General features: G+C 36.9%; 1 protein-coding gene across 1 annotated transcript; it reads right to left on the reverse strand.

The window, feature by feature from the left end:
- Positions 1 to 48,230: 48,230 nt before the first annotated feature.
- Positions 48,231 to 60,676, reverse strand: meox2b (mesenchyme homeobox 2b). Its single transcript, XM_067412333.1, has 3 exons — positions 59,969 to 60,676; positions 56,082 to 56,254; positions 48,231 to 50,307 (listed from the first exon to the last, which is right to left on the reverse strand). The coding sequence occupies exons 1-3, from the start codon at positions 60,453 to 60,455 to the stop codon at positions 50,086 to 50,088; spliced, it is 882 nt and encodes a 293-aa protein (XP_067268434.1). The 5' UTR covers positions 60,456 to 60,676; the 3' UTR covers positions 48,231 to 50,085.
- Between the last annotated feature and the right edge of the window lie 272 nt (positions 60,677 to 60,948).

Consider the following 60,948-nt stretch of genomic DNA (forward strand, 5'->3'; position numbering starts at 1 on the left):
TTGGATGGGCCGAAAACTATCTGTACAAAGTTCAAGCACATAGATATTGCTAGATCAGTGACGTCTACCATACATGGAGCAAGCTGTCTGTTCTCTTTCCACTCAATGACACTTGAAGTATATGATTCTTTTTTTTTTTTTTGTGGAAAATTATCACATATTTTTCTCTTAAAGGATTAGTTATTTTAAATGTGCCATAGAACGTCTTTTTAAAAGATGTAATATAAGTCTAAGGTGTCCCCTGAATGTGTCTGTGAAATTTCAGCTCAAAATACCCCATAGGTTTTTTTTTAATTCAGTTTTTTAACTGCCTATTTTGTGGCATCATTAAATATGCGCCGATTCAGGCTGCGCGGCCCCTTTAAATCTTGTGCTCCCCGCCCACGGAGCTCAAGCTTGCCTTAAACACCATAAACAAAGTTCACACAGCTAATATAACCTTCAAAATGGATTTTTACAAAGTGTTCGTCATGCAGCATGTCTAATCGCATAAGTATGGTATTTATTTGGATGTTTATATTTGATTCTGAATGAGTTTGATAGTATGCTCTGTGGCTAATGGCTAATGCTACATTGTTGGAGAGATTTATAAAGAATGAAGTTGTGTTTATTAATTATACAGACTGCAAGTGTTTAAAAAATGAAAATAACGCCAGTCTTGTCTCCGTGAATACAGTAAGAAACAATGGTAACTTTAACCACATTTAACAATACATTAGCAACATGCTAACGAAACATTTAGAAAGACAATTTACAAATATCACTAAAAATATCATGATATCATGGATCATGTCAGTTATTATTGCTCCATCTGCCATTTTTCGCTATTGTCCTTGCTTGCTTACCTAGTCTGATGATTCAGCTGTGCACATCCAGACGCCCTTGTCTAATGTCTTGAACAGGGGCTGGCATATGCAAATATTGGGGGCGTACATATTAATGATCCCGACTGTTACGTAACAGTTTTATGTTGAGATAAATTCAATTTTTAATTCTAGGGCACCTTTAAAATGAAAATTACCCCAAGCTTTACTCACCCTCAAGCCATCCTAGGTGTATATGACTTTCTTCTTTCTGATGAAGTTATATTAATAAATATACTGATGCATCCAAGCTTTATAATGGCAGTGAGCGGGACAAACGAGTTTGAAGCTCAAGAAAGTGCATCCATTTCGCATTACATCCTACGCATTCCGTATTACAAAACTTTTTTTTTTTTAACCCTAGTTATGTCATTGTATCAGCAGGGGCTAGCATAGTCATGCTAACTAAACCTTGCAAGAAACACGTTTGCTAATCTTTACAATCAATCCTGGCGGTTTTTGGTTTTCATCCTCTTTATAAGACCATGTCGGCCTTTGTTTCTAATTCAACATTTTCCATTAGTTGCATGTTCACAGGATAAGAGGATATCTCATGGGGATCGACTAAATGGTTGATCTGTACATGAATCTTTCAGCTCCACAGTACCTGATTAAATAAAGTCAGTTTCAATTAGAGTGCCAAGTACAGTTGGATGATTTAGTGCAGAGAAGAACAGACACGCCACAGTCACTGGGTCTGATCTGAGCGGTCTAATGAGTATCTGTGTGCCAATCTGAGACAAAACAGTCATTACAAAATTCAGATGTGCTTTGCATAGTCTACAATCTCATATTTGCCCACAGTATCCCTGAACGTGATCAGCGTATAAAAGATTTGATATGGAAACATCACTCACCTCCCTTATCACACAAAATTTAGGGAACATACACATCCAAAACATCCTGAGCACCAACACATGATGAATCACTGATGTGGGTCACATTCACATTTATGTACACAAAACCATAGAAATATCTGAGTCAGTGCATTTGTACTGACATGTTTGTAGATAAATGCATGCAAAGACATGAGATGGCAACGCTGAATTTTCACTCCAGTCCCTAGTGTCATATTATCGTTCAGAAATTCATATTTGATCAATTTAATGTATCCTTGCTGAATAGATGTATTCATTTCTTTCTTTTTCTGGATGAATGGATATACTTTACGGATTTACTGTTTATATAAATATAGCCTATTCCTCAGCATCATTGTGATTCCTCAACAACAAGTACTTTGTTATAATATTTTACAGTCAGGAATGCTTATCATGATATGACAGCTTTTGCTTTTTAGTAACATTAAAAAAGGATATAGCATAAGCTAATCTTATTAATAAAATGGAACAGACGTATCACAGCTGATTCCAAAAACATTCCCAATCCCTGTAAAAGTGCTTTCAACTTTAAATGCAATACATTTCAGATGGTACAAGCTGTACAAATAGGAAATGGATGTTATTCCTCTGGACATTCCAGAGATTTTCTCTTAAGGGATCTATAAAGCATAACATTCTGTACACTAACATTTTTTCTAAGAAGAAAAAATGAAAAATTGCAGTACGTCCTTATCGGTCTCGGACACAAACAGCTCATTTAAAGTGTTTTATGGCTGCATGTTTATACAGCAGCAGATACCTGGCATATTTACAGTCATAAGGTTAACCCCCTTTGAAGGTGTCAGAATGTATTTTCAACACGATCAGCTGCAGTGAAACATTTATCTGACCTCTGACCCTCAGTAATCTTTCTATAATCTTCAGTGCAAGCTACTGACAATCCCTGGTATGTTTGCGGAGGAACCGGGTTTAAGGTTTCCGGGGGTGCAGATGTGCCCTTATCTGAACATCAAAATGCTCTGGAAGCGATGAGGCTTACAGAGATTAGACGTGTAGAAAACAAGAAGAGGCCCTCTTCCCCCATCGGAGTCTTCACCATATGTCTCAAAGCTGCTGTTTTGGTGACAGATGTGGGTGTGTCTGTGTTTGTTTGGGTGCTGTGTGTGGGGTTTTTGTTTCTTTTTTGGGAATGTTGTAGTTTTTCTTTTCTACTGGGAGCAAAAATGGAAAACATGAGCATAGGGTGGATGTTTATCTGTTTGCCCCCAATCACGCAGTGCAGAGGAGCTTTAACACGGGATTTCCTTCAACTCTGAAGATGAGGAGAGCCCTGGAGACTCTATATGAAGTTTGGAAGGATCCCATGATGGGGTGATGTGCTCTGAATTTATTCTGTTCTCACTGCATGGCTGTTTTCTTCTTCACTGCTCTAACACTCTTGAGTATTTCATGGAGCGTATGTGATATTTCCTGCCTTTATGACACATATTGTTTTGGAAAACATCAAAACTACCTGTTTCCTGCTGAAAAATAATGGGAAAAATATTCGTAATCTCTTTTACTTCACACGTGACTATCATTTTTGGTCTGGATCTACACGGTCACCGTGATTTTGCCAAGTAAGATATGTTCCTGGATCAACATCTTTGTTGATCCTGGAACAACATTCCAATCAACCAATCAGATTTGAGGGGCAAGTTTACCATTTATGTCAAGTTTAGGCTTGCAACCAGGGTTAGGTGCTTCTACATAAATGTTATTCACCTATATTTCCCCTCTGATTTTATTGATAGGTTATGGTTAGGATTAGGTTTAGGGGTAGGAATAGGGTTAAATTTTGAGACTGAAAGGTTGTTCCAGGATTTAACAAAATATGTCTTTTTTTGGCAAAATCAGATACACAGCTCTTACTGCAGAGTAAGTGTGAGACCGTTCTGGGAGATAATTATACCCAACCATTTTGATGACAGACTTTGGTTCAGGCATTTCAGAATGACCGAACCAACATTTGAGATGCTGTGCAATGAAATTGATCCACTGGTTAGTCCAATTAACCGATCACATCTTCTGTTGAGGCAAAGTAACTGTTGAGGTCAACTGAGATTATTTCAGCTGTGCTTTCGCAGTCATCTGTGCAATCTCTTCCTCAGAGTATTTTTTCAAGCTCCTGTCTTGCATGAGCACCGTGTAGCTACACATTGAGTTACAACCAATTTAAACATCTTTGTATTCTTTCATGCTAGAGTTGTACAAATGAGGGTACTTTCTAACCTCTTTGAACAAACTCTCTCTATATAGGCCTCCATAGTAGCTGTAGCTTGCATGCGTTCCGATTAAGGCTGGGCGATATATCGTATGCGATTGTCACGCGCATTTCGTCAGTAAAGCCGGTTCCTATCGCAGATGAATCGCCTTCGATAATGAACGCGATATTGCGTGACTTGTCAGTGAACTACGGCTCCATTAAATGCCGCTCCATTTGAAAGCAGGTGATGGCGATTTAGCGGTAATCAGGGAACCGGCTTTACTGACGAAATGCGCGTGACAATCGCATGCATATCGCCCAGCCCTAGTTCCAATCTGTTCTGTTTGTGCAGTTTTTCTTTGACTACCTTGTGAATTGACGCCCCCAGGGCACCGTTGCCACCTTGTGGATAAACTAATTACTGCAGAAAAAATTAATGGTTAACACAAGCTTAAGATAGGCTACTTCTACGTTTTATTCTACGACATAAAATACATCACGGGTATTAACTTACCTGTAATTTTTTTTTAAAAAACAAGTGGCTAAATCGGACTACAGAGGCTGTCCGCGACATTAAATGTCATCATGGCAAACAGGTAAGCTCTGTCTACTCTACCACCTAGTTATGCTTATAACTGCGCTCTTACAAACTATTCTAATTTAAATTTTCAGGGAAAATATTTTTAGATAAAGACTGAAAGAGTAGAAGCTAGTGTTGGTGAAGTTGAACCATTAGCTGTTTGCTTCTGGCGACTGCATTTAGGCTTCAAATTTCATAAAAGTTGTGTTCATCTGCGAAAATTAGCTTGATGGACAAAAGGTGTAAGTATCATAAACCTTTTTTGATTACAGAACTTATTTTTTGTGATAATCCAAAAGCCTACGGGAAATTCCTATTGTTGAGGGAACCAGCGAGACTGCCGTCATAGTTCCACCGCTCTATTAGTTCACTGGCTTGTTAAGCCTGCACGTTTGAACTTGCGTTTACCATATTTGATGTGCTCTATGTACATGCATTGATCCAATGCTATCTCATGACCAATTTGGCATACGAATTTGTATGATGTCACTCGTGTGAATTCATATGATTTGTCTAAACACCGGTGACGGGTAGGTTTAGGAAGCGGGGTTAGGGGTAGGTCATTCATACGAATTCATACAAATTTGGCAAGTCGTAAAATATGTACGATTTAGCAAAAAAAGTGAGGTTGTATGAATTCGTACGAATTAGTCACCTGGTAAAATACGTACAAATTGCAGTGAGATCAGATTGACTGATCAGTGGTTATATATGAATGTGAACTATAATCATATGCTTTTGAAAATTAAAATTAAATAGTTAAAAAAATTGTGTGCTACTACTACTACATGAATATCAACAAATGGTATCAAAATGATGATGTTGCATGATTTTAATTGTTTATCCAAACTGTACCCTATTCATAGAAAGTGCCTGGTAACCTCATCTCATTCATGCTTCTTGTACCAATTCCCCGTAATGTATCTATGTCATCCCAACCGCCTCCATTCTTCCACACAAACCTGGCGTCCTGCTGGGATCCTTCATACATGCTCCAGATAAGTCAAAGAGGCTCAAGTAGGAGAGGAGAGAACAGAGAGGCTGCAGAGAGGAAAAAACAATAGAAGAACAGTGACCTCAGATATTGGGTAATTGATATAACATTCAGCACGAATCTGCCTGTATTAAATTAAATTATACACGATTCACTAATCTATAACATTTTTTAAAATGATTTTTTTTTACATTTTCTAAATCCATCTCAATCATCTCAACATGATGTTTAAACAGATACTGAATAAAAAAAAGCCCTGAAATATCAATACTGTAGTGCTCTAGACAGTTGAATTATTTACTCAGTTCATGACTAAATTCATGAATCCACTGCTTCTGTAGAGCCAAACTATATCTAAATCCACAAAGATCTCTGGAAATCCAACAGAATACAGCCATTTAAAACTTTGACCTCTAACACAGAATATCTGTGTATGCTCTACTTTAATATAACTCACTGCCTCCTCCTCCAGCAACCAGTGTTCCCAAACTGATTTCCAGGGCATCTCCTCCCCGCCTTCCTTCCAGAAAGCTCTTGCTTTCTCTCCCACACATATCAGCCCTTAGGTGATAACTCCATTTCATCCTAGTTCATTGTTCTGTAGCGTCAGATAATAGGCTTGCGGAGACTAAGATGATACATTTTAGGCAGTTTTAGTGCTGTGATATACATGTCCAGTGATGCAGGTTTAAACCTAAAGGCCTGTGTTTGTTTTATTTCTCCTCTCAGCCCTGACTCACAGCACTCAGAGCACTTAACTTCCCATGATTCTCTGGTCCAAAATCAACATTTTTTTTTTTTTTTTTTTGGTCATTACCATGTGTGCTTTATACAGTTGAATAAAGAGACATCTGATTGCGAAATTCAGTGAATACAGTGGGCTGTATAGAGGAATTATTTGTAAAAGAAACAGCCAGAGGCCTAAAGTATAACATTTTTTAAAATGCCTTACTGAAAACAGCAGCACATGAAACCTAATAGGAAGATGACAAATTATTTATTAACTGAAATATACAGAATCAGCTGTCTATCTTTTAATTTTCCAACCACTGGAATATTATATTTTGCCTGTCATGGTTTAGACTACAACATCTCCACCTAGTGGCATGTCAGTTGTAATGACAAACATAGTTTGCCACAGTAATAACATAACATTGTTTAAAATGATGAGGCCATTACAGTTAAATGAGATGATCCCACAGGTATGTGATGGAGAACAATTTACATAATTTTATACTTTGCATATCTTTACCCCCCCCCCCCCCAATCCTATTCCAAACATGACCACATGAGGGCGCTGTCAGCTTTTGTTAGTAATTCAAGTCAGACCTCAGAAGTTCGCATTCATGCTTTCTAAACTCACAGAGCTCATGACTAAAACATACAATCCAACCAGAGGTGAAATATATAGCCTGGGCAACTGTTTATATATATATATATATATATATAGATAGATAGATAGATAGATAGATAGATAGATAGATAGATAGATAGATAGATAGATTAGTCAAAACAAAAAGACATTTTTTTATATTTTTGATATATATTTACTATAATATATGCAGGACACTATAGTTCATTTATGTAAGTGAGGATAGCAAAATAAAGTAAACTGTGACATATTATACCCAAAAATTCTTCATACAGTGGACTGCCAGTAAAATTAATAAAAATTGGGACCAAAAATTATTCAGACACTTTGACCTGACCATGTTTTGCTTAAGTGTTATCTGACATAATTAAGATGATTTTTTTCTTACCCTGTTTAACTGAGATCTTGTCATATTTTATTACCATTTTTACTATTGTGAATAAACTGTATTAATGAATGAAATGTTCAAGGTGTCTGAATAAATTTTGGTTTGACTGTGTATATATTTATATATTGGTTTGTGCTTTTCTTTCTCAGCACAAAATTGTCTAGAGAAAAGTCACTTAAAAATGTCTGTATGATTAATCACAACATAAATTTTATAAAAATTTGGCATGGCTCAAAGCATTGCTGTCAGTACACTCACAAATCATGACATCGTCAGGGCTACTCTGTAATGCAGAGACAAATCAATGACAGAATGAAAGAGAGAAAGAGAGAGAGAGGTGCTTTTGAGAAGAACCAGTGAGTGAAGTCATAGTCCGTTCTCTCCCAGGCAGAGCAGTTTTCCTCTCTGGCTTTTATCAGTGAACTTTCCAAGCACTGTCACTCAAAATGCACACGGTACATTTAAATACAGTGATCATGAAGTGTTTCGAAGTGATTTGTCCCATTACGACAGAAAACGTGTCAGTGCTTTATAGTCAAACGCAAATGATGAAAAACAAACATGATTCCAAAGAGGCCATCCGGTTAAGAAAGGAGTCAGAGAGTGATGTCGCCAGTGTGAGTGTGGATCTTGGCATATTCCTAACATGAGTTGCATGACAGATGATGCTTGCCAGTCAGACATTAACTCATTTGATCAACTTGATTTACTGGAAGATCCGAACATATAAGCCCTTCCAACTTTTGATTTCTAGTGGAAATTTGGCTCAGGGACGGGAGAAGGTTTCTGGATGCTGTGCTTGTCTTGAGAACAGCAAGAACCATTTCTGGCATTACAATCATTTTCATCATTAACAAATGTGGGGCAATGATGTCTTTGAGAACTGAACATGTTTTTATCTTGTATGTTTGAAGAAACAGATGTTCAGATTGCTCTGTCACGCTCAGAATCAAGTGCTCCCCTAAGTGAGATAAGCTTCATCCTGAGTGTCCAGCTTTGGAATAATTCGATGTATTTTATGATGCATGGTATGTTTCTGAATTTCACCTCACTGCCCTTGCTGATAGAGAGAAGGAACCGTTTTAGTCATCTTCACTGGATTGTTTGTTTTACTTCTGGGAGAATTGAGGGACTGTGAAAATTAGACCACCGTGTGGTTGGCTGAATTAACTTTATCTCTCATGTTCATAGAGCTCTGGAACTGAGCACAACAGTCAGTATCACTGTTTCATCTGTATTGAAACAAAATGTGTGATAAAACCTATTAAAGGGATAGTTCACCCAAAAATGAAAATTCTGTCATCTTTTACTCCCCCTCAAGGAAGATATTTGGAAGAATGTTTGTAACCAAACAGTTCTCGCCCCTCATTGACTACCATAGTAGAAAAAAAAAAAAAAAATACAATGGCAGTCAATGGGGAGCAAGATCTGCTTGGTTACAAACATTCTTTCTTCCTTTGTGTTCAGCAGAACAAAGAAATGTATACAGGTTTGGAACAACTTGAGGGGGAGTAAATTATGACAGAATTTTCATTTTTGGGTGAACTATCCCTTTCAGCTACGTAAGGTGATTCAGAATAAAGAGAGAGTACTAATAAACTGTAGTTAGTTCACTAAAAAAATAAAAATCTGTCCTTTATTACTCACCCTCATGTCCTTCTAAACACGTAAGACTTTCGTTCATCTTCGGAACACTAATGAAGATATTTTTGATGAAATCTGAGAGCTTTCTGTCCCTCCATAGACAGCCTACGCAACTAGAAATTTGACGCTTCAAAAAGTTCATAAAGAGATCGTAAAACTAATCCATATGAATTGAGTGGTTTTGTCCAAATTTTCGGAAGAAATTTGATCGCTTTATATGATGAACAGATTTAATTTAGATAAACATTGATCAGCGAACATAAACAGAAGCTCAACCAAACTTGCTTGACGCACGATAACAAACGTGCTGTGTAACACGCGAGAATGAACCTCATTGATTCTTACACATCAATCGAACATGCTTGAGCTTCTGTTTACCATAACTGATGTGTGTGTTGATAAATGTTCATATGTGAATGATAAAAGCCTAAATTCAATCAGTTCATCATATAAAGTGATCAAGTCTCTTCAGAAAATTTGGACTAAACCACTCAATTCATATGAATTAGTTTTATGATCTCTTTATGAACTTTTTGAAGCATCAAAGTGGTATTTGTGTAGCTGTCAATGCAGGGATAGCAAACTCAAAGACTTCATCAAAAAGATCTTAATTTGTGTTCCGAAGATTAACTAAAGTCTTATGGGTTGGTGAACTGACCCTTTAAGCAGACAGTCTAAATACTCTACTAATACTCTAATGAGAGTTGGTTGACATATACTCTTAGTAGATTGTTTAAAATGGACCATCAAAATAAAGTATTACCAATTAATTAATTCATATATTAATATATATATATATATATATATATATATATATATATATATGTGTGTGTGTGTGTGTGTGTGTGTGTATGCATCACGCTATGATTTGCGCATGCCAAATTGACAATTTGTAGATCAAAAATATTTGTATAAAAACATATATTTTTATTAATGTTGTAGACCTTCTGCCTTGTATAAACACATTTAAAGGGAACAAACTGTTTAGAAAGTATCGAGGCAAGCAGCAAAAATGTGGCCAAACACTGAAATGGCAGCATGCACATCACATTAAGCAAGACCCAAAGAATGTACAGAGGACGTGATGCACATTTGTCATGATCAAACCAACAACCTTCCTTACCAGCCCAGATATTTAGCCACACAAAATCCAGTCAAACACACACAACAACAACAACAATATATATATATATAAAAAAAGCATTTTAAAAAGATCTGTATCTGTTACAATTAAAAAAAGAATTGGGGATTTGATACATCGAAGTAGGATTTTTATACCAATAGGTGGCGCTGTCACCAAACTCTACAGGTACAGTCTCAGATCAGTTTGATAATGACACAAACTAAGTTTAATTTCAATATTCCAAAGCATTGCCATGATACTGCAAGTCCTTACTGCAATTATGTATGCACATTAATGAGCGAGTTTTGAAAATCAAAAATCCAGATGGTTATGTGAAGCATAGTCTGAAAATTTGGTGAAGATCGATCCAACTCTGTAGGAGGAGTAGCAAAAAAACAGCTTTCATCACACTTTAAGATGGCAGACAGCAGACATTTCTGTGCATTATAACGATCAGATGAAGTGTTTAAGGTGGCACACCGCTCTCTGATGTGTGTGTGTGTGTGTGTGTGTGTGTAAGGGGTTAAGGAGGCGGCTGGGATCCGGAGGCTTGGAGCAGCTGCACTCGTGACTGAAATGAAAACAGGACTGAACGAGGCTGTCAGGCCTCTGATGTACGACTTGTAATGGGATGTTTCCAAACCTCCTTTCTCCATATGGCTGCCGACACAATCAGAAACACCCACCGCCTACAGAGCCGGGGACTCTCAGAGCACTACATCTGCTACACAGACACTCACACTTACACACATGCCAAACAAACACACTGTTTCACTGTCTCTTATTGTGTTGACCTGTTTAATGTAAGACTTTCACCTTTAGTTTAAAAATCAGATGTTCATTAAGGAGCATTAAGGCTTTACAACGCAAACAACATCTGAATTCAAGTTTAGGTAACTCCATAATTTGCAAGCCTTCAGGCCTCACCCTTGCACTAAATCCTCCCATCTGTATCAAACATGTCACTCCAGCGGCCATGTTCAGACATTTCATTCTTCCCACACTCACTGTTCACGGCTTAACCCAATCAAGTTCTCCTACATCTGTTTGTCTGGCAGCTCTCCAATGTTTTGTGAAATCTCAGCCTGTCTGTTTTTGTTTGCTACGTCCTGTGCGGCGACTCGGAAGCGCTACTCTAAGAAAATGTCAGTTTGAATTTATCAGAAGCCGAACTGTTATAAACGTTTCCTGACTTTCCGAGACCTCGATGCTCTCCTGAGTCGTGCTCACAGGAATCCACAGGAGGAGACAATTCCGTGTCTCATGAGCTCATCCAGGCCGGCCTGTTAGCTCACAATATTCTGGCTGTGGAAAACACTTTTTATTCACACCTGAAAGACCCAAAACAGGAAGTATCATCTGTTCACTCTCTGACCTCTTCTAAAGATGAGGACACACTCGGCTGTCCATGAATCCTCTCAGGTGAACTGCCCTCACATTGAGACCCAAGAGCCCTTGATAACTGGAAAATAAACTCTTCAGGCAGTTAGGTCAAGTGCGTGACATCCAGGGCTTGACATTAACAACCGACAACCCGCCAAATGCGGTTGGATTTCAGCAGTGGCGTGTAACCCAGTCTCTCCTACTACACTCTAAAAAATGCTGGGTTAAAACAACCCAAGTTGGGTTGAAAATGGACAAACCCAGCAATTGGGTTGTTTAAACCCAGTGGTTGGGTTAAATGTTTGCCCAACCTGCTGGGTAGTTTTATTTAACTCAACTGTTGTATAAAAATGACTGTATTACTTGCTTAAAATGAACCCAAAATATGCTGGAAATTAACATTTATTAATATGTTTAATAAGATAATGAATAATAAACAATAAACATTTATTTAATTGCTTATTAATAAATGTACACCTTTTGATTATTATTGTTGCCTCTAGTAATTATGTGTCTGATTTTTAATTTCTCACCTATTTTGGATTCATTTTAAGCCAGCCATATTGTCATTTTTAATCAGTAGTTGGGTTAAATAAAACTACCCAGCAGGTTGGGCAAACATTTAACCCAACCACTGGGTTAAAACAACCCAATTGCTGGGTTTGTCCATTTTCAACCCAACTTGGGTTGTTTTTTACCAAACATTTTTTAGAGTGTAGCCGCATTGGCAGGTTGAATTTTATATATAATATATACATTTTTCAATTGTAGTCTTTTACAAAAGCATCTGAAATAATAAACTAAGTGCAATGTCGTGTTGTCAAAAAATATAGATTTTTCATAACATATCGATACTGAAAAATCTGAAACACTTCCACTTTCTGCAGAATAGATACACAATAGCTGCGCTTTCTCACTCTCTCATCTTTCTGACAGAGAGTTGACACACAAACCCGCCTTCCCTTGCTCACTCGTTTTATTTGCTTCGGATGAATATTGTTAGTGTTACATGACTTTAATTTAAGGACTAGTAACTTGGGAAAACCACTAGCCACAGTGGCTGGTGAGCAAAAATGTTAAAGATAGGGTAGGTCATTTTCGGAGAAGGCTAGCAATAGCCAGCTAGCTTTGAAAATATACAATCCCACCCACACTTCAAAGCCACACCTCCTCTAAAACACATGAAAGTGTACAGCAGGGAGCAAACAGGGAGTGTCACAATAGACAGCGTTAAACTAGGTCATGTCTCAAAACACATAACGTTACAATAATAATGAACGTAAACTGACCTGAATCACCTGACTGCTGCAGATTAATTTCCGAGTTGATAGTGTTGAAATGCATTGAAACACATAAATTCAAGATGGGAACTGTAAAAGGGGGCTGCTGTTTTTTTTGTGGTGCTCGGTAACTGGCGTCTGTCTAACTCTGCATAGCATGAAATGCGCTGGTGACGTGTGATGTCTGCACAAACAGGGTGTGCGTGAGGATATGTAAAAACATACATTGACAGGCAGGTAGGACATACTCGGACCAAGGGATGTGATTGGATGAACATTATATGGTCCTACGCCTTCCAAAGGTGATATAAATACATGTAAATACATTTAGATCACTTAACTTAGTGCAGGGGTAGGCAAGTTCGGTCCTAGAGAGCCGCTGTCCTGCAGAGTTTAGCTCCAACCCTGAAAAAAACCCTTCAGCTGCCTATAGCCTTAGTAATCCTGAAGAGCTTGATTAGCTTGTTCAGGTGTGTTTGATTAAGGTTGGAGCTAAACTCAACAGGACAGCGGCTCTCTAGGACTGAACTTGCCTACCGTTGACTTAGTGATTGCTATTGGGGTTGTAAAGAGAGTTTCAACCAGCATAACAAAAATGTTTTTGAAGCAAATCACCTACAGTATCCTGCCTTTAATGTCAAGCCCTTATGACATCCATAACCTGCCTTAAATTATTGTGGTAGTCTAAGATGAACTAAAAATCTAGAAATGTAGCATACTGTAAGTCTAAAGACGTAAATTTGCATTTCAAATCTGCACCTTTAGAATCAGATCAGTGCATGTTCAAAGTGTTAATCTACAATGACATTATGCAACTTTGTGCAAAGTAGTTTTACATGAACTTTTATATATATATATATATATATATATATATATATATATATATATTTTTTTTTTTTTTTTTTTTTTTTTTTTAAAGAATTTTTTAACAAAGCAAGAAATTATATCAGAGAGGACTCCTGAAGACCCTCGTGTTTTATGGTCAATAGGTCTCTTAAAATATCAGATAATTTATGACAAGGTTAGTCTAGGTTGTAAAATGTCACATGGTGTAACTTCCCAAAAACACATTGATAATATATTACTTCTTTTACTTGGTTTCCCTGCCACTTTTATACTTAAATTAAAGCTTTTTCTAAAGGATCTGAAATCTACATAGTATACAAAGTGTGCATTTTTTTAGAAAAAAAGATTTTAAAAATGTATCTTTTTTTAATTTGTTTTAATCACGGACCCTATTAGTCATTGACCCTCTTATAAGACACCGATCAATGTATCTTCAAATCTCAGGTTTATTATTTACATTCTATTATAGTATTTATTAATATTTTGATTTAGTTTCAAAGATTTAATTTCATAGAGACATCAGTACCAGTATTAGTATCAGTGGCCTTCATTCATAAAAAGATACCATTAGTTTCATATGTAAAGTAATTAGTTTAGTAATCAGTTTAGTTTCAGTAATATTAGTACTTCAACAAACTATCTGTCAAGGCATTTGTAAGACGTTTAGGTTTATCATCTAAAATGTATATTTTATTTTATTTCATCTTATTCCTCAGATGTTTTTTTTTTTATATTTATAGTTATAAAGAACAACACTGAACAGACATTTTAGCCACAGCATATCAAACATAAGCATATCAAACAACCATTTAAATTTCAAACCCTACTTAATGATTAAAGTAGCGTTTTTTTTTTTCATACATGTAGTTCTGTCAAAGTGCACTTCTTCATCTTCAAACAGGCTCAGAGGCCATTTCAAGTTTTAGCGAGTTAAATTACACCCTCTGATCAAAACTGTGCTGCCGTGAATAGAGCAGACTGCTGTAGCCAGAGAGGGCGGGTTTGAAAATCAGAACCAGTTTCCTTACAATTATGAAGCAGTTCAGTATCCCAGTCAGACTGTGGACTGCCAGGCAGGTGGGTTTTTATTGGCTTTTGTCTGAAAAGGCTTTAAATGACTTCACTGGTGGGTCAGGGCCAGCCTCCATCAGTGCTAATGCAGAATAGGTAATTACTGAGGGAAATACCATGAACTGCCTTCAGAACCACCCAGCCAGGGCCAAGTGTTACATCATTAGAGCGCAAACACACACACACACACACACACACACACACACACACACACACACACACACACACACACACACACACACACACACACACACACACACACACACACACACACACACACACACACACACACACACACACACACATCCAGACATGCATTCCCCCTCTCTCATGCTCATGTGAAGGTAAAACCAGAGCAGATGACCATCACCTAAGTTTATGGTCCAGGCTTGGTGGTATTTTAGAAAGAAAAAAACTCCCCAGCCTGTCTATAGCGACACCACAGTCATATATCACACAGGTCTGGCTTTAACACACTGCCATTTCCATACACCCTTTAACTTACACTCCTTCAAAACCAGCGCAATTAAACGCTGTCCCACTCCGGCACTCCGAGTCCTTGGTCTTAGCCACAGTTAATCGACTGGCACGACTTCAAAACAGAATCCTTGAGAGTCGAGCCTTGGCCATTCACATCAAGAGACCTACTATTATATTGTTAACATATTATTTCAGTCTAAATAATGGGTTCCCACTGCTGTCGACTAAAAATCATTACTGCCATGGAGGAGGTGCATTCGAGACAAGCCACTGACGTACCTAACAGGCAAAGTACTCATTAGGTTGTAAGATTGAAGGAGATCATAAATGATGTTTCCTAAACCCAACTATAGAAACACCATATGGACCGTCCATGTAACATGTACCGGCTTTGTGCAGTAGATTCTATACAGTGAAAGACAAAGTCATACTAATAAAAACATTACCTCATGGATAATGTATAATAAATACCAAAGCCATCTGGATACTGTAAGTTTTCATGTTTTACCAGTGGTGGACACAGTAACAAACAGTATTTTCATAATTGGAAACTTTACTTTGCGACATTTAAATTAATATCTTTCTTTTTGCTCCACTATGTTTCATAAAAGCATATCGTTCCTTGTTTTTTCGAAGTGAAGAACTTAAAATCATGTCCGAGGAATAACAATATGTTGATTTATGAATAACTTTTTAGCTGATTCTTTTCAATATTCTCCTTATAGATCAGAACTTTTACTTTTAATAAGTACAAACTCGATTCCAAAAAAGTTGGGACACTGTACAAATTGTGAATAAAAAAGGAATGCAATAATTTACAAATCTCATAAACTTATAAAATATTTTATTCATAATAGAATATAGATAACATATCAAATGTTGAAAGTGAGACATTTTGAAATGTAAAGCCAAATATTGGCTCATTTTGGATTTCATGAGAGCTACACATTCCAAAAAAGTTGGGACAAGTAGCAATAAGAGGCTGGAAAAGTTAAATGTACATATAAGGAACAGCTGGAGGACCAATTTGCAACTTATTAGGTCAATTGGCAACATGATTGGGTATAAAAAGAGCCTCTCAGAGTGGCAGTGTCTCTCAGAAGTCAAGACAGGCAGAGGATCACCAATTCCCCCCAATGCTGCAGCGTAAAATAGTGGAGCAATATCAGAAAGGAGTTTCTTAGAGAAAAATTGCAAAGAGTTTGAAGTTATCATCTACAGTGCATAACATCATCCAAAGGGAACTCAAGTCAAAAAAGAAGCCATATCTAAACATGATCCAGAAGCGCAGGCATTTTCTCTGGGCCAAGGCTCATTTAAAATGGACTGTGGCAAAGTGGAAAACTGTTCTGTGTTCAGACGAATCAAAATTTGAAGTTCTTTTTGGAAAACTGGGATGTCATGTCATCCGGACTAAAGAGGACAAGGACAACCCAAGTTGTTATCAGCGCTCAGTTCAGAAGCCTGCATCTCTGATGGTATGGGGTTGCATGAGTGCGTGTGGCATGGGCAGCTTACACATCCGGAAAGGCACCATCAATGCTGAAAGGTATATCAAAGTTCTAGAATAAAATATGCTCTCATCCAGACGTCGTCTCTTTCAAGGAAGACCTTGCATTTTCCAACATGACAATGCCAGACCACATACTGCATCAATTACAACATCATGGCTGCGTAGAAGAAGGATCCGGGGACTGAAATGGCCAGCTGCAGTCCAGATCTTTCATCCATAGAAAACATTTGGCGCATCATAAAGAGGAAGATGCGACAAAGAAGACCTAAGACAGTTGAGCAATTAGAAGCCTGTAATAGACAAGAATGGGACAACATTCCTATTCCTAAACTTGAGAAACTTGTCTCCTCAGTCCCCAGACGTTTGCAGACTGTTATAAAAAGAAGAGCGGATGCCACACAGTGGTAAACATGGCCTTGTCCCAACTTTTTTTGATATGTGTTGATGCCATGAAATTTAAAATCAACTTATTTTTCCCTTAAAATGATACATTTTCTCAGTTTAAACATTTGATATGTCATCTATGTTGTATTCTGAATAAAATATTGAAATTTGAATCTTCCACATCATTGCATTCTATTTTTATTCACAATTTGTACAGTGTCCCAACTTTTTTGGAATCGGGTTTATATATTCAAATGTAAATACTTTCTCACTTGTACCTACTTTTCATCTATACCTGAATACAGGACTTGTGTATATTGGCCACCATTGCATTTTAGATATGTGTGCATGGGACTTAAGATTGGAAAAATGTATACATATTATGTTTAATTTTCAGACGAAGACTTTTATTTGTGCTGATGGTCTAAATGAAAGATAGTCAAATGAAAATATGGGCATCCTGTCACACAAACTCTCAAGGAAGGGAGTCCCCAGTGGGATTTACCACCACAGTCATAGCGAGCAACAGATGGGCCATAACAATAAAAGACGCATCACAGACTCACGTGTGAATCACATCAGCACACACTCTCTCGTTAGCACCAGACATGTCTAATTGATTCCAGACGCAGGTTGACAGGAGAGGAAGTCGAGTAATGAGGGGTCGCCTGCGATCCGCCGCTGCCACACATCCTCAGTGACGGACTGCAATTTTATGGTCAATTGGGCCCTTCAGCTGAAGGGAAACTTCACATGCAGAGGGAACATGTGAAACTTGGGTGGATTTTACAGAGAGACACCTCAAACTTAAATACCTCTTTGTCCCTGAGAACAAGTGTCTTGTCTTGTCACGGTTCTATTCTTTAGTTTTGCCACAAGGAAAGTCACACCACACTCCTTTGAAAAGTCAGCACAGACTCAAGAGAACCAATTACTGTCTGGAAACAGTGCTCTCATTTTCATACCTCTAAAGATTTCAGTCAAAATGCACTGAGCCATTTGCAGTTTGCAGGACTCAATCTCAAATGGTATGGAAAACCGTAATCTATAGCTGACAGCTCTCTCAAGTATTCCCTCTTCTGCATTATCATTTTTTATTTTTCTTATTCTATGTTCTGCTGTTATCTCTGGTAAGAATACTGCTTAAAAGGGATGTAGCCAAACTTGAATCCCTTATTTGGAAAAGCATGAATAATAACTTCAAAATGAATAATAAATTCTACTGAATAATAGAACATACACTCTAAAAAATGCTGAGTTAAAAACAACCCAAGTTAGGTTGAAAATGGACAGCAATTGAATTGTTTTAAGTGAATGGGTTGTTTTAACTCAACGGTTGGGTTAAATATTTGCCCAACCTGCTGGGTAGTCTTATTTAACTCAACTATTGTTTTAAAAAAATGGTACTGCTTGCTCAAAATGAGCACAAAGTATGTTGGAAATTAACATTTATTAGTATGTTTAATAAATTAGCATTTATTAAAAAGTTTAATGAATAATAATTAAACAATAAACATTTATTACATTGCTTATTAATATTGTTCACCTCTTGATTATTATTGTTGCCTCTATAATTATGTGTAATTGTTTTGGGTTCATTTTAAGCCAGCCATATAGTAATTTTTAAACAATAGTTGGGTTAAATAAAACTATCCAGCACATTACATTGAGCAAACATTTAAACCAACTGCTGGGTTTGTCCATTTTCAACCCAACTTTGGATGTTTTTAACCCATAATTTTTTAATATTCACTTGGGTGTAAATGCATGGTGGTGATTTCAAGATGACACTGGATCAGAAATCCAAACTTGATCAACATTAAACCAAAATACTTGATCATACATTACTTAAAAAAAAAAAAAAAAATTACATCATTTTTTATGTTATACATTTTTTATATTTAAATTAATTCAGTTTCTGAAGGATCATGTGACACTAAAGACTGGAGTAATGATGCTGAAAATTCAGCTTTGTCGTCACAGGAATAAATTACAAACTTTTGAACGGTAGTGTAAAGGTTGCAATAAAAAAGAAAACTTTTTATGAATTATGCAAGTCATATTTGCTTATGATTAAAAGAAACAGAATTACATGTAAATGGTCTTTTCATTTAGTACACTTCTGGTTTAAGCCATTCTCTGAATACATATACAGAAACAGGATTTTATTATTGAAATAGATGCAGTACATATACATAAAATGGCTTCGCCATACTCCCCTACTGGATCCTGCCGGCCATATAGGCCTACGTTCAGGACTGAGGAATACCAAACGAGTTCTCCATTTCACTTCAAATCCATTTTCATTAGTGACAAATGTCTTTGTTGTGCGATACGGAAATACATACCTGTCGGCCATGTTTGTGACCAATAAAACGATCCCTCGTTAAGTTTAGTCAAAATAAATGTGACAGTTGAAATGAGCTCAAACGTCATTCAATGCCAAATATGAGACCGTTTCATTTGAAAAGGATTAGACTGGAAAATCACTTCAGCTCTTTCAAGAAGGCTGTGCCTCTTTTTCAATTACCTTAATACTGTGACAGCGGAGAACTGCTGCCATGATGTCACGTAAATAATATAGGCGCAATTACTTTACATATGTATCTTTTCATAGCATGCTGCCACAAAACTTTGGGAATGTATAATTTATGTCCAAGACCACCAAAAAGCCATAAAGCCCTCTAAGCATATGCAATAGTCATGCATCCTAAACCTAGATCCAGTCTGACTGGAAAGCCCCGGTGATTGATGAATTTATAAATCAGACAGGAAATAGGCAATGTTACCACAAAAATATTTTCCAAAGACCACCAACTTAAACTCCCAAGTGGCTCCTAGAGAATCCTTGGAGAGAGAGAAAAAAGATGCAAGAGAAAATAAGTAATACTTGCACTGCAGTATCAACAACATGGCAAAATACAAAAGATGTGGCTTTTCTTAGAAACCACACAAAGGACAAAACATCAATCCAACATAAAAGCAATGGGGCCATACTGTTACAAGACTTCAACAGTGTGCCAAAAATAGCCACAGAGGGCTCCAAAACGACCCATAATTAGGAATTTCAAACTCAAACCCAAAGAGTTACATTTAGATTTTTAATTTGCAGGCATTCCAAAATCCTTAATGTAAGTTGCCTGGTTATCAAATGTTGCAAAAAACCAAATGAACATATTAGCGAGACAAGTTTCACTTCTTCAGACTCAAGAGATCAGTTAAACCATAGAACTAGAGGGATGGGCTACACTTATTGACAACTCTGCTTTCAAATCAACGGGAAGTCATAAATTAAATGTAACAAACCCACTTGGCTCCAGCAGTTATGATTATTTTGATGAAAAATATCCTGCGAGATAAACCCTGAGGCTGTAAATTTTAACTCATTCCCTGGGCCCCGAAGTAAACGGCAAAAGCAGACACTTAGAACACACACACACACCCACTTTAAGTGAAAGAGTACACTTATGTAACCCCCAGTAACAATAAAGGCTTATTGTCTGGGTTTGAAGAGCAGACACAGGTCTGACTGTATCCCTGTGGTCATTAAGAGCTCATAATAGGGATCTCAGCTCCTCTCTTCGAAATTTAAGTCCTGTCTTGCTGAGGGCAGAATGTCTGCTGGACATCAGGCGCTTTATAACGGCTTGGAAGGGATTTTCAACCCAAAGCAATAATTCTCTTCTAAATATATCGCTTGACACTACAAATCATCTGGGGGTTTGGGAGTCTTGCTTTTTTATATTTGGGTGCAAAAAGATCATTCTTTTGTGTTTGAGAGGTGTAACCATTCACTCTGACAAAGCTGACGGACACCTGCACTATAAAAATGGCTGTAAAAAAAAAATATATATATAATGTAAGGTTTTTGCTTTTAATGCATTTGCACTGAACATTGAAGGCTAACAGAACACTGAAAGCTAACATATGTGAAAATATAAGTCTAGTTACAACTAAAGTGCCCATTATGCTATGATAAAGATTCCTAATTTTGCTTTGGAGGTCTTCCACAATAGGTTTACTTGAGTCCAAGGTAATAAAAGCTTGCATTTCAGCATCACGACTTATCTCATAGTGTCGGAAACTGTTCAATCAAGTTTGGTCTCTCTAAACCCCTCCTTTCCAAGATCATACTCTGCTCTAATTGGTCATATGGCCCAGTCTGTTGTGATTGGTTCTGAATTTAAGCTCTGGAGGCTTTTTCGGAACTTGTATACACAGTAGTGCTGCGCGGATCGCGGTTATATCCACGGACACTACGGATAATATGCTACGCAGTGGTGGGATCTACTTGTTTAAGCAGCAATGGAGGCAAAACAGATTCGAGATACAATTTAAAAAGGAGAATTAACAACAAAAGAAAAGAAAAGAAGAGTGGGAGCGTTTTAGTGAAGTAGTTAATCAGGACCAATCTGGGCATGTGTTATGTAATAGCTGTGAAGCGCTGTATGTATATAATAATAAACGTATAAAGTCTATATCCAGCCTTTGCTTGGGCTGAACATATTTAAAGCGGTGGTTGATTATGATTTCACTTTTTTAACTTTAGTTAGTGTGTAATGCTGCGTTCACACCGAACGCGTCTGGGGCGTCAAATTCGCGCCAGACGCGTCTAGTTGGACGCTTGAACATTTTGAAGTCAGACGCTTCAGACGCGCGTAAAATTCGCTCAATTCGCGCGTCTAAACAAAGTGTGTTCAGACGCGAATTCGCGTCATGGGAGGGGCTTTCATCTCTTTCTGCACAGATCCTCTGAATAAACACATAATCTCGTCAGTTGGAAACCTGTAGCGGCAATTTAACTCGGTTATGCTGGCCGACTTTTGCTAGTTAGAAGGTGGGCTAGTATCAACGGCTAAAATCATGCAAAAAGTTTTTCAACTAACCAGATTGTCTGATTTCTTCGCTTATTCTCTTCCAGGCAAGGTCCTTTTTATTCCTGTCTCGATAAAAATATAATGACACATCACAGAACTCAGGGTGGCCACACACAGCGACATCTTTGTTCTGGTCTCCGGCATCACTGATCACATCATAAACACGTTACTACCAAAGCAGAGTCCCTGATTGGTTAACGCGCCGCGAATTTACGCCAAAGTTCAGATTTTTCAACTCGGAAGTTTGGGCGTCAGACGCTCAATTCGCGCGTCAGCCGCGTGAACGATCAATTCGCGCCGCGCCATTCGCGCGTCAACGGCCGATTCGCGCCGCGCTAGACGCATGATTCGCGCCGCAGGACCTCTAGACGCGCGTTTGCATTGACTTAACATGTAAATCAGACGCCTCAGACGCCCCAGACGCGTTCGGTGTGAACGCAGCATAATGTTGCTGTTCAAGCATAAACAACATCTGCAAAGTTCAATGCAATGGGAGAAATTTTCTTTTTAAAAAAATCGCTTTTTAAAGGGATAGTTCACCCAAAAATGAAAATTTGATGTTTATCTGCTTACCCCCAGCGCATCCAAGATGTAGGTGACTTTGTTTGTTCAGTAGAACACAACTGATGATTTTTAACTCCAACCATTGCGGTCTGTCAGGCAAATAATACTAGTGGATGGGAACTTCTACTATAAGAGTAAATAAAACTTGCATAGACAAATCCAAATTAAACCCTGCGGCTCGTGGCGACACATTGATGTCCTAAGACACGAAACGATCGGTTTGTGCGAGAAACCGAACAGTATATCATTTTTTACCTCTAATACACCACTATGTCCAACTGCGTTCATCACTCGACATCACTTGTTTGGTCTGATCGCTCTGACAGCGGCAGTGATGTCTCGTGCATATACTTCAATGAGAGCGAGACATCACTGCCGTTGTCAGAGAGCGATCAGACATTACTAACGAGTGCTGAACGCAGTTGGACATAGTGGTGTATTAGAGTTAAAAAATGATATAAATACTGTTCGGTTTCTCGCACAAACCGATCGTTTCGTGTCTTAGGACATCAATGTGTCATCACGAGCTGCAGGGTTTAATTTGGACTTGTCTGTGCAAGTTTTATTTACTCTTGTAGTAGAAGTTCCCATCCACTCGCATTATTTGACTGACAGACGGCAACGGTTGGAATTAAAAATCATCATTTGTGTTCTACTGAACAAACAAAGTCACCTACATCTTGGATGCGCTGGGGGTAAGCAGACAAACATCAAGTTTTCATTTTTGGGTGAACTATCCTTTTAAGGACTACAACAAGCAGCTGGTAGGGACTACAACGACTTTCTCCCAGGTTAGTGACATCACTAACCATACAATTTACATAAACCACGCCCCATAGAACACGCAACAAAGGGGTGAGGCCATGTCATAAAAGCAAGATGACAGTATAAGCTATAACCTTAATTAAACTAAACTATACCTGTTCTCTCTTAATGCAGCATATATTCTGTGGCTCTGTAGGCATCTTACAACAGTTCACACAAGAGCGATTTATAGATTATCATGTCAGAATCAATGACCTTAAGATAGTTATCTCCACATCAGCTACATAAATTCATCAACTAACCATTCAGAAACGTCCTGTTGCATTCTACATGTTGTTACTTGAGTCTTGAGTCTCTCCATCAGTGTCCGACTCCAGTTTAAACATAAAAGGCTAAACAGTTTCTGAAATTGTCAGTAAGTCTGTGTGAGGTAATTGGAGCTACTAACAAGCCCTCGAAACTCCACCCTCCTTGTGGGAGCAGCAGCTCATTTGCATTTAAAGGGACACACACAAAACAGCCTGTTTTTACTCACCCTCAAAAAGTGACAAATTCAACATGCTATAAAAATGATCTGTGGGGTATTTTGAGCTAAAGATTAACATACTCTGGGGAAATTCAGAGGCATTATATAACCCTTTAATTTCTGGTGTGTGTTCGGGATGGTGCCATGACAGAAACAGTGACATTCCAATTTAAGTTTGTAAGGAAGTAAAGCCTCTGTTTACATACTTAACATACTTCTCGCACTACTGCACAGAATAGTTCAGATGTATGTGAAATGAGACTCACCTCTCGACTTTTTTCACACCCCCATCTGCCATTGGTCAGCCAATAGATAGTCCCGCCCTAAACTCACACCACCGGTTAAATTGATGGGTGGGAGGAAAATGAAAAAAAAAAAACAAAAAAAACATTCACCTTCAAAACAACATATTATACTGTAAAAACAGGACAAAGATACTGATTAAAAATGTTTTTGTATGTACTTTTACAAAACATTTTGAGGCCCTGTATAACATGTTTAATATTAGTCTACCCTTATACATCAAATATGAATTCTGTATTATTTTGAATTCTCTATAATCAACCCACTTTCTTTGCGTAATCTCCTTGTGCAATATTAGGTTATTCCATCTCATTAGCTGTGCTGAGGAGTGAGTAACATATTTATATTTGCACAGTCTAGTGAAGGTGGAGTTATGCTTGTATAAAGTGGCTGGTTTTATAGACTGTTTCTTATTTGGACTGAGTTTTATGGTCTTTTAGAATAATGGGATTATTGTAGAGCGAGCGTTACGCCTACAGCTGGGCCACAGACAGTCCGTGGCACGAGGCTAACTTCCTCTCTCATCACATGCTGTGAAAGATGCATTACCTTGGCATCTCATTATGTTCTTGGGACTAATTACATGCCTGTTAGGTTCAGCGGTCTGCAGACCTAATGGAGGACCACCCATCCTCTTAAGCCTATAGCTGTGGCCCACTGACCTACACCGGCCACCACGAAGCAGGTCTACAATTTCACCTACTACCATACTAGTGTAATCTGAATCAAAAAACAAGCAAATGTGCTCATGGACAGCTGCTTTTGGTGATCTAAATAGGGTTAGCATTGCATAAAACTCTGCAAAATAAAATATATAGCTTATGTCATGGCTATAACAATAATTTAAAGTTCTGAAACAGAATATTTCTTCATTTTTGCCAGCCCCAAAACATAAGCCAAATAACTTACTCACAAACAAACTGAAAGGAAAAACAAGAATATCAGAAGATTTCATGAAAAGGATCAATGTTGTGAGACACTGATTTGTGTTTACATCTGCTGACAGGCACGAATAGTGCCAGAGGCCAAAACTCTAGGCACTGTTATTATATTCCCTCCATTGATCTATTGCGCTTTTTTAGTAGTTGGTGCATCATGGAAGGTCTCAATCCATCATCTGGGCCTCAGAAATCAGTGTTTTCAAACAGTTCCCTAAGTTAGCCAGCACTTATAAATAACACAGCCTCTGAGCTGCAAACATCCATGGAAGACAGCTGAGCCTATTGTTGATGCTCTACTGCGTTCCCCCTCCTCTCTGCTAGGGGATGTGGTGGAAGATTGATGCGAGATGTCACTGGAGGGAAGTAGGAGTGGCTGGGCTTCAGTGTACCGCATGTCCCTGCTCTCCAGCACAGCAGGCAGCTGCATAGTCTGGCGGCCAGCGTTCCTGCGTGCAGTCATGGAGGGATCTTGGGGAACGCAGCAGAAACCATCCCACCGAATGCGGTATGCTGAGGCCTGCAGATCTGTATTACCTAGTCGGGGATGCTGGGCAAAGGCCACATCAAACAATGCAGAGGTCAAAAGAAATGGGTTTTATCAGTAATTACTAATAATACCGTATAGAAGTGTCTTGAATAAACACTGCAGGCCAAAAAAAGGGGAAATGGTGGAGTACTGAAGCATGTAAAGAAAGTAGTCCCTGTGTAGTCACCAGTGGTGTGAAATGAGGCATTGATTTGCAATCTGCTGAGTAACAGGACGCCCTGTCATTCAGGTTATCAATGGGGTGTAAAGGCTTTTGGTATTTGGCACATAAGCCTACTCACGCTAGGTGCCAACTTAAACAGCAGTTTAAGCCCCACGACGCAGGACAAACCATTCTCTGTCATCGCAATACTTCACGCTGTCTCCACTACTTCACTGCCAGAACTTCAGAATGAGCATTTTCTTGGGAAGTATGAATGTTAGAAAGACACTTTTGAACCGTGTTTTGGATCACAATGTTGCAGGGGAGATTTGCTTTATTAGCTAATACATATAACATTGATGATCATAATACAGAGATTTGAAAATAAGCAAAGGCCAGCATTTGGATAAAAGGGAGCCAACTTTATACATGTTTTAGTGAGAGCAAACGAAAGCACGGCGGAGTTAACAATGCACACTATTGTTTTGTACAACCAAAAGCACGTTTGCAAATGTGATAATGTTTTAACACAAACAAGAAGTAAATATTACGTAATGTACGTTTTAGACAAAATATTGTCGGTTCCCTTACCTATGCTCTGTGAATCCAAAGAGCCATAGCAGAATTCAGTGTGAATGATTCACTGACTCACTCATAAAGACTCATTTCGTTCCTGAACGAATCAGTCACTGAATTCGGAACCCCATACTAGTATACTACTCATATTACCTTTATCATGTCTTTCTATGGAAGAAATAGAGTGCCTCACGGATGACGCATTTTTCTAGGCAAAAACACGTCATCCCTGGGAGACAGAGCGACACACGTCATAATCTGTAAACCACGCCCAGCGGGGGGAAAACAATCCAACAGTCTCCATTGACTTCATATAACGTGAGGCTGCCTCTTTGTCATTTCTTTCTTATAACAAAAAACAGAACAATGTCTAAAAGCTGTTATGTGACATGGTGTACAGCAAAGAAGCTAAAAAAAAAAAAAACAGAAATAAGTTTTTATAAGCTCCAAAAAATGAATGTTAAAGGACAGGATATAGTTTTTTTTTTTATGTGCATGTTTGTTTTTTTTATAGATTTATCATCCTTATAATAGTTAAGTTAGATTTGGTATGCCAGGCTACTTACCATGCAGCTTTTTGGTGCAGTCTTGATTTGAATTATTGCCCCGCCCACCATAGCAACCATAAACCAATCAAATCACCTGTTACTTGTCAAGCACAGTTATGACAACAGTTTGAAATCCTTTGCAGTCATTGGCTTTAAATTCCAGAGGGGCTGGGACTCCCAAACCTTAAATGGCCCATTTTACCTGATATCACCCTATTTCAAAATATTAGTAAATACTATTTATAAATTATACTAAAATGGTGGACTGATACAGTGAAGTTGGAACCCAGAAATGGTTCATATACAGCTCTCTTCAGATTGGACATAGGGAAAAATACTAAAAATAACATATGCATATCAAATAATAAATGCAACTAACTAGTTATTACTGCAAAATAATATGTGACCCATGACCACAAAACCAGTCATAAGGGTCAATATTTTTTGAAATTGAGATTTACACATAATCTGAAAGCTGAATAAATAAGCTTTCCATTGATGTATTATAGGTTTTATAGGATATTCCAATATTTGACCGAGATATAACTATTTGAAAATCTGGAATCTGAGGGTGAAAAAAAAAAAAAAAAAAAAAAAAATCAAAATATTGAGAAAATCACCTTTAAAGTTGTCCAAATGAAGTCCGTTGCAATGCATATCCACTCACAAAATAATGTTTTTATATATTTACGGTAGGAAATTTACAAAATATCTTCATGGAACATGATCTTTACTTAATATTCAATTGATTTTTGGCATAAAAGAAAAATCAATCATTTTGACCCATACAATGTATTTTTGGCTATTGCTACAAAAATACCCATGAGTGTTTTTTTGGTCCAGGGTCACATCAACTCATCAACTCATCAACTTTTAAAAAGGATGCTTCCCACATTTTGTTATGTATGCCAAAGACTGTAAATCACACTTCTGTTGTTTATCCATTTACAAAATGCTCAGATTTTTTTTATCCTTTATCTTATGCCTTGTTAATAATTAAAACCTGTGCAGTTCAATGTCAATGTTTGACTGTGACAACATTTTTTATAATGTCTTTTGTACGATAAGCCATTTTGGATGTGTTGGGTTGCCACTGATGTCTAATGTGAAATGTGGGTCCTGAGTCAAATCCAGTAGAGACCCACAGATCCACAGTGATGAGATTTTGATAAGTGATTTGGAAGAGCGTTAGACTGAGGCACTACATGAAGAATAACCAGCGCACCTTGCCAAAGCCAGAGCCTGCAATCTGTTATCAATCTGAGAGCCAACAATACATTACAAGCAGAGCAGTTTTATGTCTTTAAATAAAGTTTTATTTCTTTAAAAACTGTAGAATCCATAAAGGCATATCAAAATAATTAAACTACTGTCTTCAAAATGTTTAAGTGGATAAGATGAAAGGAATATGATTACAATAATACATCTTTTACATGGAGTGACACTATTCCAGAAAGTCATTTCGAAACAAAATGCAACTGCAAAAACTAATAACTGTTTTCAAACACTTTTTTCGAACAGTCAAACAATTAGTCCTGAACTCATGCGTTTAGTTGGAATAGGGTGTTCTACCATGTAAATCCAGTAAAATATTATAACACACACAAACTCATACACAGACGTCGGCTGACCCCTATGATCCTATGCCGTGCTCAGGGTCTGGGTCACTGTTGATGTTATTTCACGGCCCCTCAGGCTTGACTGTAGAGCAGTCCCTCCACATCCTGAGCACTCGGCTACTTTTGTCCTCAATCCAAACTGCACAGCTAGGGACTTCCAGTCAAGGTTCAGATTTATGAGGCCCTTCTCTACTGGGGACTCACCCCACTACAGCAGCAACAGGCTTGTTCTTCAAACAATAACATCCAACTGCACTGGAAAGCCAGTGCACTTTCCCTTTTCCCTCTTTCTTTCTTACCTTCACTATTTTGCATATATTTTTTAAGTGGGATGATCTTTGCCATCTAATTTTAAATAAGCAAAAATTCTTGTGGCCTTTATGTCTCGTATGTTCTGAGATAATTGTAAACTTGACCACAAATAATGTTTTTTTCAGTTGTCTTTTTCTTTTTTCTTTTTTGACTGACTATTGTGATTAAAATAAGCTTACATTAGTGCCCGCCCACATTTTCTGCAGCTTTTGATTCAGAAGTATTTTTCCCATAAATTTTTCCTATAGTGATTTTATAAAAGTCTTTGTTAAAGTGTTATAAGCCATGAACTAAGCCAGCCAGCAACAAGGTGAAGTTTAACATTACAAAAACTATCAAATTAACTAATCAAATTAAATATGGAGAATTATAAAACTATTTATTTAAAGTTGTTGATTCTATCTATAGAAACCATATATTTTAAGTGTATATATATATGTACCCTTGCAATATGTTTAAATGGAACACCATAAATCCTTGATTATTTGGAATCTGCTATGGGAGTTGCTGTTGTGACATCAAAATGGTGTTGCTTTATGGTCTATGGATCTGCCTGAAGTTTACATATGAGTAGACTCACACAAAATCAAGGGGTTGAGGGTCTGTCCAAAACAAAAATTCCCTCGTCCACTTGACGAAGTTGAATGCACTTCAGAATGGCGGCAGGGATTCCCCTATGGGGAAGTGCTTAGGGAAGTTTGTGAGTGTACGTCTAAAAGTGGAGTTAAACAGCCTATAGCTCAGTAAAGCATGGCACAAGTAATGCCAATGTCATGGGTTCGATTCCCAGGAATGCATAAACTCCTAAAATATATTGTGTGAATGCTAAATGTATCCAATGATGGCTGTAACTAAGATAAAATGAGTAGTATTCAGCTGGTCATGTGATATCAACACATCACCTCTCTCAAGGACCTTCATGTCAAGTCAAGTCAAGTCAAATTTATTTATATAGCGCTTTTACAATTGGTAAAATAAAAAAATAAAAAAAAGTAAAATAGTCGGTAGTTACACAAAAAATTAATAACAGAAAGTAGTTAAACAATACGAGGAGCAGACATATACTTAGCAGATATATAAAAATAACCATTACTGACTACTTTATTGAATGGATTGTGGTGGGCTGTATACATTAGGTTAGTAATATAATATATATATATATATATATATATATATATATATATATATATATATATATATATATATATATATAACGGGTAGTTCCTGTCCTTGATTCTGATCTGCTTCACCCAACGGTTCTGTGTATCACAACACAACACCCTTAGCAACCACTCTTAGCAACGTAAACTGTATGTTTTCAATTGATATTGTTCATTGAAGCTTACTGTATTATGTAGAAGAGTATTGTGAGAAAGAGATTGAGTGAGCGAGTTTATTAGCTGCATTCAGATTTAGCATTTTCATTAAAAAAAAAAACGGTTTAAATGTCTGATGTATTATCTTGTCCTTTTAACAGCTAGGGGTTTTCCCATGACTGACAGTGCTAGTCAAAGCATTTGTCAGTTGCGTCTTGTTCCTTGTTCACAACAGTTCAGTCTTTTTAGTGTAAACGATTCAGTTGCTACTGAGTGGCTCACTCATAAAGACAGTCTTTGCCGCCATCTAATGTCGTAATACTGTACATTAACTTCTGTTGCTGTTCATGGTCAGGGACTATATTTTCTGGCGGAAGGAAGGCTTTTAGTGATTTTACTTCATGAAAGTTGCATTGAAAGTATATTTTTTGACTTTAATATTTGAATTGTGTTGTAACCGTTTAATAAAAGCAGTAAGGTACTCGAGGCTGGTGCTTTATCGTGAATAAGTCATAGCTTTGCATCGTGCCTAACAACGCACTTCAGCCGTGACTTATTCGCGATACGGCACAGCCTCTCATACCTTATTGCTTATAATATATATATATATATATATATATATATATATATATATATATATCAAATTTTTATATATGATTAATTATTAGCCAAATTATGTCATTTATTTGATTATTTGTAATCTAATTTATTTAATTAAGAAGGTCTAAAATACAGTACATAACAGTAATCTTTTTTATTGATTCATGTACAAGCTAACTTCCCAACACTGTTTCCAATCAATTTCAAATTATGGATGATGCAAGTAAAGCTGGTTTCCTTATTTCTCACTCAGACCCTTTTCCCACCTCCCACTCTTCCTGGCCCGTTGTCCTTCTCCCACTTTCTTTCTCTTACGTTCCGGACAGTTTAACACATGCCAGACCTCAGTAGAAACGTGTGGGGGAAGCGAGGGTGATGAAAGACCAGTCAAAACGCGTGTGAGGAACTGCCATTAGCACATGTGGCTTTCGCATGAATCTAATAACGCGAGTGGACGCCTTTGCGGGCAATAAAGGTGGATGAGCTGTATTCATTGGTGTGATAATTTATAATGAAAAGGATCAACACTGAAGGAGGCCCAGGTGTGAGGGCCCACGCTGAGATGCTTTGGAGGGTTTTTCGAATGACGGTATGATTTGTTTCCACAAACCTCAGGTCGTGGGGTTAAGGGTCACTTGTCCTTTCACACAGGAAGATGTGTTACAAGATTATTACAAGAGTGAATGAGAGCACTGTATGAGACACTGCCTGACCTTACACTTATGGGGCCAAAACTCCCTTGTGCTTGCTTTATCGCCACTTTTGCTAGGACAAAGTGTCAAGTGTTCTCAGTGGAGAGGAAAAGTGAGACACCTTTGTGTGAACTCTATGGAGGGCAGAGGCTAGCATGGGTTTGCTTGTTTTCTACAGGTCATTTGTGTCTTAACACAGTTTAATAACACAATCCACTGAACAAAATGCATTAAACTGATATATAGTCCAAGTGCTTTTTTCCTGTTTAAACACACACTGGACTGGAGGACTGGATTGTCTTCACCTTAAGGGCTCTTCTCACAATGGACGACAAATGTAGAGGTCCAACAGCCGTTCTTTCTCTCTGGTGGGCAATTAGGAGATCCAGGTGAAACAGCATGATGAAAGAGGTGGTCACTTACTTTATATCTCCCATGGACTTTTTATAGCTTCACTTCACTGTAGAATCCTACACTCTCAGAAAAAAAAGTACAAAAGCTGTTACTGGGGCAGTACCCTTTCAAATGCTACACCTCTGTACATTATTTACCCCTAAAGGGAGCATATATTAATAGGCCTACCTTAAAGGTAGTACCTTTTGAAAGGGTACCACCCCAGTGACAGCTTTTGTTCTTTTTTTTCTGAGAGTGTAGTTCTGGTGGGTCACAACCAGGAGTTAAACTAGTTTGCGTGACATGCCCTCATCCTCAAAACCCATCAACAAAATTACACAAGTAAAACAAAATACGCCTCAGACTGCATTAAATCTGGGTTCATTTGCACTGAGGATAAACATGGTTTGTGCTGACCACAATGTGTTTTGAGGGGTGAATTATTGGCTGCTGAGAGCATGAAACCATTGGAATTAAATTTTGTACAGTAAACAATTTTGTTACTGTACTGGGTCTCCACTTAAGTCCAAAGTAAAATTTGGATCAAGAACCACTGCTCTAATCCTCTGTTTATTGTATTTGTGCATTTGTGACCACACCTGCGGTCAGCCATTTTCCCCTTCCAACTTCCATCAGTCCACTTCAGTTTAAAGGTGCCCTAGAATCAAAAATTTAATTTACCTCGGCATAGTTGAATAACAAGAGTTCAGTACATGGGAAAGACATACATTGAGTTTCAAACTCCATTGCTTCCTCCTTCTTAAATCTCATTTGTTTAAAAGACCTCTGAAGAACAGTCGGGATCATTAATATGTATGCCCCCGATATTTGCATATGCCAGCCCATGTTCAAGCCATTAGACAAGGGCAGCCAGTATTAACATCTGAATCTGTGCACTGGTGAATCAACAGACTAGGTAAGCAAGCAAGGACAATAGTGAAAAATGGCAGATGGAGCAATAATAACTTACATGATCCATGATATCATGATATTTTTAGTGATATTTGTAAATTGTCTTTCTAAATGTTTCGTTAGCATGTTGCTAATGTACTGTTAAATGTGATTAAAGTTACCATCGTTTTTACTGTATTCACGGAGACAAGAGCCGTCGCTATTTTCATTTTTAAACACTTGCAGTCTGTATAATTCATAAACACAACTTCATTCTTTATAAATCTTTTCAACAGTGTGTAATGTTAGCTTTAGCCATGGAGCATAGCCTCAAACTCATTCAGAATCAATGTAAACATCCAAATAAATACTATACTCACATGATCCGAAGCATGCATGCATTATGCATGACGAACATCTTGTAAAGATCCATTTGAGGGTTATATTAGCTGTGTGAACTTTGTAAATGCACTGTATTATAGTCAAGAGCTGGGGGGAGCGTGTGATTTAAAGGGGCCACGCGCTGAATCGGTGCATAGTTAATGATGCCCCAAAATAGGCAGTAAAAAAAATTTTATTAAAAAAATCTATGGGGTATTTTGAGCTGAAACTTCACAGACACATTCAGGGGACACCTTAGACTTATATTACACCTTGTAAAAACTGGTTCTAGGGCACCTTTAAATGTCTGTTTCCAAATTGTTGAGTTTGGTAAATTCTCAGCTGAACCTCCTGAAAAGTCTTATTACCGTTACTAGTATCTATTTCTTGGAGGAGTAGTAACTTACTTGAAGCAATATTTGTGTGTACATGCTTTCAGTCTGTTGAGGAAATTGTAAGTGAAAGATTGTGGCGAATCACCTAATTTCCACAATTCCTAAATAAAGACTATTATTAAAAGGAAACCTGAGAACGAGGAGCAGTCGTTACCTTTTCCTATTTGCTGGTAGAAAAAGGCCCTTGTGACCTTTACTGACGTACAGTCAAAGTCCAAAGCTTGGAAAAAGCCAGATGGCCAAGGACACAATGTCAGTCAGCATGAAGGAAATGAACAGGGCATAATGTATTGATGACTGAAAAGCTGAGCTGGAAAGAGAAACAAAGACTGCCAAAGAGAGAGAAATAACCTGGAGGATCCATGAATTTGATTTAGATATGTTTTCATGACACTTTATGTCAGAATTTGGTGCAAATCATTTTAGCTCAAAGCCCTTTTATCAAAAAAAAAGAAGAAAAAAAAAAAAAAGAAACACATTTCACATTAAACACAAGAAAGACTAAAGTCTATTTTTCAAACATATTTTCTGAAGGCTTTCAAAGAGAAAATCTGAGACATATTGTATTCAAATAGCCAGTAAATTTAATGCTGCATTAATTTCATAGTTGGTGTCCTAGTAGGGATGATCTTATATAGCATACATTTAGCTTTTTACTTCTGACGATTGTATTTAAGCTTCAAAATTCATAAAAGTTGCATTCATTTTTGAAGATTATTGTGATGAACAAACATGTAATCATAAACTTTTGTTGGATATTTTCTGCAGTAATCCAAAAGCCAATGGAAAAATCATGTTGGGTTTTTGTTGAGGGGACCAGGGTGATGGTAACTTCCGGGTTAGCCTATACCGAGAAAAAAAAAAAAAGTTTATTTTACGATTATGACCAGCTGATTGTACACTGTACATGTTTGTGTGCATTATTGGCTGCTGTAAAGCATTTGTTCATTCTCAAGGCAAAAGGAGTTACATTTGTATGCCTACTAGGGGTGATGTACCCTGATCACTCTACACTACAGAATAAATTGAACTGTAATTGAATCTAAGAAGGAGTAATGGTCCTCTTATCAAATTGACAATAAGACCTGTCTAAGGTAGACTATAAACATGAAGAAACATAACTTGGAGTTCACTTCAGTTCTTTGAGTGTTATTGTAACTTATCTTCATCCATGCTGTAAGAAGAATGTCTTCAGTTTTCTTTTTTTGGGAGAGAAAAAATGGTGTTTTGCAGCCAAATTGGCCTCTACTGTATGTCCAAAACTGTAGCCCCCAAGAAACTAATAGAAGTCTATAGTGTTTCTTTTGGCATAGAGTTTTACTGTATAAAATACTAAGCACGCTAAGAAAGTTTTTCAATACTGGTAGCTTACTGTGCAGATGCTTTCTCTGGCATTTCGGTGCTGTCTCTGAACAACACTTAAAGGGATAGTTCAACCAAAAAATGAAGGTTCTCTCATTATTTACTCAGTCATGTTGTTGTTACAACCACAGACCTTCTTAATTCAGTGGAACATAAAAGAAGAACATCATGGCAGCAAAAATTACAAAAAGCACCATGAAAGTCATATAATTCTGAAGCCATATGACAACTTTGTATAAGGAATGAGCCAAAATTTCAGTAGTTATAAAACTTGACTGCACCTGAGTCTTTAAAGTATCTTTAGTGCACCCTGTCTGTCCCTGACATGAAAGAAGTGATGATATTTGCAGATTTTTACAGTGAATCATTTGATCCTTTTCATTAAACAGATCGGAATGATTCATTATTGGGTTTAACTTACTTACTGATCCAGTTGATATAATTAATAATCATATGTATTTGTATATAAAGTGCAGTTCTAGCACACTTACAATATACTATGTTTTAATAAACATTACTGGAAGCATCTAAAACGTACAGTTCAAATTTACTGTGTGTAAAATAATAGGTTTATTTTATTGTATTTAATCAATGATATTAATTAAATATGTTCAATATTTCAAGCGTCCATCACTTTACCCATATCACTCTTACAGAAAGGTTCAGTTGGGTTCTATATACACTGTAAACCCAAATAAGTTGGGCTAACTCAAAAAATTTAAGGTAATCAGTTACATCAATTTTTTTTGAGTTTTGATGTTCCCAATTCTAAGTAAGCATGACTATCAAATTTTGAGTTTGTAGTACTCATGCATTTTAATTGTTAAAAGTACTGAGTTAGTTAACTCATACATTTTGATAACAGTTAACACACAAGTTAATTAAAGGTGCCCAAGAATGCGTTTTCACAAGATGTAATATAAGTCTAAGGTGTCTCCTGAATGTGTCTGTGAAGTTTCAGCTCAAAATACCCCATAGATTTTTTTTAATTAATTTTTTTAACTGCCTATTTTGGGGCATCATTAACTATACACTGATTTTGGCAGCGCGCCGCCCCTTTAAATGGCGTGCTCCCTGCCACACGAGCTCTCGACTATATTACAGTGCATTTACAAAGTTCACACAGCTAATATAACCCTCAAATGGATCTTTACAAGATGGTCGTCATGCATGCTGTATGCATGCTTCGAATTATGTGAGTAAAGTATTTATTTTTGATGTTTACGTTTGATTCTGTATGAGTTTGAGGCTGTGCTCTGTGGCTAACGGCTAATGCTACACTGTTGGAGAGATTTATAAAGAATGAAGTTGTGTTTATGAATTATACAGACTGCAAGTGTTTAAAAATGAAAATAGCGACGGCTCTTGTCTCCGTGAATACAGTAAGAAACAATGGTAACTTTAACCACATTTAACAGTATATTAGCAACATGCTAACGAAACATTTAGAAAGACAATTTACAAATATCACTAAAAATATCATGATATCATGGATCATGTCAGTTATTATTGCTCCATCTGCCATTTTTCGCTATTGTTCTTGCTGGCTTACCTTTTCTGTGCACAGATCCAGATGTTAATACTGCCTTTCCTTGTCTAATGCCTTGAACATGGGCTGGCATATATGCAAATATTGGGGTCATACATATTAATGATGCAGACTGTTACGTAACAGTCGGTGTTATGTTGAGATCCGCGTGTTTTCCGGAAGTCTTTTAAACAAATGAGATTTACATAAGAAGGAGGAAATAATGGGGTTTGAAACTCAATGTATGTCATTTCCATTTACTGAACTCTTGTTATTTAACTAAATTCAAATTTGATTCTAGGGCACCTTTAAGTTTATTTATTTTGAGTTCTTGCAAACCAAATGAGTTATTTACAGTCAGTTATCTACGGTTATTGATTCCATTTTAAAGAACATTTTATGCCCAAAAAGTTTAATACAAGGAGAAATATCTTAAATGATTGCATAATACTCCCACGTTTAACGAGTCATTGCTAGTGCACATAAAATGTGTTTATGAGCTGTTTAATTCATAAAATTTAATCAAAATAAAAAATGAATTAAAACTTAATCCATAAAATGATATCATGATTGGAACCACAGAAAGGTTATACATCCAGTATATGAAGTTCTTGAAGGAACATTTTAAGTTTATAGAACTTTTTCTTCTAGGAAACTTTTATTTCGCTTTTGTGTTCATTTTTAGTCACTCTTCATTGTAGTTGCATGGAAAAAATCATGTTCAAAATGTATCCTATTGTGTTCCACAGATGAATGAAACTCAGGTTTTGAACAATTAGGGTGAGTAAATGAAGACAGAATTTTCATATTTAGCTGACCTAATCCATGTAAATGTGTATTTATTCAGAAAAACATCTTTCTTTCTCCCAGACACTGCTGCAGAATGTCATTAGAGGACACTAGTGTCTACAAGTTCCAAAAAAGGACACCCACAGCTGTCATATTAGGTCATTTCAATCAGGTTGCCTTGAATTCCATTGTAACACAGCAGGGATGATGCATCACACACAAAAACTGTGGTCCGGTACATGTGTTTTTTTCTCACAGTTCAGCATATCTACAATAGATCAAAGAGGATATATATCTCGCTCTTACTGTTGGAGCCAGATGCTTGTAAGGATGGAGGGAAATCGATCCTACACGAAAGCCTTATTAAGCAGCACATCACAGCTCTGCTCTCTCCCATAGTCTCGAGATTTCTCCCAATTCTCCACTGCAGGTGTTCCTCTCGGCACAAAGCCCAGAACTCAAGCGTTTACCCACGGATCCTTCCGGACAAAGACCTACAGTAGATGTTCCTTGATTCAGGTCCATTTTAAAATATCTGGGCACTCCTTTAACTCTTGGACCAAGAAGAAGTGTCATTGCCCAGTTGATCTCCAATTTGGAAAATTTGCAGCCATGGGTCTTATTACTGCATCGGTGCATCCAGCATGTGGATGTTTTTGTCTTTTGGGAGAGGGGGGAGTGTTTTGGATTGATGACTGTCCACGCACAACTTAAACCAGATCTTCCCTATCCACACAAATTTCCTCGCCTGTGGAGCGATGGGAGTTGGGCCTGTTGTTTTTTCTCATTGCGTGGTAACTTATCTTTGCTGTAGTGTTCACAGTAGCCACAGCTGTTTGACTTGGACCCGGACGGCAGGTTAAATGAACAGGGTTCAGAATAAGTGAAGATGTATCAGGTTCCCCTGTGCCGGTTTGATGCGAGGAAACGCAGGGTGGACCGACCTATCATCACTGTGCGTGGGATCTCTGCCACACGATGACTGATTCAACACTCCGATCCAAACTCTGAATATTGACCTTAAATAACCTTTTGCTCCATCATAAATCAGAGCAATTAACTGATATCTGCCAACAGTTTGATGCTTATAGCATATCAATGGTGTGTCGAACATAAAATGTTATTTTTAATAATTGTAAAATGATAGTGATAAAAAAAATGGCTGATTTAATTTTCCCACACCTAAATTATATATTATATATTTATAAACTATAGATTTTACCACATCTAAATTATATTCCACACCTATGATGATAGACTACAACATATGGTGGAAAAATGCTTAAGGAATTAGATATTTTAAGGTTAATTGTGTAATTTCTGCACTATACAAAATAGTAAAATAATCAGTATGTATGGTTTCAAACAGATTTTTGAAAATGTTTTGCCACAGTCTTTTCTAGGGGATTAATTCATGAATGTCAGCTTACTATTTATAGATAAATAAATAGTTAATAATAAATGCTATTTACACTAAGGGAAAAGAGCGATAGCCTATTCTATTTACACTAAGTGACAATAGCAACATTTTCTTAGTGATATGCTATATACACTAAATGAAAATAGCGATATATATTTTATTTAGACTATATAAAAGTAGCAGTTCTTTGTAATAAGTGCAAATAGTTCATAGACGCTATTTATACTTATAAATAGTGGCAGATAATATTTGTACCTCAGAATTGTTGTACATTAACAGGATGCAATAATAACATAGAGTGTAAATTATTATATTTATTAAAATTATTAAATGGATGTCGACCTATTGGGACAATAAAACCCTCCCTACAACTACCCCTAATCCTACCCAATAAGTACTTTATTATTAAACACTTGTTAGGCACTTTATTTCCATTTTTCAAATTTTTCTTCATTTTTATTGAAAATAAATACTTTTCTGATTTGATATGTAATGGGGAAAGGGAGAAGAGTGAGTTCGGCAAAAGGCGGAGTTTAGTTTAGTGTTTTGTTTTTTCCTCATGTAGCGGCACAAGTAGCCTATCCACTGAGAGGTTAAAGGGATAGTTCACCCAAAAATGAAAATTTGATGTTTATCAGCTTACCTCCAGTGCATCCAAGATGTAGGTGACATTTTTTCTTCAGTAGAACACAAATGATGATTTTTAACTGCAACCGCTGCCCTCTGTCATTCACATAATTGCAGTAGATGGGAACTTCATCTATAAGAGTGAATAAAAATCCAAATGAAACCCTGTGGCTCGTGACGACACATTAATGTCCTAAGACACAAAACGATCGGTTTGTGTGAGAAACCGAAAAGTATTTATATCATTTTTTACCTCTAATACACCACTATGTCCAACTCCGTTCATGACTCCTTTAGTGATGTCTGATCGCGCTCTGTCAACGGCAGTGATGTCTGACACTCATTGAAGTATATGCGCGAGACATTAAAAATGATATAAGTACTTTTCGGTTTCTCACACAAACCGATCGTTTCGTGTCTTAGGACATTAATGTGTCGTCACGAGCCGCAGGGTTTCATTTGGATTTGTCTAAGCAAGGTTTATTCACTCTTATGTTGAAGTTCTCATCTACTGCAATTATTTGAATGACAGAGGGCAGCGGTTGCAGTTAAAAAATCATCATTTGTGATCGACTGAAGAAAAAATGTCACCTACATCTTGGGTAAGCAGATAAACATCAAATTTTCATTTTTGGGTGAACTATCCCTTTAAGTAGCTGCTATTAAATCTATGATGCGTTGTGATGCAAACTCTTTATTTAAACAGCGTTGAACAGGATCAGCATGTCAAATGACGATGGTATAAGCAAATATGAAACTAAATGAAACAAACTAAATTAAATAAAACAAAACAAAACGGTCAACAGAAAGTGAGCATTACAACTATTCACCACTACCTTGATGATGGAGTCTCAATCTCTACAAGAAACTCTCAAGTAGAGGTCTTCATGGGTCCACTTGGATCTGAAAACCTGAGGTCCAACCGGAGACCCAAAGGGGTTGAGGTCCAAAACTTCGACAAAAAGTGCCTTGGAAATGGGTCGGGTTTGGTATTAGTGGCCTCGGTAATTTAAAATTAATGTCAGGCATTTAACAAAACGTTATTATTTAAAACAATTCTATGACAAGGTTATTATCTCAATTTTTCTACGTTCTCTCTAATTCTGCGCTTCTATGTGCAGTGGATGAATAGATTCAGTTGCTCCATTTTTGCCTACTGTTTCAATGAGCGCCGTCAGAATTGATTTTAGACACTGCTTTGGGTAAAGTTTTAAAAGTAATGCATTACAATATTGTGTTACTCCCTAAAAAAGTAACTAATCGCGTTACTTAGTTACTTTTTATGTAAAGTAATGCGTTACGTTACTTTACATAAAAAGTAATATGAAGGATGCAATACTACTCTACAGGTACTCAAAATTAACATGAGATTTGTAGAAACAGTGTATGTTACCTACCCTTTAAGGTCCTTTCACACCAAAAGTGAAAATGAATAAATGAAAATTCACACCTGTACAGTAGAAGGCGCAGTTCAAATAAAAAAGCTTTTCAGCTGCGCTGCCAGTCTGGAATACAGAAGTATGTATGTTCACATTTAGTCTAGAACTAGGCTAGAATAACCATTATATTTACACAACGCCTCTGCACTTACTCCAGATTTCTCTCAACATGAGGACAGGAGAGGTGTCAGTCAATAAATGGTAAAACAAATTAACTTGCGTCACTTATTTTAAAAAAGGACTTTGATATTTTGTAGTAAATGTAAAAGTAATGAGTTACTTTACTAGTTACTAGAAAAAAGTAATCTGATTACGTAACTCGCATTACTTGTAATGCATTTCCCTAAGACTGCGGATTATGGTGAACGATGTCAATCGAAGTGGCATCTCTCACAACCTCTAGTAAGACGAAGGGCTCTAAATCGGCTGACAACTTTAAAGGCAAGATTTGTCAAAGTAACAAGCTAGCTAGAGAATCAGTCAGCAAGACACCGGGATTTTTCCTGACTGTGGGGCTGCAGGCTGTGTACACGTCAATGCTGTTTACGTTCGGGTCCAGTCGGGTTTGAAAATGAATCCCGTCAAGTTGGGTCGGACTGGGGTATAATTTCTTTCACCTCATATTTAAAACATTTAAAAAATATCAAATATTATATTAAATATTATTATGTATTTTGATGGTTTAATCAAACTTAGGGTCATTAAAACTGCTTTTTGAGTGTACTATCTATCTGTTATGAAGTAGAGAATGAATGAATTCCTAAACAAATGCCAAGCTTGACTCTAGAGTGTGGAGTAGTGCAGGTGGTCCTCCAGTGGAGGCAGGGAGTGTTTGGGAGTGCCCTGGAATGACTGGAATGTCATGGAGTGTGTATACAGGTGGGCTGGGATACAAGGAGAGATTGGATCAGACAGTTAATTGTGAAACCAAGTCCCCGACAGTAAACCAACAGCTGCACTTTGCATTCTGCTTTAAGGCTTAATCAGTGAGAACAGGCAGTGGAAGGTTCTGGAAATAATCTGCCTGGGTCTGTGTATCGCCATCATTTGGACAAACTTGATAACAATCATTTCCCCCCGCTCAGTGTTCTACTGCAAACCTGCTGCCAAGGAACATTTCTGGAGGTTGCTTTCTCCACTTCTAAAGATTAATGAGCATGCTTCGCCACAAATACATGATGTAGTCCTCTCAAGATAAATCAATAAAATTATGATAAGCTGTCCTCTTGAATCCCAAACATTAAACACTCAGCTGGTGCCAAACTGTTAAATTAATGCGCTATCACTTCTCACTTGCAAGTCTTGGATTGTGGTCCTGAATGGAAAATCACATTTGTGGTGCACATGTTTGTGTTTTCAGTCAAAGGGAACTTTCTGCCAACTCTGTGCATGATGTGAGAATTGTTTTTTGAGTGTGAAAAATATTAAATTAAATCAAAATTCCCCTCTCTGTTTTGTCTAAAATGCATTTCTAATTAAATTACAGAATATGGCTCCTTAATGCCAAACTACACTTGGAGGAGTTCTCTCTTACAAGCAGAAAAGTAAGTGTTAACTGCATTGCGTGACATTGCCTATGGGCACCAAACACATTTTCTTTGCAAGCACATGATAGCATGCAAGTTAAATGATTTATAATGAAGAGATTACTTAGAATTTTTTTGGGTCACGATCTTCAGCCTTCTTTTATGGTGCACCTTGTGGAAGGAGCACATTTTTAAACTGCCCTCAGAAAAAAACATTTTATCATTATTATTATTGGTTTGTCATCCATCATATTTCTTTGCAAAAACATTTACAAAAATGCTGTTAAAACCAACCCAATTTGGGTCATTTTGGAAACAGAATTACTATACTGCTGGGTTAAAATTTTATTAATGAACTGTGAATTGTAAAGGAAAACTTAAACACACACAGAAAAGTATTTGTTGTGTAGAAGCAATATTACGTGACAGAATGGATATAAATGCAGTGGAGGGAGCTTCAGAAAAAAATTAAAAATGATCATTTTTAATAGAATTCTAAAAACAGTAAGCACAAACTCATTGTCCAAATTCACTCACTCATTTTCATTCAAGTGAACTATATTAGTGGAGTAATGTAGGGAATAATGAATGAGGATATAGGTGGCGATTTCGAACAACTCTCATGTCTACATGACTAAATGCATTGTGTTGCTGCCATGTGATTGGCTGATAGGATATTTGTGTTAATGAGCAGTTGAACAGGTGTACCTAATAAAGTAGCCTACCTAAATGTATCAAATTTTTCTGTCACGGCACCATTTGAAAATTTAAAAAAACCTAAACTAGTGTTGTCACGATAATACTTTGATACGATACCTTGAAAAGTATTGATTCAATACCACAGGGAGGAACCGCCGTATATAGGCCTACTGTCATATAGATTGTTAAAATTATCAATTTTTTTTGTCCATCAATTGAAAGGTGCCCTAGAATTGAAAATTGAATTTATCTTGGCATAGTTAAATAACAAGAGTTCAGTACATGCAAATGACATACAGTGAGTCTCAAACACCATTGTTTCGTACTTCTTATATAAATCTCATTTGTTTAAAAGACCTCCGAAGAACAGGCGAATCTCAACATAACTGTTACATAACAGTCGGGATCATTAATATGTACGCCCCCAATATTTGCATATGCCAGCCCATGTTCAAGGCATTACACAAGGGCAGCCAGTATTAACATCTGGATCTGTGCACAGCTGAATCATCAGACTAGGTAAGCAAGCAAGAACAACAGCGAAAAATGGCAGATGGAGCAATAATAACTGACATGATCCATGATATCATGATATTTTTAGTGACATTTGTAAACTGTCTTTCTAAATGTTTCGTTAGCATATGCTAATGTACTGTTAAATGTGGTAAGTTACCATTGTTTATTACTGTATTCACAGAGACAAGAGCCATCATTATTTTCATTATTAAACACTTGCAGTCTGTATAATTCATAAACACAACTTCATTCTTTATAAATCTCGAAAAAAAAATGTTCGATGGCAGCTTTGAAAGTCTAGGAAATCAGTAATTTCTTCTGAAGAGATCAATTTGATGACAGATTTTAATTAAGGCTTTTATTATATAAACATTTTCTCAACTAGCCTAAAAGTTTTTAATATATTTTATAATGTAATTAATCTCCAAATTAATGTAGAAACAACATAGTCTATTTTAAATACTTGTTTAATGGCATCTTTTTATGAATGAAGGCCAGTTTCACTGATACTATTACCAATGTCTCTATGAAATTGATTGCACAGGAATTAAATCGAGTACAAACCACACCGAAATTCAGACCAACCTTTTTTACAATTCATTATTATCTGTTGTTATTGGAGACATCAGAGATTGATGGTACATAATAAATGATTTTTTACACATTTTAGCAATTTAAAAATGTTTGAAGGTCTTTTTACACTACCCCAGTTGGGAAACACTGCTATAATAGTATGAATGCATGTAGTTTGAATGAAATCCGGACAAACTACATTCGGCATGCTGTCATTATCATGTGACTCACTATCATTCACGGATCCTCTACCGTGGCCTTATGCACACTGTTACATCAGCCAGCTGGAGTGCCCATGATCTCCACTAGAGGGCACTCCTCCTGTCTCCTTTGCTTTCCCATCATGAACTACATTTCCCATAACCCATTGCCTGGACTCATCATGTTCTGATTACTGCCACCTGTTTGTCATTATCTTGTTTGTTTGCCAATTTATACCCTATGTGTTTATTCATTCTTTGCAAAGTCTTGTAAGTGTTACACTGCATTTTTGAGCACTCACTCTCTGGTTTTCTCGTGACATTTTTTTTTTTTTTTTTTGGAATCTTATGCCTGGTTTTGTGGTTTTCCCTGTTTGCCTGTGTTTCTCTGCTCTGTTGTCTTTTTGGATTATCTCCCCTGTGTTTTGACCTATTGCCTGTTTTATGGATTTTGATTCTGGATTGCCTCATGCAATAAAAGCTATGTTTGGATCCTCAACCTGTTTGTCAGAGCAGTATGTGACACACTTCAGAATCCCGCCTAAAGTAAGAGGTCATATGAGTACTTTTTTCTTGCCCTTATGAGTACTGTGAATTCTGGCATAATTCATTTATCACAAACTGTTTTTCATCTACTATGCAGTAGGAAAGTACACAATTTCTGATGCAGCCTTGCATGCAAAAATGTTGCTTGTAGTTATCATTTTGTATTTATTGCAATTTTTCAAAAATGTTGTTATATTTAACTTATTTTTAATTTAAACAATCATTCAATTTCTGTGGTTTGGTCTTGAGTTAATTTTACCCCACACTGGTCAAAAAAGCCAAGTAAGTGTTTTGACCTAAATGCTAGTTGTCATTTAATGTGTAATATGTTATAGAACAAAAAAGTAAAAAAGGCTATAACTTTTTTATTATAATATTTTCTTTCTTTTATTCATAATTCCATAATAATTGGAGTTCTTCTCCTGTCTGTTCTGAGGATTATATTCGTGACTTGCGGTTTTAATGCTCCAGGTGTGAAGTCACATTTTACACTGATAGTTTCAGTTCCTGGCCCAGATCTTCCGTAGTAAAAGGGACTGTTGTGCCAATAAATACGATTCTAAATGGTTAAAACAGCCGTCAGTCATGGTCCCCTGCCAGTTTATTGGAGGGTTTGTGGTTTCCTGCATTTCGTCATCCTGTACTCTCCGGCCATATTCTTAAGATTCAGAAGAGTTTCCTGAGCCTTAGCTGAATACAGAATATGTGATATTATGATTAAACCACATCACTGGATTGGTCTGAACTTCTATTATTAAATCTGTCTTACTGCATAATCCTCATAATTCAAGCAGGTTCAAACATACCGTGGAATAAAAGAATGTAAAAGAAAAGGTGTTCGTACACTCTTACAAATAAAGGTTTCAAAAGGGGGTTTTCACAGCGATGCCATAGAAGAACCATTCTGGGTTCCCCAAAGAACCTTGCAGTGATCAGTTCTCAAAAGAACCATTTTTTTCTTATAGCGTAAAGAACATTTTAATAATCTAAAGAACATTTCCCACTATATAGAACCTTTTTGTGAAATGAAAAGCTTCCATGGATGTTTAAGGTTCTTCTTGGAACCATCAATGCCAATGAAGAATCTTTATTTTTAAGAGTGTAGAATAGTTTTTAAACGTTTAATCTGAACAGATATTCTCAAAATGGCAAATACAGAAGACGTGATGTGATTTTAATTCCAAGTTGTTTCTAATTACTTAAATAAACATGTAACAGTTGTAGATTTTTCACAGATGGCCTTTTTTAATGTGTCCCAGATGCATCATGACCTGGCCTTGACCTAAACAGTTTGTAGAAACTGACAAATTCAGAGCAGGCATATCCGTAGTCATTTTACTCTCTAGACATGTCTTTCACGGACGCTGAGAGCTAGTCTCTATAAAAATGCCAACGTTTCATTACCTGCGTAACCGTTTCTTTTGTTCCTTGATGAAAGACAAAGAAAAGATTGGGCACGTTCAGCCATCAGAAGGAAAATATCAACAGTCACATGGTATATGGGGTATTGTACCTCAGTGAACATCATCCATCAACACCTACAGTTGCACTGAAAATTATCCTAAATCACTTTTTGGAAGGAGGCTGAGCAGACACTCAGACCCTGTGTGGAAAACTCTTCAGTTGGCCATGTTGTTCTTGGCATGGTATGGAGAAATGACAACATTACCCTTCCTGCTAAAGGAAAGTTGTTCCCTGTGGGGTCAAGGTAGAAGGTTCACTCAGGATCAAAAAGTAACATGGGCCAGAGGTATTCCAAAACAACTGCATTATATAAAAGAAAATCATGCAATGCTGGCTGGGAAGTTTCTAGATGCTCAGGAGAACAATATAAACCTACATAATTACTTGAAAGCAAAAAAAACGAAATGGGATTATCTTGCACTCAGTGCAAATAAAACTGTGCCTGAAGCTTATTGCTTCAAGATAATAGCCCTGGGTTACATTTGTCAGTAACAACAAGGACTAAACTCTCTCAATTAAAGAGATAGTTCATCCAAAAATAAACTCAGCCTCATGTAATTTCAAACCCTAACTTCTTTCTTTCGTAGACACACACACATATATATATATATATATATATATATATATATATATATATATATATATATATATATATATATATATATATATATATATATATATATATATATATATATATGTTTTTTTTTTTTTTTTTTGGTCTGATGTTTGTTTTTGACTCCTTTGACTTTCATTGCATGAGGAGAAAAAAGATATTTTGAATGTTTCATCTATTTTTTTTGTGTTCCACACAAAGAAAGCCATACAGGTTTGTAACAGCATATGGGTGAGTAAATATTTTGGGCTGAATTAAAATATAAAGGGATAGTCCACCCTAAAATGAGAATTCTGTCAATTTACTCACCCTCATGTCATTCTGAACACAAAAGAAGATATTTTGAAGATTATTGGTAACAAAACAGTTTCCGTTCCCATTGACTTCCATTGTATGCTAAAAAATATAATGCAAGTCAATGGGAAACAGTTTGGTTACCAACATTCTTCAAAGTATGTTCTTTTGTGTTCAGCAGACATACAGGTTTGGAACAACATGAGGGTAATTATTTTTGGGTGGACTATCCCTTTTAAGATCCTACTTCTTTACACAGTATTCGAAGTGCTTGCAGAGAAACATCACACCAAGAACAAATCAACAAAATCTTATGAAAGTTAGGTTTGTTTGGAAAGACAAGCCTAAAAAAAGTCTTGCATGTTTACCAACGTTTGTTTGTGCTCAACTTTGTTTGTGATCCGTGGTGTATTTTTCATACCTAAGTCATGTTTGTCTTGATTTGTGTTTATTTGCTCGTGTTTTTATTGATTTGTCTGTTTGGGACCGCTTCTGACGGGCCATATTCATCATGTGTTGTTTAGACACGGCTGTGATCAGTGCAGCTGGGTGCTTGGCAGGGTTTGAGGGGTCATAAATATATTTCCCATTCATTTCGTAAAGCCACGAATTGTTTCCCCAAGAGGATCGTTCTTCGTCTCACTTTGATCACAGTATATCATACACAAACATCTAAATCGGACGGCTAATCAAAAACGTCTTCCATAGAGAGAAAATGCATAGCTGGCTTTGACCACAACTGAAAACAAATCCACTTAGCCTGGGTTTTGCCTGTGTCGGGGGAACGGCAAAGCCACAAATCAAACGAGTCCAAACTTCTGCAGCTATCGAATCACCAGCTGCTCTCATATATGAGCAACGACGTTCAAGAAGTTGGCCGACTCGATAAAGTGCCAGTCCAGAAATTAGAATGCTCACTCACGTGGTCTGCACAGAAACGCCAAACCATAATATTAGTTCTTGAACATGGCTTTTCATAAGATTTACATCACATAATCCTCTTCAACATTTGGTAAGATTTCCTTTAAAATGCCTTTTTTTTTTGGTAATGTAATTTTTTTTTTTAAATTGAAATACCTAACATTTGTGTATTTACAAGGGTAAATAAAATATATGAACTAGGCCTATATCGTAAAACTGAACAGAAAAAAAAAAGAATTCCAATAGTAATGTTGCATTCATAAATATGAAAACTGCCATTTAAAAGTTTTTTTTTTTAAAGAAATGCAGTGATTTATTAAATTGATCACAAAAATGACAGTAAAGACTTTTATAATGTTACAAAAGATTTCAATTTCAAATAAATGCTGTTCTTTTGAACTTTCCATTTCAAGATCCTGAAAAATGGTTTCCACAAAAATATTAAGCAGCACATGCTTCTTGACACCGAAGACTGGAGTAATGGCTGCTGAAAAAAAAAAAAAAAAAATCAGCTTTGCCATCAAAGGAATAAATTACATTTTAAAATATTGAAAACAGTTATTTCACAAAATTACTGTATTTTTTATCAAATAAATGCAGTCTTGGTGAGCATAAAGGCCCGTTCCCACCATGAACGATAATTATAAAAGGTAACTATAACAATATTTGCGTCCACACCAACAAACAATATCAGTCTGTTTATTCTAAGTTTCAAAGTGTGTACAACATGTTTTTGTTGTTCTTGTTGCATTTACACGGCTTTAACCAGCAGATGGCCTCAGTATGCTATGTTGTAAATAAATAGCTAAAGTGCAATGGATGTAATGAATTTAGCTGACGAAGTCAATAGTGGAATAAAAACAACGGCTAGTATTTTTCACTGCAACTTCAAAAAGTTGTTGAAACTAGCGCTGGATATCTGAGGTAATTTTATGTTACACTGTTACACCATTTATTCCGAGGGTATGACCGATTGTTTTCCATATCCGTTTTTTTTTTTTAAAGTATCCTTGAAAGGGGGGTTTACTTGTCAAAAAGTGGTGGCTTTTTCTGCACCTTGACGGTTAAATTTTCCACAATGTCGTCTGCCGTTTTAAATGCGCGAGCGCCTTAAATGAATGGATTCTGATTGGCTGTCAGTGTTTCATCGTTCAACAGCTGGAAAAAAAAAAACGTTCTGAAAGTGATCCTAACAATATCGTTTCTCTATATCGTTACAGTTATAGCTGTGGTGTGAACTCTGCTATTCTTTTATATTTAGAACTATTTTTATAACTATATATTCATTGTTATCTTTATAGTTATCTATCTTGGTGTGAACGGGCCTTAAAAACATTTCAAAAACATTAAAAAATATCTTACCAGCCCCAAAGTTTTGAACTGTAGTGTATTTTTTGTAATGACTCCTTCAGTGATCACGGAAAATTATTTGCAGTCCTTAAGTACACAAGCCTTAGGAAGGGCAAGTGAACGATCCTTTAATTATCCTTCTAAATGAAATGTTTATCAATTTGCTGCGTAGGTCTATGTCATTTTCAATCCATTTGATTACCCAAAAGTACCCATATTGTGAGAAAAAAAACATGGACATTTGTCAGTCTAAAAACTACTCTGTGTGTTTCATTCTAATTCATTAATTAATCAACAAATAGTCTGCGACTTGTAATTAATGGCTTCTTTTGTTTCTTTACAAATGGACTTAGATAATACTTATTCTGTGCTGTCACAGATTATGTAGATCTATTTTGTAATCAATGATATTTTTATCAAAATCTGCGAAAATACAGTAGCAATCAGTTAGGCCAAAACTTAAAACAGTGCAAAAATCCTCTCCAAGGCACTCGTGTGGAATGTTTGCAACATTCAAACTTATACATTTATTTACAATGTCAATCTTAAGAGTCAAACGTGGATGAACGCATAGTCTCTTGAAAAGTGTGGCCACCTTTAAACCCCTTAACGTTTATTTAGACTAATCAAAGTTTGGTGCCATTGGGGGCTGAGCTCTGGTTTGCAACCCTGTGAGCATCTGTTTCACAGACCAAGAACAAACCCTAACCGCTCAGAATGAAATAACAAAGCATGGCCCAGTACTAGTTGTTAACAGCCTTCGGAGTACCAACATAGTTGATTCCTGAGGAAATTGCCAGGTTGTGACTGGGTGTGGTCCGGGCATCATAAATGTGCGTGCTCGGAGCTCTGGTCACTGTCGTGACTGTCGTCCTCATTGCTAGGAGAACCGATGGGGTGGTGTAGTCCGACCATTGGGGAAAACTCAGAGGGCAAGAGAGTTCCTTTCTTTACGTTCACCAGTTCTTTCTCACGCGCAGCGGCCCCTTGCTGACCTCCCTTCACCCGCTTCCATTTCATCCTTCTGTTCTGGAACCACACCTTTACCTGCATGAAAGAGAAAACTGTCATATTAAGTATCTAGAAAACAAACATGCAGAATTTTAATTCAGAATGAAAATTAATGAATACATACAACTGCTGTTAGTGTAATTTTTAATAGTACATATATATATATATATGTATGTGTGTGTGTGTGTGTGTGTCTACATTTTTATATATATATAAAACTAGCTGAAATAAAATAAGTTTACATTTTTTATATTTTTATGAGAATAAATATTTGAAATGCTACCTACATAAATTTGTATTGAATTTATAAATATTTCAGTATATTCAATAAATTAACCATTTATGGACTATGGGGGAAGAACTTCATATCCACACATGCTCTAATTCAATGTGTTACATAATTAAGTTTAATAATCATATAATATTAATATAATTTTACATAGTCCATTTTGCGTCAATATTTATTTGTATTTAATATTAAACATCGATTTTGTTTATTTTAAATGATCTGAAAACAATGTGAAGGACATAATGAGATGCAGCATGGCATTAAAAATCTGTTTTGATTTTAGCAGTAAAATTACAGAAATACATCTAGGTAAAAATGTATTCTGTATATTTTAGAGTAGGCAAAATGAATTATGTAAATTATGTGAATTATTTTTTTGCGTGAATTTCTTTGAATTGCACTTCAGTAAAGTTTCTGTAAAATGTCCTGTGGCCAATTCACACTCAACTGGAGGATGTTACCGCAATGGAGCAAGTTTTTATACTCCAAAATTTTACAAACTCTGTAATATATTAAGTATACTTGTAACAACAATTAAGAATAGATAAAAATGGTATACAATATCATTTAAAGGGATAGTTCACCCAAAAATGAAAATTCTGTCATTATTTACTTACCCTCATGTTGTTTCAAACCCAGTTAACTTTCATCTTTGGCACAAAAATGAAGATATTTTAATAGCATCTGAGCGATTTCTGTCACTCCATTGACAGCTACGCAACTGCCACTTTGACGCTTCAACAAACACTATCACTGAACAAACACTATCACTTTATATGATGAATAGATGAATTAAGACTTTTATTCACAAATAAACTAAATAAATCAACTCACACATCAGTTGTGGTAAACAGAAGCTTAAGCATGTTTGCTTGATGTGGGAGAACCAATGAGGTTCATTCTTGTGTGTTACGCAGCACGTTTGAGCTTCTGTAAGAAGTTTGTTCTCATGTGTCATTCAGTTTCGGTTGAGCTTCTGTTCATGTATGCTGATCAATGTTTATATGTGAATAATAGCCTAAATTAAATCTGTTCATCATATAAAGCGATCAAGTCTCTTCAGAAAAAAACGCTCAGTTTATATGGATTAGTTAGTTATTAGTAGTAGATTATAGATTCGTTTTTTCTCTTTATGAACTTTTTGAAGCATCAAAGTAGTAGTTGTGTAGCCATCTATGGAACGATATGAGGGTGAGTAATTAATGACAGAATTTTCATTTTTGGGAGAACTAACTCTTTAAACAAACAATTGAATAAATAAGTGTTGTTTGCTAATTAGGAAACATTTTTGGCAAAGCTATTATACAGTAGTCAATTACACACAATGTTTATAGGGCTTTATTGGTCTCTTAGAAACGCAGGCGTCCAAGATCTGCATCAGGGAAACTCAACGCCACTCTGTGGGAACGTGTGTTAGGGTGTGTGTTATGGCACTTTCCAGAAAGAGATGTTTTGGCATGTAGACCCCCACTCCGTAACCACCATCATGCTCTCTGTATCAGAACCCCCTTCATACTGTGCGCGTGTATCAGATTGGATGAGCGACAGATTTAAAGCTTTCTCTAAAAGACTTCTGCCAACACAGCACTCAGATCCCACACGTATAGACCACATACATAAACCAAGTAAAACACCTCATTTTAAGTGCTTTGCGGATAGATTTGAAGGGTCCTTCATATCTGCTTTTAATCTTTATGCTTCCTCAAAGTCACAGTGGATCTGCTCTTGTGTTTTTCTTTTGGAGCAGACTTCTGGGAAGTTTGGTGGAGCAGTGATATGATTGGCTCTCTGGAGGACTAGCATTGGCTCTCTATAGGCTATTTCCACCTGGTCAGTTATGTGCTGATGCAAAACTCCTTGTTGCCCGTTGACCCATGTTCCAGGTCCTGACTTGACACTTTGCTCTGTATTTGCGTCTCCACTGTGATGATCAAGCTGCTGCCTAAAACGGGGTCGATCAGATCTGGACCGAGTTGCGGCGCCTCACCCCCCACTTCAAGCTTGACAGGGGACTATTTCAGTCTGAGAAGGTTATTTTAGGAAGCGCAGAGCAGGTATTTTAGAGTGAGCTCTTAAATGAGTCGGCAGATTTCCTTACATGACAAAAACTTTTAGTAGAAGTGTGAGAACTGAGAACCCTTTTACAATTCTTTGAACTATAGGTGTTATAGAACTGCACTCTCATATTTCAAATTTCATTTATATTATTATGCATTTTTATACATATGCTTTTTTTGTGTGTATGTGACACATACATTGTTAATATAAATCAATAGAATTTGAAAGTGCACAGAAAGGGCTGATTTTCAGACTTTGTTGTTGAAGATCTGAGATCAACCCACGTCCACAGATTTCTTGGACCTGTGCTGGGAGTCACTGGATAGGAAGCAACTGTGTGGAGGAGTAGGAAGGAGAAATGGGAATGAAACAAAAAGGCAAATCCTAGGTGAGTTGCTCATAGGGCTTTTTTTTTTAGGTCAAGACTGCAGCTGGAATGATCCTAAACTCTGGAGTGCGTGTGTGGGATGTGTGGACCATTTTGAAAAAAGCATTTGTAAAGTGAACTTCACCACTGTCTAACACATTTACAGATTAAGACCGGAGCTGGTTTTTACTCCAGTGAATATTTCTCAATGTTGGTATATTTTTGACTCGACTAAAATATATGTTTTATTTATATATCATGACAACTCTCTGAAGATTGTGAGCATGGTAATTTATTTGGTCTTGGCGCAATAGATCTGCTACGCTGCTGCTGAATTGCTGCTGTTGTAGATTATTGCTGCTGCTGCAGAGCAAGTACAACTTTCTACTGCCAATACATACGCCGATAAGCTGCTGCGAGTAAGACGTAGTGCTGCTGCATAAAAAGCATATACCAATAACCCATAGCAGATCTATACAGGTGGAGCTGGGGAAGTTGGAGGGTTTTAGAGGAACTCTGAAGAGTTCTGCAAACCGCTATAGTGAATGTAACCAGCCATGTAAATGTGTGAGCAACAAGCTCATTGGCTGCAGATGTGACAAGGACCAATCAGCTTGTGTCAAGTAGTTAACGCCATAATTATCATCAGCCTGCGCCATCTAGAGCTTCATAACAGAACTATGTATGTATATATATATATATATATACATACACACACACAGTCCTCAGCGTAAATAACTACACCCCCTTTGAAAAGTAACATTTTAAGCAATATCTCATTAAACACAAAAGCAATTTCCAAAATGTTGATAAGACTAAGTTTTATATAACATTTGTTTAACTTATAACATGAAAGTAAGGTTAATAATATAAATTCAGTTTTAATCAAATTAAGGTGATGCAAAAATGAGTAGACCCCACTGAAAGTCTCTGAAGCAAAGCTACATTTTATACTACAAATGTCTAATTTAACAAGAATTCAACCACAGGTGAGTCTAATTATTCATTACACAGGTGTCCAGCAGACAGTTGACTATAAAAGAGTGTTAAAACCCCTTCCCATTTCATGCTGTCAGCAATGGCACCACATGGAAGAGAAATGTCACAAGACCTGAGAAAGAAAATAATTTCTTTACACCAGAAAGGTGAAGCTACAAGAAGATCAGCAAAGCTTCACTTATCAGTCATAATACTGTAGCAAAAATGGTAAAAAAATTTTATAAAGATGGAACTGCAACCATCTCACAGGGATGTCCAGGTCATCCACAGAAGTTAACACATCGACAGGAGCGTCTTCTGATGGGAAGGGTTGAAGAAAATCGGCATGCAAGTTCACTGCAGTTATCTAAAGAAGTAGGAAGCCAAACTGGGTGACTGTTTCCCGTGACACAATACGGCGTACACTGCAGAGGAATGGCATGCATGGGTGCCGTCCACAAAAGAAGCCTCTCCTAAAGCCCAGACACAAAAAAGCCCATGCTGACAAACATGAAGACTACTGGGACTCTATACTCTGGAGTGATGACACCAAGATAAATGTTTTTGGAAACTGATGGCTTCAAAATTGTATGGCGTCGCAAAGGTGAGTGATACAAAGAAAAATGCATGGTGCCTACAGTGAAACACGGTGGTGGCAGTGTCCTTATGTGGGGCTGCATGAGTGCCGCTGGTGTCGGGAGCTGCGTTTCATTGATGGCATCATGAATTCACAGATGTACTGCTCTATACTGAAAGAGAAGATGCTACCATCACTCCGTGCCCTTGGTTGTTGTGCACTTTTCCAACATGACAATGATCCTAAACACATTTCTGAAGAAGAACAGGGTGAAAGTGATTCAGTGGCTCCTGATATGAACCCAGTCGAACACCTATGGGGAATTCTGAAGAGACAAGTTCAGCATCACTCTCCATCCAGCATCCAGTCTCTAAAAGAGGTCATTCTTGAAGAATGGAAAAAGATAGATGTTGCAAAATGTCTCCAACTTGTTCATTCCATGCCTAGAAGACTTGGTGCTGTCATTAAAAATCATAGAGGCCATACAAAGTACTAGATGTAGTAGTTTTTGTTGTGGGGTGTACTCATTTTTGCATCACCCTAATTTTAGTAAAACTGAAGTTATATTATTAACCTTACTTTTATGTTATAAGTTAAACAGATGTTATATTAAACTTAGTCTTGTCAACATTTTGGAAATTGTTTTTGTGTTCATTGAGGTATTGTTTAAAATGTTACTTTTCAAAGTGGGTGTACTCATTTACACTGAGCACTGTATGTATATAACAAACATTTGTAAATATATAGTATATGTGTGCATGAACTATATATTTACAAATGTTTGTTTCATATACACAAACTTTTATGTTAGATGCGAAAGATCGATTTGATTAATCAATTATACATCGCAGTTTTGAAAGGTTTATTTCACTGCATTTAATTAGCAGATGGGAAATTTGGATGCTTCAGAATTAATTTTGCAATAAAAATATCCCCTGGTTCAAGTCCAGCATGGATCATGTCCCACCCCTGTTGCTTCCCTTCTGTCTTATCTAATAAAAGCCATTAGAAAAAAATATGTTCTTTAAAAAAATGCATTCACAAGCACAAAAAATCCAATGTAGTTTGAAACTTGAGGTTTAATATCATAGCTAAATTTGACAGTTTATCAGACTTCACTGTCAGGGTTATTCACAGGATCCGATGCACATTTAAAACCAAACAAACAAAAAAAAAAAAGTGGGAATCCTTCCTTCAAGCCAAACGAGTAGTCTATATCACAGGGAACCGGACCCTTTCGACACAGGGCCCTTTGGAAAACACACCGCTCATTTCATTTCTAACGTAAAACTTTTTTAGAGAGCTCATACTAAAATATTTTTAGATTTATATCAGTAAATGAGGGCATACTATTTAATTAAGAATTACTATTTAGCATTGCGTTCATCACTTTATATGACTTAATCACTTTAAGTGGAGTCAACCTTCATGCAAAGGAGTTTTTTTTACTCATCAATCTAAGAATTTTTTTTAAAGCCAGTGGAAGTGCCAGTGTTATGTCTCCTGGTAACATGTGAAAACAGGCTTAGCATTGAACGTACTTGTCTCTCTGTGAGGTCAAGGTTGACAGCGATTTCGTAACGTCTAAGCCGTGTCAGATAGTTGTGGTGAGCGAATTCTGATTCCAGTTCTCGAATCTGCTCCTTGGTGAACGCTGTGCGCTCCTTCCTAGGTTTACTGCTCACGTCTGACTTATAGCTCCCATCCTGGGAATCTGAAATGAAAAACAGATCACTTTCCAGCCGCTGTAAATGCACAGAAAAAAAGAAAAAAACAAAAGAGAAAGCAAAAAGGGTGAAATAATAAGATGGTGTGATAAACTGCAGGGCTCTGAAATAAAATAAACGAACAAAAATAAAAATGAAAGCGGAACAATTTGGCCTGCCAATCACCATTTATTATGGCGATATGGCTCTGGTGTTTTTAGCAGGCGGAGAAGGGCAAGAGAACGGAGCACATGCTCTCAAATCTGGCCTGAATCAACAGCGCTTCGTTCACACTCTCCAACAATCAGATCAATTTACTCTTCATTTTCCACACACTTCTCTTTTAACAGAATACATGAAACTTTCCCAAGAAACGTTTCTGATTGGTCCAAAAATGAGCAAATTCAACCGTAACTGTGTATGTTAACTGAAGCTTGTTATACATTATTTTATAATTATAGTAACATATAAAGTCTTTATTATTGAGGTTTAAAAAAAAGAGGAACATATACAGGAGGGTTTATTAGTTTCATTTTAAATAATTAATTTAAAAACAAACAGTGCAAAATAGAAAATGACATTTGCTATATTGGAATAACCATTAGCTAAAGCAATTGTTGTTAAAAATGTGGTAACATCTAAATTATTTAAGTTTACTCAAATCAAAAATATTACTTACTGAATTAACCTACATTGTAAAAATGAATTGTTGGTTTAACTTAAAAAAAGAAAGTTACCTGGTTGCCTTAAAAAATTGAGTTCATTGAAATTAAAAATTTGAGTTAATACAATGAAGACGATTGGTTTAATCAACAGAAACTCAAAATATTATGTTATCTGAACCACATTAATTATTAAAGTTGATTTGACAAAAGAAAAAATGTGATAAATCATGAAAATTATTATTTTTTTACAGTGTAAATACATTCGATTGCTCAAAAAAAAAAAAAAAAAAAAGGATCGATAAAGTAGAAATAACTTTTAAAAAGGTAACAACAGAGAGTCACCATATGTGAAAAGCAGGTAATATGATTTTTTATTATTATTCAGTTCCTCATAATTGTATGTACATTATATTTGAAATATTTATGATCTAAAACTCTACTCATTTTCAAATCTTTTAAACTTTTTTTTATATAATGTGACTAACAGAGTAAAGCACAACATAATCATCTGAGTTATTAGACTGGGAGAGTCTAATACAAATCAATTAAAAAAAAAAAAAAAATCATTAAGGACAATATGTTTCCAATAAATATCTTTCAGCTTGCCATTCAAAGACGGGTATGATTTAGATGTTGAATTTTTTGGCTCCATTGAAAGCGGCAGAGAAATACAACTGCTTTAGAAATCCACGGTTTTTACAGTATACACAAGATTATGAGCTTTGAAAATCGTATTTCATATCCAACATCACTTTTCTGAATAATCTATAATCTGTTCAGCCTATCGCTGCAACATCTCGACATGTGACACAGCTTTAAATGGAAACCACACTGCCTTTGATAACTGCCAACAGACTGGAGGAAATTAGATTTGGTATAAAGGCATAGCAAGTGCCAACAGGAGCCTTCTGGAAATTTCTACCACCATTGGGCCTATCCATCAGTATGCCATCAAGCCATAAATTACAGGCACCTGGATGAAAAGCTACAGCATTTAGGCACCCATCATTACATGACGAAAAAAAATCTTGGATGTACAGTATAAGATGGAGTAATTCAGTTCAACTAACTGTAAAGGTGACAAAAACTCTCAGAAACCTTCATCTTTAAAAATATAATTTAAACCCCACAGTGACATTTTTCTGATTCCACCACTTTATACCGCTGTTCGTGAAAAACAACTATTTTTTCTGCACCTCTGTTTTTAAAGTCTAGATGTCAGTGTCAAACCACTTAGATCAGCAGGTGTGATATTTTCTATTGTTCTTGAAATGTAAGGGTCACATTTTATAAAAACTGTCCAGCTGCAGCTCTAACGGTTTTCCCCAGCCGTAAACGGTGCGGATGCATTTGGGGGTATCAAAAGCGCAGCTGCGGGCAGTGTGAGCATTTAACAGCGGCTTTCACCTGTGGTCTATTAAAGACCTGAGGGTAAATGCCAGAGTGACTTACACCTCTGAGACTGATGAGAGAAAGAAACAGGGCTGCCTCACAGCACCAGGCCCTGCCATTAAAACATACTGTGCCGTGTCCAGCCCGGTCTGGATTCTGCTCCCTTTTGTTTAATTACTTCAAAATCATTCTCATTTCAAGAAGAATTCTCTCTAAAACACTAGATATATCTCTAGACATGTTAAACTGCTTTTGACCATATTTATACAGCTGCTCATTATGATTTATTTGTAAAGCTTGCACGCTCCTCTATATGCTTCATGGATGGAATAAAACGGTTTATGCGTGTGAATCTGATCTGAATGTCAAATGTGTAAAAAGTTTGATTTTCCCTTAAACTATACTGTGAGTTTGATTATCGAAAAACTACTGTGAGTTGCTATTGATTATCACAGACTTTTCTTTTCTCTGGTACTAGTTTGATATCCTCTTCAGTTTGATTTTCTAACACAAGGCAGTTGTATTGAATTATCCCATGCTACATTTTATTTCTGCTATACTGCAGAAATAAAATAAAATCCATTTACTACATATAGCACAACTTTTGTTCAAACTGTCTTGATATGGACCAATTTGTATACATAAAAAAAAATCGTATTTGACAATTTGAATTCTAAAATAAATGTCGGTTTAACTTTATTTTACAGTATGTGTACACTGTAAAAAAGAATTGTTGCTTGCACTTAAAAAGGCAAGTTACCTGTTTGCTTTAATTTTGTGTTCATTGAAATTACAAATTTGAGTTAATATAATGAAGACGATTGGTTAATCAACAGAAACTCAAAATATTATGTTATCTGAACCACATTAATTATTTAAATTGATCTGACAAAAGAAAAAAATGTGATAAATCATGAAAATATATATTTTTTTCATTTCATCATTTTACTTACCCAAGAAAGTACTGAGTAATATAAGGTAACTACATGGGTTAAGGTTAGGTTTAGGGGTAGGTTCAGGTTTAGTACTTAGTTATTACCCATTTATATTAAGTACATAGTATGTACAGGGACTGTAAAATAAAGTGCTACCTAAATGTATTTTTCCCCCCTATTTTATGACAGAATATAAAGATACACTGATTTTTAAATTCAAATTTTTTTCGTAAATTATATTAAACTTAAAATTTGGCATATGGATGCATATAGCATATGGAATATTTATAAGAAATTATATTAACAAAATGAAATAGTGTTATTTCAAATTCATAAGGCCTTGAAAAAAGGTGGTGGTCAATTCAAATTCTAACTCTAAACACGCAATTCTCTATTCCAAGGCCAGATTTACAGAAAATAGACAATACAAAAAAAAAAAAATAAAAAAAAATAAAATATGTATATATATATATTATAAAATATGAAATCCTGTAGTTTAAGTCTTTTACTTAAACTTTTCCAAAAAAATCTGATGAGTAATAAAACAGACAATCTTCAGTTCTCCAGTCATGACAAGCACATGAATTATTCATGTTGTAATAATCCAATTTGATTGGTATTTTCTAATTTAACAATTCAAAAAAAGTCGAGATTAGGAAAAAATATTTATCAGAATTAAAATTCAACGATTTTTCTATTCAATTTCATAAGAACACGCACGAAAACATACCTGAACTGTCACTCTTTCCTTTGCTATTCCGTCGCTCCGGCTCAACAGGTGACATGTTCTGTCTCCCGTATTCTCCAGGCACACACGACACCCCGGAGGGGTCACTACCAGCGAGCGTTGGGTTACCCGCGCACAGGCCCTGTGAACTCGCTCCTCCTGCACCACACAGTTCTGGAGCAGCGGAGTCAGGGTGCGGCATGCAGAGGTTGTGGCGCTCTCCGTCGATCGACGGCATCTGCGGCACGTGCCAGGACTGATGCTGCGAGTGGTGTGGATGCTGCGGAGTGTGGTGAACTCTGTGATGAGGTCCTCCGAAGCTGCCCTCCTCCCCCGCGTAGCTGCAGGGCGGCGAGGGTCCTGGAAGGTCGGGGTAGGAGACGTGGTCGGAGCGACCGTGCAGGGCCAGGGAGGACTGGGTGAACGCCGGGTGCAGGGCTTGGGACGGGGCGTGCGGGCTCCGAAGGCATCCGAACAGAGAGTGATCCATGTTCTCTTAGTGTCGACACTTCCACTTAACTCCAAAAAGCCCCAAAAACGCACAGCCTCGCACCCGTGGCCACCGTAGTCCAGGAGTCAACGGCGAAAGGAAGAGGGAGCGGGCAGCGATGAAAGGCAGGGCCTCCGGTAATCCTGAGCATGCAGCCCCGTTGCCAGGCCGAAAAAGAGGGTAAACACACACAGCCTGCGAGAGGAAGCTCGGGTGACAGATGGGAGTGAGAGAGAAAGAAAGGGAAAGGGAAAGACAGAGCCGTCTGGGCCCGAGTGGATACAGCGCTTCTGGAGAAGTGGTGTTGGAGCGAGGGAACAAGGGAGGGGGGGGTTGAACGGAGGTGCTGGAGGAATGGATGTTATATATAGGGCGTAACATGAGAGGGAGGTTGGGTCGCAGGCTCCTCGCTACTGACCACATGCATACGATCTTCCTCCAAAACGACAAGGTACAATAAATCTGAGGCCAGCCAACTAGTTCTGGGCTCATG

This window comes from Chanodichthys erythropterus, chromosome 15 (assembly GCF_024489055.1).
Source record: "Chanodichthys erythropterus isolate Z2021 chromosome 15, ASM2448905v1, whole genome shotgun sequence".
Classification (NCBI taxonomy): domain Eukaryota; kingdom Metazoa; phylum Chordata; class Actinopteri; order Cypriniformes; family Xenocyprididae; genus Chanodichthys; species Chanodichthys erythropterus.

Bases quoted from the DNA above. Each gene is read 5' to 3' on its own strand.
- meox2b (XM_067412333.1), bottom strand. From the start codon at position 60,455: ATGGATCACTCTCTGTTCGGATGCCTTCGGAGCCCGCACGCCCCGTCC. The intron at 56,255-59,968 runs GTATGTTTTCGT...TTTTCATTTCAG, and splicing joins AGGAAAGAGTGACAGTTCAG to ATTCCCAGGATGGGAGCTAT. The intron at 50,308-56,081 runs GTACGTTCAATG...TCTTTCATGCAG, and splicing joins TTGACCTCACAGAGAGACAA to GTAAAGGTGTGGTTCCAGAA.